Genomic DNA, 71,551 nt, shown 5'->3' with positions numbered 1-71,551 from the left:
GTCTAGTGCTATGCAGGAAAAATGCATTTTCATTTTGGGTGACAACATCAAAAAGCCCAAAGCAAAACAAACAGATGAAAAGAAACACAATGGACTGTATAGAAACATGCTGGGCTGTTTCATATTTTTAACACCCATCACATGCATTGAGCTACCTGCCCTGCATATACTTTGGATACTTTCAGTGCTCACACACTAGCAGATCTGCAGAAGCCAAGCCAGCACACATGTCCAGGTGTGTGCCACAGATTCTCAGGGCCATGTGGTACCCAGATGCAGAGCGCAGTGTCTCACTGCCCTGCGCAGACGTGGTGTGCTGGGGCAGCTCCTGCCAGCCCTGCTCTCTCTCACAGAGTGGTGATAGCCAGCATCAAGCCTCCCTGTCACCAAAAGGGCTCTGGTCACAGAGGCACGTGGCTTTGGGCTGTGTAATTTGTTGTGCCTCATGTCTACCAAAGCAGACAGTCTTGGCTGCTTTTAGAAATGCACCACTGTCTATTTCAGGGCTAGCAGATGCTGCGTGCAATGTGCAGGTGTCCTCTGGGCATGAAGGGCCATGAGGAAGGTCACTGCAGCTGGGCACAAGTTCCATGACACTCTGGGGCTGCACTCAAAGATCAGGAGCAAAGCCACAGAACTGGAGCCCTCTCCAGTTGAAATTTGGCTTTACACCTGGCCAAGAGCCCCAGGCACTGAACAACAGCATGGAGCTGTATGCAGAACATGAAGGGGCAGGTGAGCCCAGATGTGTCTGTCTCCTGCCTGTGCTGCTTTGCCAGGAGGCTCAGTGGCATCTTCTGCTCTGGTCCAGGGGCAGGCACCTGCAAAGCATGGCCTTTGTGCTATTAAAGGTGGGATTACTTCAGGATGCTTTGGTTAACAAAGAGAAATTATCAGGAGCAGGCTTTTCCCAGCTGGGAGGCAGTGCGGGAGGAAGCGTGGTGGTGACTCACACAATGCCATCCCAACAATCGCAGGAACTTGCTGGAGGAAATGACTAAAATAGCTATGTGGGGCAGCGCTGGAGAGCTGCTGTGCACAAATAACCAGGACGTGAAAGCTGAACTGCACAAAGTGAGGGAGAGCAAGGGGGGAAGGGGACACAGGAGGTCTCAGAAGAGGATGGTGGAGGGAATGGCTGCCATTCTCCATGCTGAAGGACCCTCAGTGGTGATGGCTGGAAGATCAGCAGCAGTGCCAAGGAGGACCATGGCCTTTTCCAGGCACCTTAGGGTGGACATCACAGGTCACCTTCTGTTCTTATTGACCTGGGACTAGGCAACTAGTCATTAGCTGTCCCAAAAAGCAGCCAAGATTTTCTTCTCCCTCTTCCCCTTTGGAAAAACATGGCCAGAGGCAGTTATATCAGCCTGACTGCACCAGGAGGAATGTATTTTCCATTTTGCTGCTTGGAGAAAAAGGCACAGGCCCCGTCCCTTCCCTTGTAGGGAAGGCAGAGCTGCCGCAACAGCGCCATGTGTCCGGAGATCCCAGCTTGTTCTGCTGCCACATGCCTCGGCCTCAAAAGCATGAGCGCCTTTGCGCAAAGTACACAAGCCTTTGCAGAGTTTGTATTAAAATGGTGGCTCTAATAAACAATCTCCCTGCAAAACAAGCAAACAGAGGAACGGCACCACGGCAGCCTTTGTTTTTGAAAGAGGTTCTCCCAGTCAGCTACCACTGAGATGAATTTGTTTCTTCATCACAGATATTCCTATATAAAATATATAGTTTATTAGCTTTGATCTCCCACATGCAGTACTTGTAGCCAATTCCAAGTTTTATACAGTTAAATACTACCACATGCTTCAAGAGCTCAGTACAGCCTTCCCTATAAACTAGCATAAATCTGCTGAGCTGTGAACTGCTTCTTGCCAAAAGAGAGGGTGTGCCTCTTGCCCAAACTAAACGCCTTTCTTCATCTCTGCTCTGCTCACAGTTAACCTGCTGTGTAGCAGCCTGGGTTTATACAATACCTATTACACCCCTTACAGGAACACTACAGCTTTCCAGTGACTCTGGAAAAATGCAGAATAAATACAACAGCCCAAATCTTTCTTTCTTTCAGGTCTTTCTGACCCTGGCTAATCTGTCAGCATCCTGGTTACATTTATTCGTTGAAATACTTGAAACTTTGGGAAAAAAAACAGGAAAGGGGGGGGGGGGGTGGGGTGGGAAATCTGTAGGACATAGAAGACAGCTGGCCTCTGGAAACTCATCCAGCCCTTCTCCATCTCACCATCCACAAGGCCATTTCAAGCACAGAAATATCATTCATAACTGTAACAGCACAGTTCAGTCCCAGAGCATCAAACATCCTTGTCTTTGTGGGGAACTGCACCCTTCAGTGTCTTTGGGAGGGCTGAAGGAGAGGGCTGGCCTGGGCAGCATGGCTTCATTCCTGCTGAACACAGTCTGCTAGAAATGAGACTGAAGAAGAGGGCAGTTTGGTTCTCAGTTACTTGAAGACACGCCGCTGACGGACATGTACTTGGCCTAAAATAGCGTATTTCCAGAATGGCAAGGAGAGAGCAGTTAAAAAATCCCACTGGAGGGGAAATTCCTGGGCAAGCTAGGGGTGACGAAAGCAGTCTGGCTAAACTTAGTGGACAGCAGGAGCCCAGCCTGTGGCTTGCTTTCTGATGAGGGCCTGTTCATTTGCCGAGGTCACGGCCGTCCATTAACGGGCACTTGCCGAGCCGCGCAGCTCCAGAGAGGAGCCTTCAGCACCGGAGCCAGGGCAAACCCCGCGCCCCGCAGCCTCAGCGCTGAGCGGAGAGAGCGACCGAGGGAGCCCCGAGCCCTCGCCCGGCCTCGACTCACCGGGGGCGGTGCCAGGAGGGACGGCCCCGCCCCCGGCAGCGCGGGAACGGCGCGTGGCGCGGGAGTCAGAGCGTGGCGGGGAGGTTGGCGGCGGGAGCGAGATGGGGGGAGATCGGGTGAGGGCCGGGGCCCGCTCCGGGAGCTCTGCTCTGGCTGCCCCGGCGGCGGCAGCGTCGGCACCCGGCAGAGCCCGTGAGAGGGGAGGCTGCAGCGCGGAGCTCGGGGCGCAGAAAGTGCGTGCCCTGTGAGCTAGTAACAAAAAACAACAGCAAACAAATGAGGGAGAGGATAGTTAAAAGCAAGGGGCTTCCTCCAAAGTCCAATGTCATCACTCAGAACCGCTTTGCAGCTCTACAGGGAGCTAGCGGTTGCACCATTTGGTGCAATCCCCATTGCACCAAATGAACAGCCAGCTGATGCACCGGTAAAGAGCATCACTACTGGTGCCTGCAGGAAAAAGTGGGTAGTCATAGCAATAGGTGACTCTACTTCAAAGGGCACAGAGGCACCCATCTGTCGGCTTGACCTGATCTCAAGGAAGGTGTTGCCTGCCGGGGGCTTCGATCAGGGATGTTGCAGAAGAGGCTGCCTACTCTACTAAAGTCCTGCTGACTTACCCACTTCCAGTGGTCCATGTGGGTGACATAGGCAGCAGTAGGATGGAGAACATTTTAGAAGGACTACAGAGACCTGTGAAAGGCGGTTACTTCTGGGACTCAGATAGGGTTTTCATTGATCCTCCAGGTCAAAGGGGAGGACTTTGAAAAGGCCAGGTGGATTTGGCAGGTTAATGATTAGAACAGTGATGCTATGGTCAGGGGTTGGTTATCTAGAACATGGGACTCAGTTTGGGAGGCCAGGTCTGCTAGGGGGTTGGTGGAGCTGGTCTAAGGGGAAGTTCTGCTTTGGTAGGAGGCTTGCCAGGCTGGTCAAGGCAGCTTTAAACTGGATGTGTTGGAGGAGGGGGGCATCAATCCATGCCAACACTCCCAGGCAGTTGCTGGCACCTGTAATAAATGCTTGGAATGATGCAGAGATTTCAGCTGCTCCAGCCAATGAGTTGGCTTCATTTGGAGCTCAGTTCAGATGCCTCTATACAAATGCCTGTAGTGTGGGGAAGAAACAAGAGGGATTAGAGATGTGTGCACTACTACAGGGATATGATATCATTGGCATCACAGAAACATGGTGGAATGGCTCTTACGACTGGAGTGTTGGAATGGAAGGTTACAGGCTCTTCAGGAAGGACAGGCCAGGCAGACAGGGAGGGGGAGTTGCTATTTATGTCAGGGATAGGATGGAGAGTATGGGGGCGGATGATGAGTCAACAGAGAGCTTGTGGGTCGGGGTCAAAGGGAGAACAGCAATGGGGACATGACTGTGGGGATCTGTTAAAGGCCACCTGATCAGGAGGACTCTGTGGATGAAGCACTGTACAAACATATAGGAGCAGCCTCACGCTTGCAGGCCCTTGTCCTCTTGTGGGACTTCAACAACCCTCACATCTGTTGGAAGGACGGTACGGCCCGGCACAAGCAATCCAGGAGGTTCATCAGTTGTGTGGAAGACAACTTCCTCTTGCAGGTAATAGAGAAATGGACAAGGAGAGGTGCCGTGCTTGACCTCGTGCTCACCAACAGGGAAGGGCTCGTTGGAAATGTGACGCTCCAGGGCAGCCTTGGTTGCAGCAATCATTGGATGGTCGAGTTCGAGATCCTCAGGATAGCAAGAAGAGTGTGCAGCAAGCTCACTGCACCGGACTTCAAGAGAGCACACTGTGGCCTCTTTATAGGAAGGCGCCATGGGATAAAGCCCTAGAGGGCAGGGGTCCTGCAACTGTTGGTTGATATTCAAGGATCATCTGCTCCAAGCTCAGGAGTGTTGCATCCCAGCAAGAAGAAAATGGGGCAAGAAGGCCAGGAGGCCTCCATGGATAGATAAGGAGCTGCTGAGAAAACTTAGAGGGGAAAAAAGCAGCTTATGTAAGGTGAAAGCGGGGACAGGCGGCCTCAGAAGAATACAGGGACGTTGTCTGGGAAGCTAGGGCCCAGAAAGCCAGCCATATCCTGGGCCACATCAAAAGAAGTGTGACCAGCAGGTCAAAGGAAGTGATCCGGCCCCTCTACTCTGCTTTGGTGAAATCCCACTTGGAGCACTGTGTGCAGTTGTGGTGTCCTCAACATAAGAAGGACATGGAGCTGCTGGAACAAGTCCAGAGGAGGGGCTCAAGCACCTCCCATATGAAGACAGGCTGAGAAAGCTGGGGCTGTTCAGCCTGGAGAAGAGAAGGCTGCGTGGAGACCTCATAGCAGCCTTCCAGTATCTGAAGGGGGCCTACAAGAATGCTGCAGAAAGACTCTTCATTAGGGACTGTAGTAATAGGACAAGGGGTAACGGGTCCAAACTTAAAAAGGGGAAGTTTATGTTACATGTAAGGAAGAAGTTATTTACTGTGAGGGTGGTGAGGCACTGGAATGGGTTGCCCAAGGAAGCTGTGAATGCTCCATCCCTGGTGGTGTTCAAGGCCAGGTTGGACAGAGCCTTGTGTGACATGGTTTAGTGTGAAGCATCCCTGCCCATGGCTGGGGGGTTGGAACTTGATGTTCTTAAGGTCCTTTCCAGCCCTAACTATTTGATAATTCTGTTATGTGATTCTAAAATGTGTGATGCTTTCCATGGTGCTTAGCTGCTGCAGATCGTGAGAGCACTGGGCAGGTGCTGGTGTGCTGTGCAAAACTGTGTGTTTTGCCTCCATCCAGACACAGAGACCCCTGTGGAACCTGGCTGACATCAGGACCAGGGCGTATGGAGTATTGCTCATGCTGCCAATGGAGCAAGGCTGTTGTGAAGCCCTTTTTCTTTGCTTTGGCTGAAGCCCACCAGGTTTGGAAAGTATGGCGTAGGAGATCATGCTTTCCCAGGGCAATCACAATTCAGAAACTCATTGGAAATGAAGCATCAGTTGTCCTGTGTTCACCAAACAGCTTGGTTTTGCATGAGCTTATTTTCATCCTGCAGCCTCCAAGCCTGTCAGGGGGTCAGTGCCTTGTGCCATGATCCCTTGATGTTGCTGACAGTGTGAAGGCAGGACTAGACTTCTGGACCGATCATGCAGTTGCCTTGCCCTGCTGCACTCGGAAGGTGGCCCAGCAGGATTTCCTGACATTTCTTCAGACCTGTCCCAGTTCGGGGCTGGATACCACCATTCTGATCCACTGGGAAACAGGTTTTTTCCAGTCCTCTCCTGCATAGAGGTCCAGAACATTGAAGGAGCTTGTCCTCACCCTCAACTGATGACAGGAAAAACAAGACCTGAAGAGAGAAGGACAATGTGGATTGATTTTGTTTCAGTCTGGGCTGCTCAAACACACTGATGGATCTTTGGAGCAGTCTGAAAACCCCACTGGATTAAAGAATTAAGAACTTAAATTTGATTAAAGATACAGAAACAGTTAAGCACTTACTGCTCTTTACTTTTGCAGTAGGAGCAATTGATCCTTCTTCCTTCTGGCTTCCACCTGTAACCCTAAGTCCTCGCTCTGCATACAGCCAAGCATAGTTCAGATGGGGGAAACAGGAGAGATTAAGATTCTGGACGTCAGTTAAAAACATAAATCAGCTTTGAAATAGTCACATTTTTTGGCCTAACTAAAGGAAGTCATCTGTACAGATCATGTACAGGCTATGGACACTTTTTTGTTATAACTAGAAAAATGCCAGCTTCCTGGCTGCTGGAAATTTATACTTTTCTTTTTTTCCCGTGACAGTGGGATCATGTAGCTGATAATGTTTGAAGAGAAGCTTAGAGCAGGGTCAAAAAAGAGGAAACAGAAAGGGACTGCTGTGACAGTGGCTGATGGCATGGTCAGGCACAGCATCTCTTGGTGACATCTGAGAAAGAAACTCAGTGGAGGATATTGCACAGGGTCCAAGGCTGTAAATGGAGCATATTGGAAGGAGCCAGGAGGAGCTGTGGGACTCTGTGATGCCACTGCTCCTTTGGGGCATTTATTTTCATGACTTTATTTTTTTATTAATTTTGCCACGCTGCTGGTGACACATTTCACAACACTTCATTGCTGGTGGGATTCCTGGTGCTGATGGCCTCCAAACCCATCCCTCATTAGCTGGCATCTGCATCCCAGCATGTCTTGGGACATTAACTCATGTATTTGGAGCAAAGGAGCAACCTACCACATCAGCACAACCAGCCCCCATCGTAAGAACTTCACAGTGGTCCTGGTAGCTTCCAGCATGGAGCCCCCATTCCCAGGGACTGCACAGCTGCTGGCCACAGCTAGCCCAGCATCTTGCCTTGCTTGCCAGCAGACAGTTACTTCACTTGTACAAAAAGTAGACTGTTTGTTTTGCTTGAATGTATATTAATCAGACACAGCTTTTCCCCCTTTGGCTTGCTGTTTCTTCACCCAAATCATTTCACTGACATAGTTTGTGCTACAGCCCAAAAGAGCGATTGTGTTGGCACAGCTGAAGTGGACAGGAGGAATGACCACAGTCTCAGCTGGCAGAAAAAAAATCAGCACCAAGTTTCCATCTCACGCATGACAAAGACCAAGAGAAAGCCAAGAGCAGCCTTTGGGATAATAACTCCTTGTGAAAGGCAGATAGGAGAGAGAGTAGAGGGTGAATGAAGGGAGGCAAATAATCTATTTTCTTTTTCCACTTCTATGAAATGAAGTTTTAATTTAAATGTTTCAACACTATAGTAATGGGATGGGAAGTATATTGGGGTATAAAACATATGAAACGTCTCATGGCAAAGAATAGCTGAGAAATGCCCAGCAATAACAGAACTTCAGCTTCACATCTGTTCTTAAATACATAAAACGGCTAAAACTCCACTGGGTGGTTTCCACTGCCAAATCTGAATGCACTGGACCTTATACTAAAACTGTTTTCTCTCTGTAACCAGCTACTGAAGTTTCAAAGCAAAATGTGCTTTTAGTTTGGTTTCACCACTGTCCTTTTGCTGCTCAGTGTCTCACATGGCACTGACAGTAGATGAGCAGCTATTTTACTAAAAGCTTTCCTTAACAGCATCTCCTGCAAACACAATGCCTATACAGTTTGGTGTCTTTGAAGATGGGAAAATGGCTTCCTTTTTTTTTGAAGCCTGGAGTACAACCGCTTTCCCGCTGGCTATGTCAGTGTGGCTGCCACTGACTGAGACCAAGGCTTTTGTAAACGAAGCCCAAAGACTTCTGGAAACTGCCTTTCTGCTGCCAGCACTGACATTGCCTGTGGTAGATTACCTCAGCCCAAATACCACTGTCCTGATGGCACTGCTTGGACACCTTCGTTCACCTTGCAGCAGCATGTGCCTGGTCTCCAACCAGCTCTCTGGCAGCAGGCACATGCACAGGCACACCAGTGTGCCCACAGCATCTTAAACAGACCCTTCAGACATGTGCCTGATACTGCAGCTGTTCGCAGGCTTCTATGCTTTAATTGCATTTCTGAATGGTTTGTGAATGGTGTATGATTATGGGTGTGGTAATGATTTGTGCTGTACTTAGATAGTGAAGGGGATTGCACAGATAGAAGATCTGGGAGGGCAGAGCTGGGGGAATGTGAGTTACCCTGAGGCAGTTTGGCTGTGGTGACATTTGGAGGGTGATATGGGTCTGAAGAGAAAGCATGTCACAGAGCAAACGCATCATTAGTTGGCTCCTGGTGCAGCCAAATGAAGTGTCTGCTCTGACCTTTCCTCCACCTCCCCAAAGCAAGCAACCAGTCTGTAACATCTTCTTGGAGAAAGATGAATCAAAACACTAATACATGCATCTATGGATCCACAAAAATATTCTGCTTTTCCAGGCACCTTCCAATGCGATTCTTATTTTCCTTACATTGTAGCAAGGATGTTTCGGGCCAAAAGCCTCCCAGAACCGGGCTGCAAGAAGCAGCACATACTGCCACATCCCTGTCCTTACATCTCGGATATCCACCATGGAAAAGGACAGCAGCTGTGTAACTGTCACTGCTCATCAGTGTCCCAACACCAGGGAGAGCCAAAAGAGCACCGGAATTTACTGTAATTGTCTCTATCCATTGAGTGTGGTTGCAGAAAGTCAGACGTGATCAACCTCAGAGCACAGGGGATTGCTGCGGTGCTTATTGTTCGTCATGTCAGAGGCAAAACAGAGGCTGTATGTGGATCCGGCCCATTCCTCTGAAAGCAGTGCCAGAGAGCATCCTGGCTCACCATGGTAGGGCTTTCCTGCCTACAGGTCTTCAAGGAGCACACACTTGCATAGTCAGTTTGGTTTCCACCTCACCAGTGTCCTCCACAACAGTTTCTGGCACCCCACTGGGCAGTCTGCACAGCGGGGCAGGCCTTGGCAGAAGGATTAACCCACGGGGTTTTGTAGAAATGACTCTTTGATCATAATCAGATTAATAGAGAATGACACCATGTAAGTAATTTTCTGTTACATGCAGAAAAAAAAACCAAAACCTTATGGAATGCATCTCATTTTCTAGCCAAACCTATAGGTAGAACATTCTCTCTCTCCAAGTTAAAACTATGCTCCACAATATGGAATTTAATTTAAATCTTTTAAGAAGGATCTCAGACTGGCAGAGGCATGGGCTAGAAATGAGACAGCCACTTCTGCCTGTTTAGGGGATTCGATATGCCCATCCTGCTGACTGTGTACTTGGCTTTAGACATCCCGTTTATGCCAAATGCAACCTGCTCTGTGCTTGCAAACATGGGCTGAGTGTGTAGGAACAAGGTGGAGACAAAGCCTGGCTCTCTATGCTCTCTGTTAATGGGTCTTCCTGTGGGGGGGGTATAAGTAAGTTGCTAAATTTGTTTTTTGGTTGTTTTGTTTGTTTGTTTGTGTTTGTTTTTTTTTTTTCTCCTGGAGCAGTGGGTAATGCTTTCTTGGACAGAAAATCTTTTCAGCTAGCAGTGTCCAAAATCCAACTGGCACATCATGGCTGAAACTACGGAAGGATCTGGTTTCACTGAAAGAGCTGAGAAGGAAGAAAGTGTCAGCATGGGACAGAGAGACAGCTTTTGGCATCCAGACCAGACAGGAAGATGAGCAGCAGTCTGGGGCCAAGGTGGGTTGCTGGGGTGATGTGAGCACATGCAAAGAGAAATGAGGAAGGGAGCTCATCCCTTCCACCAGCCCAGCTCTGCAGAAGGCCAGGCCAATATTTCTGAAAAAGCTGCGGTGGTGTATTAATGCAGAGACCTTTCTTCTGCTTGAGGAGGCAAACATAAAAGACAGACAAGCACTCAGGAGAAAACCTGTCATTTCAGAGTTTGCCTGCTCTGCGGAAGTGTGAGGACCGGCACGCTTGACAGCAACGGCTGGGAACTCTTCCCAAAGCCTTCTTGAGTCTTGTCAGGAGCATGATCAATGCATGCCAGGCTCACCGTGGTGGGGCAGGTGAGCTCTCGTGCCGTGCTGTGCCACCCCAAGCATGAGGCTGCCAGGGCAAGGGTCCCCCTCCCCAGCAGGGAGCAGCTTGGCAGCCTGTGTGACCTCTGACAGCCTTACGGCTAAAAGCTGCTCTTGCCTGCCATTAGCGCTTTTTAACATCATTAATCTTTCAGGAAAATCCTGCAGGATTCCAAAGCACACCCTGAGTAGCAAGTTAAATTTGTCTGTTTAAGCAGAATCATTTCACCTTTTCAGTGCAAATGTGCAGCAATGGAACCCCTTGCAGGGCGTCTGGGATGAGGTTAATGGAAAACCTTCACCAGAGCTCTGAAATGAATGAAATGAAGCTGGAATTTTCAAGTAAACACCGCAGGGACTTAAGCGTGCTACTCTTGTGCCCCTCCGAGCGGGAAATGTGAGTCCACGGACCTGCTGCAGAGCCTGTCTCCTCCTGCAGGCACTGAGGAAGGAGGAGGATTTAGAAATAAGGTGCTGGAGGTGAGTGGGAGGAAAAGGGATGGAAGGAGGGTAGAGATATAGAAGTTATAATTACAATGAAACACTGTTGTTGAGCTAAGTTTTTTCTGGAGACTGCTGTAGAACTGAATGGAGAAAAAACCGAAATGTGCTGTGAGTACTTCAGAGAATTAACAGAACGTTGCGTCTTTGCTAAACAATGCTCTAGACTCCACTGGGACCAGGGCGAAAATCTGGAGCAAGACCTACCCTCAGTGGAAGTAATCAGGTTAGGGAACATTTAAACAAATTGTACATGTGCAGGCCCATTGCAAGGCCACTCTCTATAATGTTTGAAAGGTCATAGGGATCAGGAGAGATTCCTGAAGACTGGAAGAAAGCAAATGTTCCTTCTTCCTTAGGAAGGGCAATAAAAAAATTAGGGAAAATTTGGCAAAGATCAGTGGTGTCCTGGGCTGCATTAGACAAGGCATTGCCATCAGGTTGAAGGAGGTGATCCTTCTCTTCTACTCAGCACCTGGAGCGCTGTGTCTAGTTCTGAGCTCCCCAGTACAAGAGAAACATGGACTTACTGGAGTGAGTCCAGTGATGGCCTATGAAAATGATTAAGGGACTGGAGCATCTCTTAAAGAGGGGGAAGCTGGGAGTGCTGAGACTGTTCAGCCTGGAAAAGAGAAGACTCAGGGAGGATCTCACCATTATGTATAAATACCTGATAGGAGAGCTTAAGGGAGGTAGAGCCAGTGGTGCCCAGTGGCAGGACAAGAGGAAATGGGCAATGCAGGAAATTCTGTTTAAACAAGAAGAACCTGCTTTACTGAGAGGGTGGTCAAACACTGGAGCAGGTTGTCCAGAGAGGTAGTGAAGGCTTCATCCGTGGAGACATTCAACATAAACTGGCCACAGTTTACCACTGGGCAACCAGGTCTCGCTGGCCATGTTTTGAACAGGAGGTTGGACTGCCTGATCTCCAGATATTCCTGCCAACTTTATCCAGCCTTATCAGTCTGTGATTCCAATATTGCCCCGCTTCAGATTGGTACGATTTTAGTCTCTTCATTCAGTTGCCAATGGAAGCATTTTTTAGTAAATGACAGATAAGTTTTTTGTTTGTAAGAAGCATCTGACATACCGGACTTTATCAGCTCTCATCCCTAACAGAAAAATCTACAGATCTTCACAAGGATTAAACAATGCAGCTACAACATGTACGTAACAGGGCTTGAAAGAATTACTCTGGAATAATGAGAATTTTGCAGAGAAATGCCACGGAACATATGATATCATTATTCTGGTTCATGCTTGTAAGAGTATGGAAAACCTCCTGGGAAGACCCTTTTTCAAATACTATTTTAGAAAAACTGGTGCAGGGATGGGAATGTTTTCCCAGCTCACATGGGACTTGAGCAAGGCCATTTCTAATCAATGGCCTCATGCTCTAGCCTAGGAACAGAAGACCAGGCAGGTTGGTTCAGAGTTTGGAAGGAGTATTTCGGTGCCTTTGACGTGTACCTCTGCAGAAGCAGCTCTTCCATGTTAAAAATACGTATTTTTTACACAGCAGCTTGCAGCCTCACACTGAAAGAAGCTGAGCCGAGGGAGGGAGGGCCGATGCTGCGAGGTCTGTGGCAGGCAGAACGGATGCATAATTTCATGCTGAAAGAAATCACCTCTTTATATAAGCTGCCTCTGTTATCCCTCCCACCGCTTTTGGTGGCATTTGTCTTTCTGGAAAGTGAGCCTACCACACAGAAAAAGTAGTTTATCTTCTCCTTTTAGGAGATGTTTTTGCTGGCAGAGCCAGACACCTTTGCTTTTCAGACTCTTCCAAGCACTGTCGTGGAAGGTTTCTAAACACCCTTCAGTAAAGCCCATCAGCACAGTCGTTGCTTGGCTGGAAGTGCACACCACGGCAGGGAGATGTGCTTGGCTTCATCAGCAGCTTGCACCTCAGCTGGTGCACTGCCGTGTACTCTGACAGCAGGACAACCTGCACCCCGTGGCACCACATGTAACTTCACGGAGCAGCAATGAGGAGGCTTGGCTGTGGTTCAGCTAAGCAGTAAATGTTTTTTGACAACGAACGGCAGTGTGAAGTTTTAGTCCTCTGTGTTGCACTGAAGTCATCCAAAATTATGATCTGCAGCGTCTTCCCACCGAGTTGCTGCTCCTGGGAGTAGACCACCCAATCTGTCTTTCTCAGCATATTACAGGCTACTGCAAGGCCAAGTCCACATGTTGTCCCTACACACTACAGGATGGAGAGCTTTTAAGCCATCATCAAGGACTGATTATGGTTAAACTCCGTGGAGATAAAAGGTTTTTTCTATTAATGCTGGGGATAAACTCAAGGCCATGACAGGAGGTGGCGTTCTGCTGCCTTCTGGCTGTCAGGGTCTGCCCTTCTTCCAGCTGCTGAATGTGCAGAAGATCAAAAATATTTATCCAGGACATGGACGTAATACCAGCAGGGTGTAAGTGATGTAGCAGTCCAGTCTGGCAGGTGAGAGAGAAAATAGAGAGCAGGATTTATCTATATCAATAAAGAACCTACCCAGGGCTTTTCCCAGCACAAGAAGAGAAGACAGGTTCAGAGGAAGGTGTGAGCAGGACAGAGAAGAGGGGGAGGGTACACAGCCCAGACCCTGATTGTGAACTTGTGGCATCATGAAAAGTGTGAAGTAAAAAGCAGAGACATCAGGGTACCTGAGTTCCCAGGAGGTACCTTCTGCTGCGCGGCTCAGAGCAGGATGCTCTGCCCCCGACCGCAGAGGAAGCCACAGGTGCATCCAACCATCTGGCACATTCCTACCTCCCTGCCAGGCTCCTGTAAAATGAGCACCGATACATGCACATAGGGCAGAACAGTAAGAGTGGAAAGGGATCAAACTGCTGAGGACCTCAACCCAGAGGGGAGCTGGGCTCTAGCTCATAAAGCACTGGTGTTTCAGATGGGTGATGGATAAATGGACTGTGTTTATCCAGTGTGAAGTTAATAACTTACAAAGATTAAGCTTTACGTTTGCACTCTGCAGTCTCACAATCTGCCCCTTCAGGTCCCACTAGATAAAAAGAAGAGCCTCTCTGAAAGGCAGAGGGCGGTTATCTTGCAGCCTTGCAGAGAAGATGGGCAAAGGAGGGAATCAGGCCCTTATTCACTTATTAGACTTTACTCACTTTCCTGGGCCAGAATTTCCATTTGCAGGGAGAAATGGAGCACTTTGCCCAGGGTTTTGGAATTCAAGCAAAATGCAGGAGCATCACAGCAATTAGCATTTCCTCTTTCCCTTACTGGAAAGTTGGGGGTGATTTTCTCTGCCAACAGAAAGCAGAGCAGCCAGCTCCCCCATTCCTAGGGATTTGGATGGTTAGGGGAATGCTGCTGCCCAGGGTGCCCCAGAGCAGGGGCAGTGGGGAAGGACGCTGAGGTGGTCTCTGTGAGAAACGGTATGTACCCTAAAACTTCCTGATAGAGCACAAGACATTTTTAAACTCCCCAAGCAGGGCTGCAGCTTGTTTGTGCATTGAAGCACAATTGCTCCCAGCTCCGAAGTCACACTGGATGAGGACAGAGCTTTCACATTTCCTCTTCTGCTGCTAGAAAAGCGAAAGCCACCGGGTTCATGCTATTGCACAAGGGGGGGGACTGCCTTACGCAGGGGGATTTCCCAACAAGGAGCGCAGCTCTCTGCGTCACGGGATGCTGTGTGGGCACCAGGCATGGTACAGCGGTAGTGGGGGCGGTTGCCTTGGGAATAAAGCCCACGTCAGCCTTTTTCCGATTAAAAAGTAAGGAGGACATAAGTTATTAGAAACTGGTCCGGTATTTACTACTGACAGGCTGCAAGAGAACATAAAAGCAAAAGAAAACCGAGCTTGTAGCTTCCTATGCTCATTAAACTGAGAAAAGAGCAGGGGGACCGCGGGTTTTGGCTATGGCCCCTCTTCTAGGGGTAATCGCTGCCGGGCTGTGCAATGCCCATGCCCACACAAGAGGGCAATGCAGGAGCAGGAATAAGGGGAGGGCAGCCCCCACTGAAAGGGTGTGCAAATCTCAGCTAAAAGGCATGCAAAGCTGCTGCCTTTGAGCAGCTGCCTTTGAACACTACAGCCAGAACTCGCTCCGGATGGCACTGCACAAGTTTCTGTCCAAGGGCACGGGGAAATCTGACAGTCTTCAGTGTTTTGTTGTCTTAACCTGTGCTGAGCACATACGTATTTTGCTGTTGACAGTTTTCACTAGAGGATGCAGACAGTCACTCCCTGGTATCACTAGAATTGCAGGAGGCTAGACTACAGCAGGATTTAATCCAAATGTTTTTGCATTTACTGATTATGGGTAAATTCCCCTACTCTACCTTCATTAATTATGTATGCCAAAGAAATTTTCACATAGATATACATAAAATGACTTAGAACGGTGAGGGAGGAATGAGAAAAATTCCATGACCAACCAAGAAAATCAGCCTTGAACTTTTTTTTGGGGGGGGCGAAGTTGAGAATCTTCTCAGCTGAATCCTTAGTGTCAATGAGAAAATCAAGGTGAAAACGCATTTATCTTAATTTTCATAGGAATCAGACCAAATACAATGTTTTTTTTAAGTAACTTTGTTTGAATTAGTACATTAAATAGATGCATATAAAAACAGCCTAATCTAACAGTAATTATTACACCATCCAAATATAAATACAGTCTTTAAGCCTGCAATCAAAATTTGTATGGTAAGTCTTATCAAAAGATGTTTTTTCATCCTATGATGTTACTCCTTATTTTGGCATTACAATTATTTAAATGGGAGGATTAGAGTGTAGCTCATGATTTCTACTACTTTTTTCCTACTTCTTTTAGCAATAAACAGCAATGGCTTAATATTTTGTTTAATTAAATGTATTACCATTATTTGAACATTTGAAATAATCAGCTATCCTTTCATTACAGCATTGACTGAGCTATTTGTTGGATCAATTGGATCAAGTTTCCAGACAACTTCCCATTCTTCCAGATATACACTGGCTCATTTACAGAAACAAAGACTGGACTGGAACGGATGGCTGGCTCACCAGACCTACTGGCCGTTCATCTCAGTGTGATGCTTCCACGGAAGACACGCTCAATTCTTCTTCCCAACATAAGCTGCTGTGTAATTGATTTTTCAGTGATTTTTCAAAGATGCTGAAAGGATTTGGGATTCAACACTGAAGCCCTTTGAAAATTCAAGTTTTGTTTACATCAGATGCTTCTCTGTGTCAGAACATGGTGTTCTGCTCTGTTTGCATGCATTTCACGTAACAGTGCAGTAGCAGAAACCAAAGTCCCTTCCATTATTATTATTCGTTATGCCTTTATTCATAATCAGGAGCAATCAAGATCCTCAGCTCGTGTCTTCTGTTGAAAACCATTAAGCTACAGATATTTACACAAACACTGGCTAGGGCTTTAGCCTTACTAAACGAAATATCTGACCTTTGGCCAGGTAGGCAGAATTTTCCCTTTGGGGATTTTTTTGTTTTTTTAATTAAGCACTGCCAGCAATTAAAAAAAAAAAATAGATAAAATTCTCATGATGAGGCTGAAATAAACATACCAGAGTTACCACCCACTTCCCTTCTGAACTGTACTGTAACTTAAAATCTTTGGTTGCACATGTTGTTACTTTAGATTTATTATCAGCTAACTTGGTAACTTTCCTGAATGAGACAGATTTTCATAAAGTAATTAACTGAACCCTGGAGAAAAGAATTGCTATAAATGGTTAGGACTGATAGAGGGAGGAGAACAGTCTCATAAGAGTCCACAATGTGCTAATAAACATGCCAAGAAAAAGTATGATCATTAGACAACATTGTGTCCAGCCATCAGGATTGACCTCCTTCTTTCCAGAGGAAATTAAAAAAAAAGGATACATGATCTGACCTTGGAACACTGCCTCCAGCTGCCTCAAAAATCTTTTCAGCTTTCAAGATATGGGACAAATTTTATTCTTGAATGTGTGTGGTGTGGAAGCTAAAAAAAGTACAGTTTGGGCTGTAATGTTTGCTGTAACATTATGCTGTAAGGCATCACACATTTCTCCCACTGGTACAGAAGAAACTGACATCAGTATCAAGGAAATGCATCATTTGGGAAAGAGTTATTCTCGCCAAAATAGGAAAGCACAATGTGTGCCTCAGCTTCTCCCAGCTATAGAGCAGTATTAGCTGTAGTGTTACTGTTTACGTATATAATGGTAATGGAGGACCAGAGGGACACACCTGGAAACTAGAGCCTGAGGTGCTCGCATGGGCACATGCAGAGCCACACCGTGCTCTGAAGAGCACATGGTATCTTCCAAAGCTACCAAACAAAAGCAGTCCCCAGTCCCTCCCTTGGAGCACTCACGTAAGGAAAGAAATAAACTTCATCTTCAATAAGCAGAGGTTTTCCTGGAAAAACACATAAGGAGAGAGCTGGTAGACTCTCAGAAGAAGACATGTCATCATGATGTGCACTGGGGTGTCCCAAAATATGTTGTAATGCGTTAGACAAAATTGTGTTCCCAACAACTTCATCTTATGCCAATCTCAAAGCCCATGTTGACTGAATAGGCAAAACCCAAACTGACTGGTGAACAAGTTTCTAAAGCCCTATTACAGACATTAAAAGACAGGGCTGCAAGAATAGTCCTGAGCTAACCAAGTTACCTGCTGATTTCCCCTAACTCTTAAGTACACTAAATACCTACATGAACATAAATTGCTGTCAGGAACTCATGCTAGAAGATCATGACTGAGTATTTCTAAGGGACTCCTCCTTGACAAAGACCCAGCCTTTATTCACAGAGCTTGACTAAAGAGTAAATGAGTTGTTTAATCTGAAAAATTAAACCTCATATTCAGACAGTGTCCAGCTATGACAGCTAGACAGCAAGTATTTGACAGCAAACTTGTTCATAGCCTACCTCTGCCAGCAGAACAATTTAAGCAGTATCAGGATAGGGTTTTTCCTGTCATGCTTTCCATTCCCAGACTTCTTTGTAAAGTCTGCAAACAGAGATGCCAACATACCCCATTCTGACCTACATAGCAAACAATCAGACTCGGGTTCCTGCTGTGTTATCACCGAAATGGATCATTGTCGTGCCTCCCTAATGGCTTGGCAAGACAGCTTTCTGCTGGGAAGCATCAGTTGAATCCTGCACCTACTGCTCTCATGACACCAACTGCATATTTTGTGTTTAGTGCAGAAAAGAAAAACACCCAGCAGAAAAAGGCTCAGCTTTAAATTTTGTTCTTTGCCAGGACAAACATGGGAGCAAGTGAAGCACAGCTCTGAGAGCTCTAGCTTATCAAACTCGGGGGGGGGCGGGGGGGATAATTATTTCATCAGTCTTTTTTGAAAAAAGAAATAAAGATGCTAAACAAAAACGTACTCCCCCCTCCCAACAACATAAATTGCACAAATCTGAGTAATAGAAATGACCATTCTTATAACATCACTGTCCACTCTTCTTGTGTCAGAGAAGAATTTTAGAGTTGTGTCCTGCTGTTATTGGAGGAGAATAAAAACTTGACAGGAATGGGACATGTGGGTGAAAAACAGCTCTTTGACTTCTCAGGCTTCAGAAGTCCCTGGGTCAGCTTGGTAACAAAAGGTCCCCCCTGAAACAGAAAGATTAACTCCAGGGAGAGGCATACCTACTGAGAGCGAGCAGCTGGCAGTAGTTAATATTTATAGGCCTCTGCTGCAATGGTGGGAGGGGTCTAAAAAAGTGGAGGAGATTTGGGCTAGGTGTCTTTGAATCAAATCTGCATTAACCTATGTGATCTGAAGCTTCTCTCTTACCAGCATTTGGAGCATAAAATCCTATCACTTATGCCTAACTGCCACATACCTGTAACCCTATACGTGTAGGATAAAATTAAATCAAGACTAACTGAGATGCCCATATTCCCCCTTTATAATTTATAAGGATAAAGGCAAGTTTTTGGCAAGGCAGGGTTCAGAAACTTTAGATATCCTGCTAGAAAATATTTCTTCTCTCCCCGTAAAGAGATAGCTTTCAGAGTTTGTCAGACATCCAGAATATTATTTCTGCTCTCTTCATTAGCAACCATGTTTTGTAAGTGAGAGAGACATACTCTTCAGAGACTACCACTGACTTAAACAAATTATTAATCATAAAGGGATGCTGGAATGCAAGAAATGCTACTTCTCCAGCCATGACTCAACAGCATTTGGCCTGACCTTTGTTTTGTTTGGAAAATCCCCAAAGTCACAAGCCTCTGTTGGGTGAATTGAAGCTGGCTGACATCAGGTTGGCTTTCTCAGGGTTTGGTTTTCCTTCTTTTTTTTGGTGATCTCTTTGGACATAGTTCCCTGGACACTGAGAATTCAGAGATCAACAATTCAAAACCATTGCTCTACAAAATCCATCCCCATTTCATTATGCTACAAACCTCTGCCCAGGGAAAATGACAGGTACTCTATTCTTTATCTCGTCAATGACTTCAACAGCACAAATGGAACAGTGACTTACTAAACAAATACAGAAGAGGTTTTTTACTTCATTTATCTCCTAGAAGAAATACAAAATTAATTGCTGCAAAAGGTTTCAAAGATTGAAAAAACTGTCTACAGTAAAAAGGGGAACAGAAATCATACAGCCTAAGTGGGAGCAGTGTGAAAGTCTGTTGCTATCTGTAAGCATTTGCATTTTTAGGATAACTGAAAATGATAATATTCCACATTCCTCAGCCAACTGCAATGCAAACCCTCTTAAACATGGATTTTAGTGCAGAACTGTAATAGCAGAGGTCTTTAGTGTCTCAGCAAAACAGATCATGGACATTTCAAATGAGACATTACTTTGCAAGTTCAGATATCAAGGCATTATAGCAAACCCTCGTTTGATAGGTGTCCAAAGATAATTTTCAAAAGGAAGAAGTATGAACCACCTAAAGATCCACAGAGCAATTCTCTATATTATATTTTTGGAGTCACAAAATCTCTGAATCTCATTTCATGACAGAGTCAGTAAAGCTTCATATTTATTTACTGCAGTGGCTAAATACTCACCCTCCCATGTACTCTATATTGTGATTTCCATGGAGTATGCTCTTCCAAAGCCCATCATTTTACAGAATAGTGCACCATTGGGAGGACTACAGAAAATGAGGGGAGGAAAACCATTTCAAAGAGAGACAGTGCAGTGTTCCTTGTTATTGCTGCATTGTTAGATGTATTACTTTCCACTATATCATTATTTTTTATAAGTAATGTACTAGTAATTACTATTTATCGAATTACTTTAAATATGAAGCTTTTGTGTATGCTTCTAGTACTTTCTTCTCATCTTGAGAAACTCTAGCAATAGCTCCTAGAGAAGGATTTTAGAAAACCAAACTTCAGATGTAAATACTCAAGAAGAATTTAACTAATCCTGTTTTTCAACCTAACAATCCAACTTCTAACATATGTACCTTTTCTCTGCAGGAAAGCAGATTTTTTGCCGTGTCCAACACGAGAAAAAGCAATACAGAATTATGGGAATTGTTCCATCCTGTGGAATCGGCAACTCAAATAGGAGGCTGTAACTTTGTAATTCATGGGGCTCTTACCTCCCCCGTCAGGCTATGAGGATAATACCTAGAAGACATATCCTGGGAGTTGTTCCATGCAAGATTCCTTTACAGGTCTGCAATGTTTACACTGACTACAAATCTGTATGCACAAGAGAGCTCAGCATGGGAACAAAACCCTATCTATCTCTGAAGTCTCTCTGTGAAACAAATTGAACATAGTTTTCACCATAACAACAGGAGAAACAAATTATTTTGAAGGGTAAAGCATCTCAAAAAAATTTCAGGGAACTGCTACTTTCTAGTGCTACAGACTGTGTTAAAGATGTCTCTGATGAACAGACTTCCTAAAGATACATGCTCAGTATAGGTGAGGCCCATCAAGCCGAGCTAACTGATCCCTCTACAAGCCATGGAAAAGGCAGTAGAGACTCAATCTACACAAGAAATGAAGCAGTTGAAAAAAGTTACATTGCAGTGCGAGAGCCACATTTTTAAAACTACCCATTTCTTGAATGCAGCTGTATTCACTGTTGCTCCACAAAATACTATGGGCTGAATTTTACAGAGCAGATGAGGGATGGTTAAAAGACAATGGGGAGGGGGAAAACCTTTTGCATGAAGGTCGTGCAAAAGAAAGCAAAACAACCCTTTACTTAAAGAAAGTAATAGAAACAGGTCTGCAAAAGCAGTAAATCAAGACTTTCAACTAAGAGGATTTATGGAGAAAGAGATTTTATCTCCAGGCACAGGTTGGCCTTGTATAAATCCTAACCCTTGTTTTAAACAAACTGACCCCAAATTATCTGTGACATGTAAAAGAATTTTCTACTAGAATAGAACCTTGGTGGTAATTTTCCAAAAAGCAAGACAAAGCATGCATTTGGAATAGAGAACTTTCCAGTGCACAGGATGATTTCACTTTGAAAAACTTCCTAATTGTTGTTTCGTTAGATCTCCAAAGCAGCCAAGGCTGGAAATCCTAAACTTGCTTCAGCTGAACTTGGCATGGACCTTTAACTAGTTTGCTGGCAAAATTATTTAAATAAAGGTTTTGTCTAACTTTCTTTTTTTCCAAAGGTACAAATACAAAAAGCAGCCCACATCCCCACAGAGTATAAATGAAATTGAACTTTGAAATAAATCTGCAAGAACAAAGACATGCTGTTGTAAGAACATGTTTCCTTGATGACCACAGACCCAGCACAAGGATGGAGTACAACTACATTGCAGCTGAGAGCCCAACTGCTCTGGACCCAGAAGTAACACAGTACTAGCAACGTGCCAGATCCAAGCTGACAAGCTCTGCTAGGTAGCAGAGTCCCGTTCCACACTAGTGCCCTTGGGGTGCAGTGCTGTGTCTCCAGGACCTTGTTGCTTCCACACCTGCGCAAGTATCTCTGCATTGTGCTGTGTGCTTCAGCTGAGGATAGCTCAGATGTTTCCACTGTACTCCCCTGCAGTGGCACAAATACATTTCCTGCTGCTTTTCTGCAGTGCCAATCTGGAACTCGCAACCTCGTATTTTCCTTCAGATCCTTTTAGAAATTTTTAGGCCAGATCTGAATGTCATGGGGAATTTGCCAGCTGGGTAAGGGCAGTGGCTATATCAAAGTTTTCAGTTAGGACCAATGTGAGAGAACAGTTATAACTCACGGTTAAGTGAGGCAGCAGTGGACATTGGTTGAGAGCAAAAGATACAGGTTGATAGAAACAAAAGGTACCTCAAGAACAGTAGAAAAGGATGAACAGGTACCCACCTCAGAGTAATAGACATGAATGTATGGCAGCCTGGAACAAACAGGAGGAACTAGAGCTCTTTCATGCTGTTACCGCAGCACTGTTGGAACAACAGATGTGATGGGATAGCTCACGTATGGTGGGAGCACTGTGATGGATGGATATAGGCTCCATAGGAGAGACAGGGAAGGAAGACAGGAAGACTTGGGGGTCTCTTCACATTAAGAAGCAGCTTGAACATTTGTGATGGATGGCAGTCTGACTGAGAGTGTGGGTTAGGATCAGAAAAGAAGCCACCAAGAGTGACAAGTATGTGGCAGTGTATAACAGAGCAGCCCATTGGGGTGGTGAGGACAGCCAAGCACTGGAACAGGTTACCCAAAGAGGCTGTGCAGTCTCTATCCGTGGAGATTTTCAAGCACTGAATAGAGAAAGCCCTGAAGAATCTGGTCTAGTCTCGCAGCTGATTCTCTAGAGATCTCTGGACTAAGTCCAAAGGTCTTTTTGAACCTGAATTATCCAAAGTCTAAAGGACAGAATCTCATGCAGGATCTGTAGATTTGAAATTGAGGCAGAAGAATAGAGCATCTGCTACCAACCAAGAAGTCTGCTTTATGATTGTGTCTTATCCATGAGCATCACACACAGATGCTAACCCAACAGCCAAGTGTAGACAAAGGCTGCAGATTCCCAGGAAGCTAGAGCAGAAAGATGGAGCACTGGCAGTTGCAGCAGAATTCATTCCTGCAACTCTTATGAGTAGCATGCATGTGGGACAAAAAAAAACAACAAAAAAACCCATCACTGGCAACAAATGTTAACTTGAAGTCATGGTCCCAAAGAGCATTTTCTCAGGGCAAGGAACTTCTAAATGTTTTCACTTTCCCTAACCATTTAAGAGCCAGGGAATGTGAGATTGCACTAAAAAACATTCCCAGCAAGGGGAAGGGGCAGAGGGACAAAAATGTGTGATTCACTGATGTTACTTACTTACATGCAGCCTCCCCAGCAGCCTACCCTACAATATAGCATTTGGGAAGCAACTAAAACTTACTGACTCTTGCTGAGACATTTTTAAGGTTTTGGACCATGTGAATGAGTTCTTAAGTCCAAACCGCAACACCACAGGCCTTTCTTGACAAATACCCAAACCTTGTTTTTACTGACAGACCCATATTGATTGTTTCTAGCCATCCTCAGTATGATAAGGCTGCTGCCCTCAGGATATTATAATCACACCATCTCTTTTGATTTGCTGAATACACCCCCGCAAATCTTGGTCCTCCTCAGTCCGGTTCTTTTGCCATAAATGGCTTCAGTTCCACCAATGTCACACAACTCTTTTCCCAGACATAGCTCATGTTCTAGGGGAGCTTAGGGTCAGCTCCCCACTCCTGGTAGCAGCCTCCTCTATGAAAACTGCCCACTGGGCTTATTTATACCAATGACACCTCCTCCTCAAAGTCTCTAGGCTTCACTAAGCAGCTAGTCTCCAGCTCCCTGGACCTGCAGACATCTGAACCATTCACCCGTGCATTTCCATTGCTACAACACTGCTTTTGGCTTCTTTTTTCATTTTCCTTTTCAGAAATTGGCCTGCGGCCTTAACAAGGGTTCAGAACTATTCCCAAAAGGGACAGTCAGTCTAAACAGAAAAGTGATGCTAAAAGGCAATGCACACAGAGTAACCATGTTCTGCCCTGCCTTTCAAGGAATACTAAGCAGCTTTAACACCTATACATATTTACAAGTGAAGCAAGTGCTTCAGTGCGGCTCAGCTGTGTAACCAAAATACAAAGTTTACTGGTATTTGACTACAAGCATCTTGTGTCTAGTTGTCAAATTTCTTACAAAAATCTCAATTAGGGTGAACCACCATGAATATACTGCAAGTAGATGTACACTGCCACAGCTCTGCTGTATGCTTCTGTCCCCAGTAACTCATTGTCTTATTATTGCACTGTAGTATTATCCATTTTGTTTAGTTGGAAAAAAGAAAACTCACCAGTATTCGAGTACTGCCCTAGCCTTTGAAAAACTTCAAAAAGCTTCAGAGCCCTTTGCCCTGGGAAACAGCAAAAATGTCTATCTCTAGGTTCTGTAAAGATTAAGGTAGCAGCAGGCTCTTTACAGCATGTGGCAAGCTTCCCATTAAAAGCTTTGGGTTAGCACCAGTAACAAGTTATCATACCAGCCACCAAAAAGAAGTTCACACACTAGCACCAGGATTTAGGTAGAAAACTAAGTCTGAAATTCAAAGCTCAATCTTGAAGATATTAATACAAGAATTAATTCCTGTGACCAAGATAATGACCAAGTCACTCATCATTCAAGAAAACACTTCTGAATCAGAAATGAACACATGAATATTAGTTTAAACTCCAAACAAACTAGTATGAAATTGATCTCCAAGCCTAACACTTTAGTCTGCCAACTGCTGGGAAGTACTTTTCGTTGCCCAGTTTTTACAAGTACTTTTCCAGTACGCGTTACTGCCCACAGTATTTCCAACAAATAACACCTCAGGGAAAAGAGAAAACACGCTTCTAAACTCTTCAGACTACACCATTAGAAAGAAAGTCTACACAGTATCATATACTACTGCAACATAAAAGAATCTGAACACACTGAAAATGAAAGTGCTCATAAACATCCATGTTGCATCTGCATGATAATCTGCAAGTTACAGCTATTTCTTGTACAGAATTTCTGTTAAGAATAAAGACAATCATCTGTAGAGTTATCATTATTGCCATTTAGTTTCAATGCATGAGTGGCTCTCAAACTGGACAGGTAGAATACTCACAAATGTACCTGGAAAATCTATGTGACATTTGCTTACCATCACATCTGCTCTCCACTTACCTGACTTTCTTCCCTTCCCTCTCCCCCTTCCTCCTAAAACACTTTTGTGGCAGATGGACAGAGAACTCAATGCTTTAAGTCAATGAGAAGGACTGACTCTCACTGGACCAACTGATCTAGAAGGCAGACAACTGTCATTTAGCTGAGTATCTGAAAAATACAGCAAGCCTGGGAACAAGGACTCCAGCATGATACCTGATTCCCTATAAATCTCTGCAGGGAATAAATCCTTCTGCAAAGTATAGTGAGAGGAAGATTTTGGTGTTGTCTAATAGGCAGCAACTTTTGAGGACAGTGATGAGGCAAGAAGGACATGCAAAAGCCCCTGCCTGAACCTGAAAGACAGGTTTAAAGTGAAGCTGAAGGCAAGATGAGAAACATGAGTGTATACACAAGTGTGGGTGGGAACCAGTCCTATGGTACAGACAACAAAAGAGCTGACTGAAGAAATTTGAAATCCAGTGGTAAATACAAGAACAAAAACCACTTTTCTACCACAGAACAGTTGCACTACCCTTGAAGAGCAATGTTTTAAAAAACAGCTAACCCTACTATCTAATTCCATTCTCTTTATTTTGTTCTGGCACTATCTACATGAATGGAAAACAACTACAAAAACAGATACATGCGCTTCGGTTTTACTGATTTCCAAAACATGACTGGATTGGAAGCAATGGTTTTAGCACATTAATCTTTCACACTGAGGTTTTAATGAAAGGTGGTTGTTTCTTGAGCTTTTATTTAGCAAATCATTTGTATGTTAGCCAACAGAATTCCCAAAGGCTTCTTCCCATGCTGTTCCTCTCAGTCTTTTTTTAAACAGGGCCCAACTGAAGACTACTTCCAAAATGTATCTGTAAAACTTTCATTTGAATGCTCTTCATTCATAAAACAGATGGAAAAGTGAACAGCAAGGAGAAAAATGTACAGAAAGCAAGCAGACCTGTACAAAAAGCATCACAATGGAAAACAGAGGTAATTTTACTCTCCATTTCACCGTAATAGAAATATTAAAAGTAATGTTCTTCAGACTGTGTGTCACCTTCAATTCCTAAAACAGAATATTAGCTGCTGTGTTTCTGTGCTGAAAGTCACTTTCCCACTGCTTTTTGTAGATTGTTTGGATTATTTAACCTTAAAGAGTCCAAGAGGCTTCTGATTGTTTCACTTCCTATTCCTTTCATCCTATCCTTCGCCTTGTTGGAATTACTTTTTCCAAAGGGTATCAGTAGGGCTGCCAGTCCCCAAGGTTCTTTATTGATCAGTTGCTGAGCTTTCTCTTCCTTCCGTAAAATCCAGGCACTTTCTCTGGCCATAGCTATAAATTTCTCCAGCTGTGGCTGATTAACATTCTTGCTAATATTAAGGTCTTGTTCAAAGGGATTCCAGATATAAAGAGGAGATGATTCAGGTTTATTTACTTCCTTTCCCTGCAGACAGTGTAAAGAAAAAGCCAAAGTTGCTGAGCAAAAAACAAATCACTTATTACATTAGCATTACAAGTATTTTGACCTAGTAGAGAACTTTTTGCAAAAAAATCCCAGTTATTATTAATCAAGTTAAATTTCCTGTCAACCTGACTGTATGACTCCTGTTCTCCGAATCCTCTTAGTGGTGGTTTTCCTTGCCGCATTCAGCTTAGATTTCCTTCAAGGTAAAGAACACACAACTACAGCTTAGCCTTTTTCGCTGTTCTCCTGTTTGCTTTTCCACAAACCTCAGACCTCACTCACTGCAGTTTCCTACTCCTAGCTCTATTTGTGTATGGGCAGCATGAGTGTGTCATATTAACCTGCATAGCCCAGTGTAGTAAACTACTACAAGCACTTAAACTGTTCAAACCACTCCTCTTTCAGTACTCATTAGGAGCTAGTATAACAAAACAGGATTATTACTTTGGCTGAAATTCCTCCCCATTTAGTTTGTCCTTTAAGTACAGAGGTATTCAGGTCATGAGCCCTTTTGGGCAAGTCGCTGACAACTATGTAGTTTGCTATTTAAACACACTTCCATCTCAGTGCTTATCAGTACTCCGTATTACGGAATCTCTTCAGACCTTCCACCACAAGCTGTAGCAGGAATCTATGAGCTACTGCTAGTCCAGGAAGTGACCATGTACATGCTAGATACACCAGCCTAGGGCCAAGAGGACTGACTAGTTAAACAGAAAAACATCAGCAGCACAGACATTTGCCCTGAGAAGCTCAGGCTTCAACATGTATATATTTTTTGCTGGCCTTTTTTTAAGGCTTAATGGCAAACAAAAGTTCCCCAGCTTAATAAATCAGTTTCTAAGATCAAGCACCAGCAGCAAAAAGATCTCTTAATGCCAGTAATCCATAGTGCCCATTTAGGAAACAGAACACAAATGACCACACAGCAACACAGCACTGAAACTCTTGTAACACCAGCAGGAACAGGTGGAAGGAAGTTAAGGCAGCTAGTTATATATGCAGCAAAATAGCTTCTATTTTTAAAACTGCCAATTTTATTACAGGGTTTTTATGAAAAACCAAACATCAGAGTTTGTGCTTTCCAACATACCCAAGTAATGACACTGCAAATGTCCTTAACGGTGCTATAAGTGATAAGGCTTTGAGAGGAAAAACCTTCTTCCTTCACATGAAGGACTCTGGTTTTGGATACAACCAATGTAAATGGACTTTGTACATGCAATTAAAAATGACAGAAACTCCTGCTTAGCATATGTAGTTTGTCAAATGGCAAGCAAAGAAATTCAGTTGATACTGATGAGAAATTAAAATTCATTCACCTTTCGAAGATTTATGGAATTCCTTCTGAAATCAAAGTTTCCATAATATTCAAAAAAGTCACCCAACAATACATCTAAGGGAAAGAAAAACAACAGCCATCAGTAACATGAAAAGTTTATTTTCAACATACTCATAAAAAACAATTTTAAAATGTTGATGACAATTTACCTACCAAGTGTTTCTGTATTATTTGTACATTTAATCTTGCTTAAGTCACTAACAAATGAGCAATCATATCCTCCAATTACAAGCTTGTCTTTTTGATCTGAAACAAAAATCATGGGCATAATTGTAAGTGATAAATAATAAAATGCCATTGTGTTTAATAAAATTCAGGTAACAGACATGACTGAATTTGATGAATGCTATTGTATTAAATACATCAAATTAGGAGTTCACGAGTGAACTTTCAGGTTAAAATTCCATCTAAGTGGTTAAAGATTTAAAAGAAAAAAGTACATGGAGAGGCAAAAGAAAAGAAGCATGAGTAAATGCCATATTTTTAAAAGCCTACAGGAATAAGGTATAGGATATCTTTGTATCTCTTAAGTTACTTAACAAGCCTGATATCTCTGCATACAGAGCTTTAACACGCACCAAACAGCACAAATCCCTGAGGCTAATAACTGTAAAGGTTTAAAAAAAATCAGTCCCAAAGTGTCCATTGTCTTTTTCTTGAAAAATTTAAAAGATTTAGGAATATTCTTGTAAAATTTCAGGGCAAGTGCTTTGGCTTATGTATTAAAAAAAAAAAAAAAATCTATAGAATTCTAATGGAATGTTTAAACTGATTTTAAAGCAACTGGACACAGACCTTTTTCTCCACTCAGAGCACTCAAAGCTTCCAGAGAAGCACGTCAACAACCAGAAGGCATGAGTGAGGAATCAAGAACTTGAAATATCATTTTCTATGCTTTTCTAAGATTTACTGAACATAATATGCCCTGAAAGCTATGTATGAAATAGCTGGAACAGCTTGTTTGGGAAGATAAAAAAAATTATTTGCAGACAACCTAGACAGTCTCAAGGATATTCTAAATTGTGAGGAAAAAATATAGACTTTCTTTTAAACATTTGGCATCTATAAAACAATATACATCAGTCTGCACAAAATTCTTAACAACTGCAGAGACATCTGAGCCACTACAAGTCTTATAAAACAAGCAAAATAGAAAATAAAAAAAAGAGCTAGCATGGGAGCACTGAGCAAATAAATGAGCTCTTAATTATGTGAGGCACAGAACAAGCCTAACCCCTCTAAACAGAATTTAGTAGTGTATTGAAAATGGATTTTTTGCCTTTAAAATGTATTATTTTCACAAAAAAATACATCTAAAACTTGTATATTCTCTTAAACATAAGGCACACATAGTATGCATTAGTATGTGAGGACATAAAGGAATTGCTTGAGTTTATTCATCACTTTAGAGAAAATAAATATGAAAGCCACTGCAATAAACACATGAACAGCTGTCCTTACCTGCCAGTTCTTTAAGTTGATCTAGTGTTGGAATGATAGGTGGTGATCTCCTTTGCAGAAAAAACATGACCATCATGGTCAGAGAGAAGTTTGTAATCCAGGTGCCAGGAATACTATTTGTAAGTCCATGAACACGAGCCCAACATCGTACACCGAACACTAGTGCTCTTACACGGGAATCCAGACAGCCATAGATGTACAAGAGTTCTGAACTTTTTATAGCGATGCTGAAGAAGGAATGAAGAGTAAGAGACATGTAAAAGACTGTGAAGTACCAAATGCAGTATTCATTGTTCAGCCCTACAGCATCAGTAGGGTATCCATAAGAAAACACATTTAACTTTTATGCATTTAAAAAATAGAGGAGAATGCCTGAAATTGTCCAGGATGAAATACTGGGTAATTTTCCATAGTAGTAAGTATACAGTTGTATACTTGTTGTATATTGTAAGTAACAATGCTGCATTTGCACTGTTTCCTTGTTCCACATCACAATGTGAGTTAAAGAAATAAACAAAAACTGAACCAAACAAGAAAAAAGAAAGAAAGAAACAAGAAAGTTCCATCAAGTACTCAGGAATGAAACTATACATAATGAAGGCAAAAACCACAATTTAGCCACAATTGCCTTTGAGGTACATTAGACGCTACCTCTACCCTAACAATGTATTGAAAAATACATGAAGTGCAGAGATACAATGAAATCTGCAAAACAAGCCAATTTTCAAATTACTCATATTTGGTCCTGCTAGAAAGCCCTATGAATCTGGAAGAATAAAGGTCTTCAGATGGATCAGGTTTTTATTTGCTTCATCATATGGTCATATAGACATTCATGTAGTGTAGAAATGGGAGGGCAAGAAAAAGTAGAAGAAAAATGGAAGCACGAGTGAGAGCAAAACTTATTTTGAGCTCAGTTTAAAGTACTTGTTGAACTACAGCTGCAGGAGTTTTTACTCCTAATCTTGCACTGAATTATTCTAAAAATCCACCATGGCATTTTGGGGAAATTTACCATGTCAAAGTTTTACAGCACCTGAACTTCTAAAACTTCAACTCTGAAAATGCTTCCTTGTGTCCAGAGGTTTGGTATTACTCCAAATGATAACAGGACAACACATGCGGTCCCAACCAGCCAAACTGTCAGCAGAGAATTACAAGTAAATGCTGACTTTCACTCTGGCTGCCTATACAAAAGTAATTTTATTGCAAGACATTTGTTCAGTACTGCCTTAACAACTCCTGCATATTCTGAAACGGAACTTTGGGTAATTCAGAAAATTCAGGCTAGGATCTGACTGTATCTCATGTAGACAGATCACAAAATCTGCACTAAAATTCTCATGAAAAGTATTCTGAAAGATAATCACTCACATTCTACTATTCCCTAACAACAACGAAAAAAGTTAGTTACTCATTTTTTATTATGGTACACTTAAACCAGTGTTATGGATGTATTCTGATTGTGGTGGCTACTTCTTAATAAATAAGTGACAACAAACCAAATAATATGTTTTACTATCAACCAAACGAGGGCAAGCTGTAAGACAAAAAACAGATGCAAAGAGATATTTCTAAGAAGCCTGCTCCCTCTATTGGGCATTGTGGTGAAAGGTCCGAAACGACAGCCACACTTGAGATTCTCCTTTCAGACGTTCAGCAAGTTAATTTAGCATTCAAGATACCTTGCCAGCAAACAGGTGTATGCAGACCCCTAAGAAAAAAAGGACACCAAAATAACTAGAAGCCAAACAACTGAAAACTAACACAACAGAGCTGCTTAATCTGAAAACTAATCAAAAGAAGCCAGTGCATATGCCCATATAAATGAAGGGAAGTAATAACTAACAAGTACTGCCTTCTTTCAATTCCTTATTAGTCAACCTTACTGTATAGAGTGGTTTTCAAGTCTTCAGTTTCAGCCAGCAAGTATTTCCTATGCTAGAGAAAGATACCTTAACTGCATCAAAACCTAAGTTCTATGAAGTCAAATATATCCTTTTTACTTTCAGAGCCAACATTCACTTGTGTTAACAACACAGAAATGAGTAGACAAAACAATTTTCATTACAGGTTTTCAGAACATAATTACATTAGTATTCTTTCTAAACTTTTTAAAACTGTCTCACCTGTTGCTCACTGACAGATCACACTGGAATCCTGTCGGTTGATGGGAAAATTTCACCAGTGGGCAGCGAGCATTGAGTATCTTCTGTACACTCACACATCCAGGACCAAAATTATCAAGGCAATCACCAATCACAGAGAGAATTTTCTGGGTTGCTAATCTTTCAGACGGTAATCTTTTCATTTGATACTCCATGTCAAATGGACCTTTTTTCTAACACAGAATTTTAAAAGTAAAGTGTTAGTCCTGGAACCAGAGACATTTAAGAATACTTGTAATACACTACAACTGTTTGCAAAAGAGTTTCAATTAAAGATAGATAGACAAGAATTATTCAAGGCAACCTGCAGAACTTTGAAAAAGGTAAAAACACACTGTATTATCTTTTATATTCTTTTTCAGTGATTCAATTTTTCCAGGTTAATAGTAATCAATTTGCCCTCATCTGAACAAGTAACTTTACAGTATAATACTACTACATATCACTATAGCCTACAACAAGTAATTCTGGAATTCCTGAGAGCATATGCAATCTGATTGAAAAGAGGAGCATACAGTGAAATTAGAGAGGCAAACCACAACCAGAACACCCTTAATTTCAAACCACCAGTAATTCCATTTCAAATCCTCAAAGAACAATGCATTATTAGTGAATCAAATATCAGTGTAAAGGACAGTATCTTCCTCATTTTAAAAAAATGATTAAAAAAAAACCAAACATGCAAATAACTTAATCCTTCAAAATGAAGATAAGCTTCTGTAAGACCTAAACCAATCACTTCACTACACATACAGTTTTTATGACAAACAAAAACACCTGTAAAGATGTATTCTGATAACATCCTGTAGGCCTTTGTATTTTGAACTGTCATATTTGTAGTGTGTATCTCAGTAAAATAACCTCATACCTGTGAAATCTCTCTTCTTAGTCCCTCTATGTTTATAAGACACCTCAGCTAATTTTGCTTGCTAATTCAACAGCTGACACTGATTTATTACCTGCCTTAAGACACATCATGAGTGAAATGTACCCTCTACAAACAGCATTACACAATGACCTAACCAGTCCTCTGAGACACAGGGGAGGTTACTTTTGTTGTCACCAGGTTAGTGCAAAAGAAACATGGGCTCACAGACAGGAGAAACAATTAAGAAGTTAAGGATCTTGACACCTTTCCCATAAAGTAAATTTAGGTGCTGAATTTCTGAATTGCTCCAGCAATCACTGAGGTGGACTGCTCTTGCCAACAGTTCTCCAGACAGCCTATGTGTTTGACCATACCAGGACAGAGGTCCCTCATCCATATAGCTGTGTATGCATGCTACAGCAGGGCTGGCTCAAAGTGAAAAAAGCCTGTAATTATTAGCATTGAGGCAGGTAACAAGAAAGAAAAAGACGAGAACTGTGACAACATGTAGGTGTGCTGGTTTTTGGACCTTTTTGTTTGTGACAAAAATCACAATGTACCTTCCAAACAGCAGCTCAATATCTCTCAGAAGCTGAATAAAGACTTTTTTTTTTTTGTAATGATAAAATAGGTACTCTTAATCATTGACAGGACCTTCTCACATAGCTTTGGTGTCAGCTGGACAGGATGAAGTACTGATACACTTGCCCCAATAGGTTCTCCACTTATTCTTGCCATGTCACCCAGAACAGCAAATGTACATAAATTATTACTTGGGGGTAAATTGATACAGTACCTTAAGCAAGAAGCATAACTGTTTTAACACAGAAATTGTTACTTTAAAAATATCACAGAACTCGTTTTATGCCATTCACTAATATCCCAAACTGCCCACATCTTCAAAATGCCATACCCACGGTCAAACATTGCATTGATAATCTTGGTAAAGAATGCTCCCACTTTTGCTGCTTTTTATATTCACGATTAGAAATCAGTTTACCATAAGACTAAATATGATGTTATTTAATGTAAATAGGCACTGAAATGCCTGGTACCATTGCTGATACCTCCTAAAAGGCTGCAGTAAAGCAAAAATCAGAGGATACCCATTTCGCTGCTGCTCTATCATCTTATAACTAAAGCCACCTCCCCTTGTCTTCACTTGTTCTAAGACTGTCAAGTTACATATACTAGTCACACAATTTGCCAGGGAGAATATTGCTCTCCCTACAAATCACACTGCCAACTATATGAGACTTTTGCCTTCTTCTGAAATATTGTCTGTTGCCCATCACAGGCTATGGGATCAATGTTAGTACCAGGTTTACATGGCAAGGTTTTGGTAGTAGGGTAACTGCTGGGTTGGCTTCTTCAAGAAGCCACCAGAAGCTGCTCCTAGTGTTGGACAGGGATAGTTCTAGCCAGCTCCAGCCACTGGCCAAAGCTGAGGCCGTCAGTGATGCTCTAATGTTCCTTATTTTACATACTTTCACATTGATGCAGCAGATGTATCCATGTTTTAACACTCTAAAATGTCAACAAAACCAGTAAGATCATCATCTTCAGTGCATATAGTCTGTGCCTGCACACAAGACAAAAGCTTTGCTGCACCACACGGAGTATCAGTGTGCCACACAGCCTATTAACCTATCATGTAATCTGAAAGCACACACTCAGCTAGCATCCCTGCTGGCTTCTTGCTACAGCATCCCCGTAGTAATGAGCCTGTGAACTATCCGCAAGTAATCACAACTGCTAGTAAACTTGTCCATCATCAAGTAACAATAAAGTTCGCAACAGAACTTTCATTTCAACAGGGGATGAATACAAAAGAAAACAGCTAGCTACAAAATATGCTTTGAAAGCATAGGCTGAGAAAGTTGGGGCTCTTCAGCCTGGAGAAGAGAAGGCTGCATGGAGACCTCATAGCAGCCTTCCAGTATCTGAAGGGGGCCTATAGGGATGCTGGGGAGGGACTCTTCATTAGAGACTGTAGTGATAGGACAAGGGGTAATGGGTTAATACTTAAACGGAAAGTTTAGGTTGGATATAAGGAAGAAATTCTTTACTGTTAGGATGGTGAGGCACTGGAATGGGTTGCCCAGGGTGGTTGTGAATGCTCCATCCCTGGCAGTGTTCAGTGCCAGGTTGGATGAAGCCTTGGGTGGCATGGTTTAATGTGAGGTGTCCCTGCCCATGGTAGAGGGGTTGGAACTAGATGATCTTAAGGTCCTTTCCAACCCTAACTATTCTATGGTTCTATGAAAATGGTAATTTTATACTCTTAAGATTTTTCCTGCAAAATTTAAGAGGCAACTTTACTGTTTAAATGTAAAGGGTTCCTAGATTTTAACAATTCACACACAATGCGTGTGTGAACTCTTCAGCTGACATTTTGCTTTCACTGTGTCTGATCACTGTAATAGCATTAAATACTATGTATGTTTGAAGGGGTGTTTCTTTAAAAGTAACATATGTAGCAATATACAAGTTGTACAGAAAAGCTGAGTGAATTTTTAATCTTCGAAAGCTTAAGCCTATTGTGATTTTTTTTTTAAGGAAAACAAAGCTAGTTTTTCCCCAACTATCTATCATCATACAAATAAAAAGTTTTCAAAATGCCAGAATCACTTAGTTAATTACCCATTCAGCACCCATGAAAACCCTAAAAATCAAAGCCAAGCTTTAAAAGAGCATGGATGAAGCCCAGCACCTTCATCCATGAGGATGAAACCACAACAGTAGAATGGAAGGTCTGACACTGCATTTGTTTCAGATAATGAGGGCCTTTTTCACAGGGAAATACACCCTACCAGTACAGTCTACGTAAACACCAAATCATTTTCTTCCTATTGCAAGGAAGATGTCTTTCATGTCACATCCAGCTTTTGAAAGTCTTCAAATCCAAACATTCAAATAAACTTGTTCACAGTCTATAGTATGAAGTCATGTAAAATCTAACTATAAACAAACTGATTTCTGTGTGTGAAACAGCAAATGAGCTGCTCTGTTGAAGAAATCCAATAGGTTGAAGATGCACAGCATAATCTTACCATTTCTGCAGCATGCTTTTGTGTATCACGGAAGTCCAGAAACATGTCCACATCACATCCCAATTTGCCAAAGGTGTTGACTGAAGAGCCAAATGGCTTTACTGTGCTGTCTGGAAAATACGCACGTGCAAAATCCTGAACCAGGGAACAGACTAGATATCGGAGCTTGATATTTTCATCTGTAAGCTGATACTCATTCAGTAGGATGTACATCTGACTGCTTATCTAGGTGAGAAAATAAATACTTTAAATGTAAAATCACCCATCTTCTGTCTACTACCATACATTTACATCTACTTAACATCACTGCAACTGGAAGATTTTTTTTAATCTCAAATGTGCTTATTTCATACAGAAAAAAATATTTTCGCAATTCCTAATTTCATCCACATATTTCAATGAAAGAGAACCACTCACACAAAATCCTAAGAGGGGTTGCTTTTTTTTTTGTTTTTTTTACAAAATAGAAATAAATTGTTTTGTAAGTAGCACATGACTACTTGCAAATCTGAATTAAGCATGGTTCATTTCTCATTGAAAGAGATCGAGAAACCTCTACTTACACTGTCTGCATGACAAAGCTTCTCAATAAGCTCTTTCACTGGAATGTGAGACTGAGGAGAGAGGTGAAGCGGTGTCTCTTCAGCAGCTTGACTAACTGGGTTTTTCAGCATGAAAGTAAAAAGTCTAGATTTAAATGGAACAACGTGATACTCTGCAGCATTTGGGACTCCAATGGCATCCTGCAACGAGGCTATACTGTTCTTTTCCGAAAATTCTATTAAAGCATGGATACCCTAAAACATGACAAATGGAAACAGACAGGGTTAGATAAATGCATACAAGCCCTGAACTGATATTATTTAGATGTTTCTGGGAGTATTGAGACAGTTTTATGACAGTCCTGAAGCTGAATGAGAGGCCTTGTACCTCAACAATTTTTAGGCACTTCTTCACAAGAGGTCAGAAATATTTTAGATATGCTAGTCTTGGCAGTAAGCACTAAACATAAAAGTTCTAATATCTATTTATCTTCACAACTGCAACACTTAGGAAGCACATAAAAGAGAGTTATCTCTGTAGTCAGAACAACGCACAGTGCAGTGCTATGTGAAAGTTCCAAAGGTTTAGTGTAAAACAGGTTGCTAACTATGCCTTAAGTGTTGCTTAGCTGATTTATGAATAAAAATATGTTGCCCAGCAACACTAAGAAACATAAAAAATTAATTTAGTATATTAATTATAGATCATTTTCTTAACTTGCATGTGTGAAGCCTTGACTAAATGCTGGCATTTGTTTTTGTCTAAGTCTAAATTTTACTTCACTTTATTACTTACCCGATTTTCAAAAAAGAAATGACTTTTAATGTTTCCATGACTGGATAAATACTGCAATAATTTTTTTTCATTCAGTTTTGGTGGGCACTTAATTAAAACAGTCCGTTCTGCTTGCTCCAATCGTTCTCTTTGGACCTCAGCAAATGTCTTCTTTCTGGTACTGACTTCAGCATCTATGAGAAGAAATGAGCATCAAGACTCTTGTATATAAATAGAAAGATTTAAAACTGATTTTAGTACACTTAGTCTTTTTCTCTGGATTGAACAACTGGCCAAAGGTTTGTCCTGGCTCTCTGAGAGGGTCACAGCAAAAGAAAAAGCAACCAAGAATGAGTGAAAAATACAAACATTAGTCTATGTCTGTCACAAATGTATACATTTGTAAGAACAAGGAATAGCAAATACAGGAAGAAAACAATACTGACTTCCCTTGATGCCACAGGAAGCTTGATCATACAAGGAATATTTTCTCTCCTTTGATTTGCTGTTCACCATCAAAACACTCAGCATGCAGAGTCAGACTCTACATATGAGTCTAGAAATACCAGCTAGCATATGAGGCAGAGCTAGACCTTTGGCAAGCTATGCTGGAAAGATAATCTCTCTCGGCTACCACAAAACCAGCACTTTCACCTTCGGAACAATTCAACATTGGCTTATTTCTACAACTCGTCACCTTCTTTTACAGTAAACTCCTACTCAAAGTTTTCATTTAATACTATACTTTCATCTGCTCTACTACAATAAACCCACAGATCAGTCATATCTTGCCACACTACTGGGAATCTACATTGCTGCTGACAGCCCACAGAACTGACATGGAAATGAGACACACGGAACACAGACACTTTTTTCTTGACTGCATACATGAAAAGGGGACATATCCTGAAATTTGAGAGAATAATCACTTGCCTGCATAACTCTCTAATCTACTGACCACAGCACATTACTACAACCTGTAAAGCTGCTGTGTGATAATATTGCCATTTGTAAGTCAGACTGGAGAACAAGCAGTTACTTCCCTGCAGCTACTGTCTGATACAGGAGGACTCAGCAGACCACTCTATTCTATGGTCTTGATTTTGAGGAACCCATGGGATACTGTGACCTCACAAAAAACTTAACTATCACCTAATGACATTTGTTAGTATTTATTATTATTAAAAAAAAAATAAAAATCAAACTTAAATGGGAGATTTAGGTTAAAGACAAAATTCTTTACTGAGAGTGGTAAGACACTGCCACAGGTTGCCCAGAGAAGTTGTGGCTGCCCCATCCTGGCAGTATTCAAGGCCAGGTTGGACAGGGCTTTGAGCAACCTGGTCTAGTGGAAGGTGTCCCTGCCCATGGCAGGGGAGTTGGAACTGGGTGATCTTAAGGTCCTTTCCAACCCTAACCATTCTGTGAGTTTATTTTACAAATGTATTGAGCTCTTACATAGTCTTGTAAATATGAACCAACATAGTTGTTTTGATAGCTTAGTTGTATATAGCATTTTTCATTAGAAAACCAAAAAAGCACTTTATGAAGATGCTAAATATCCTATTTTCCTCAGGGGCAAAGCACTATGAAGTGACTCTTATACAGAAAGGACAAATTACGTGGATGAGTACCACAATCAGGAGATGAACCTGGATCTTCTCACTCCCACACCTCTCTGCATTATGCCAGATTGCCCATGTGATTCCTGCCTGATTTACTGCCTGTACGTGCTTAGTTACTATGGCAGATGATGTCCTCTCACATCTTTTCCTGGCTCCGCTGTCATCTGCACAGTCTAAGCACAGCACAGGTACAGATGATCACATCCAAAAGGTGGTTGTAAGCATTTTAAATGCAAGAGAGATGGTCCATTTCGCTTTCTTCCTCTGTTCCATACAACATTTCCAGTTAGTGCCAAAGTTTTACAGTTATTTTAAACAGGTATACACCAGCACTCCTGCTGCAAGAAACGACACCATTCTCCACATGGTGCTCGTAGATACTCTAACGCTGCCCTCTGCATGATGATGCTAATGCAAGTATACACACAGTCATGTAGCAAACCAGGTCCAAACAAGGAATATTAACCGAAATTTGGACACACTCCAACAGGTTCACGTGCCTTTTATGTTGGGGGCCCACAGCGGAATGTAGTACTCAGCGTCTCACAAGAGTGGAGTAGACGAGGAAATTCATTCACCTCTAGCGCATGTCTACGTTTAATAAACCAAGTCCCAGACAACGCTAGCAGGTTCTGGCCCTCCAGGCTGCACCCTGGCGCTACGGCCGGGAAAGCACAGGCCAACACAGCTCCCGCGGGATGCCCCGTCACTGCAGGGACTCTGGGGCCCTGAGAAAGTACTGAAGCCTGGGACGCCGACACTACCCAGGCGCCTCTCCCGAGGCCGAACTGCCCGCCGCAAACACGACAGGCGGACAGTCCGCTCCCTGCGCCCTCTCCTGACCTCATCGCCCCCCGGGAGGCACAGCCGTACCGGTGACACCCTGAGGGGAACGTGCTACGGCCCGGCGACCCCTACCTTCACCCGCCTCCTCGGGGCCGGCCGCCTGCGGCGCCTTCTGCACCGCAGCGCCGGAGGAGCCCGGCCGGGCCTGCCCGCATCCCGCACAGCCGCCAGTCGCCGCCGCGCCGGGGAGGCGCAGATGGCTCAGAAGCACGGACAGCGCCCGCCTGCCCGCGCGGTGCGCCATTATCGGGCCGGCCGCACCCTCTGCGCAGGCGCTCGCTCTGCCTTGGACGGCGGTCGGTGAGGCTCAACCTTCCTTCGTCTGGAGCGGAGCGGCTCCCGGGCTCCCGGGCTGCCTCTGGGCTACCGGCACGACGTTTGTGGCTGTTGTCACCACCAAGGCGTGTAAAAGCAGGCAACTGCCTGCTTTGGCATGAGGGAGCAAACTAACCGGCCAGCCCAGCCCAGCCCAGCCCAGGCTGGGCCCAAGGCGTGTGGGTGCGGGCAGCTGCTCTGCCCCACAGAGCGGGGTACGCCTCCTGCGTGCCCATCTGACAAGGCCTGCGGTCGCCCCTCGCAGGACCCCCGCCAGCCAAGGGGGGCATCGAGGTGAACCTGAAGGGGCCGATGGCCGAAGTGATAGGGGCTGAATGCAGGTTTCAGCTGACTGGGTGTTGAAGAAGGGGAAACACTAGTGATAGCTACTGGGGATAGCTCTAAGTGCAGTCAAGAAATGTATTAGGGCTTAATTATTGAAATGGACCAAATAAAGAGTTTATTTCTTAATAATAAATACATAATTGTCTGCCCCATCCCTGGCAGTGATCAAGGCCAGGATGGGGCTTTGAGCAATCTGGTCTAGTGTGAGGTGTCCCTGCCCATGGCAGGTGGTTGGAACTGGATGATCTAGAAGGTCTGTTCCAACCCAAACCATTTTGTGATTTGTCCGGTCCCATGACAAGGGTGAGAAAAGGGAGTTACTATAGAGAAGGCAGTGTGCATGTTCTGTGGGATCAGAAATGCAGTGGTTAGGTCACAGAGCTGCAGGGCACCCAGGAAGTAGCCTACAGTATGGTTCCCAGGTATGGACTGATGAAAATGTCATTTTTGTTAGTATTTAAAAATAGTGATTTCTTAAAAAACTTAGGGTCATATGTGTATTGTATGTTAGGCTGGGCTGTGTGGCTCTTTTGTGTGTTAGCACGTCTTCACTGCAGAGCTGTACCCTTGGGAGCCTCCTAGTAAGTCAGGGTCTGTAAGTAATTGCTATGACCTACCTCGGGTTTGTATCCTAGGATGATCCTGAATCTGAGTAGATTGCTTTTTAAATACTGCATTTCAGTTTATACCCTACATACACATGCCATGGAGCAGAAACCTGTGTTTCCTCCATCTTTCCATGGTGAGTTTCCTCTGGAATCCTATGACTTGCCCTTTGTAAATGCAGTGATGTGGAGAGAAACTCCTCCTCTTTTTCCCTTTGAAGCTGGTCTAAAAAAAGGAAAATGGATTCATTAAAATTAATTGTGGGTTTAGGAACACTAATAACCCAAGCAAATTCCTCAAAGAGGATACCGAAGGTTTCCTAGCTTGAGAGGTGCTGTGTGTAAGAATGTGTTTGCTCAGCTTTAACCTTCCACATTCAAGGTGCTCCCAATTCTGCCTTCTTCTAGGCCTGGCCTCTCTCCTTTTTACCTCTCCTGTAGCCTGCCTGCTTCCTTAGTCGCCTTCAATTTCCTTCCTCTGGTTTTATTTCAATGATCTTCAGCTTGCTTGCATTTTTTTACAGGTGTTTCTTAGTAAATGCACAGAGTAGTTAGTGCAACTGGGCAAGGTCCAACTCAACATAGATATGTATTTCTTTATGGAGGTTTGCCGATGTGTTTATCATCTGTGTATTTTGGAGAAGAAACCTTGTGTGAACAGATGTTAACACTGCTAGCAGTATTCCACATGCTAAGTTGTGATGCTAAGGGAAACAAAATCAGCTAGTGAGCCTGTCTAGTTCCCTACACATTTCAGAATGTCATTTGTGCCATACTTTGGGCAGTTTTGAACAGCACAAGACACGTAGCAAATGTGCAACCTTTAAACAAGGGAATCGGTGTGTATAGGTAGTGGAAACAGAAAAGGAGTTGTATGTACTGATAATAAACACTGGAGCCTAAGGAGAGTGTTCTGAAGCTTTAAAATGAAAGTTTTGCCACCAACTTCAGTAAGCAAATACTCATTATAGTGCAGATAATAAACAGAAAATACAGCTTCTGTCTCATGAGACCTTGAGGCAGGTTCACCTCATCTGCTCCTAGTGCTGCGGCAACTGGGTTTGGTGATCCAGAGGTGTCACTTCTCTCCTTAAAAGCTAATTCGGTGAAGAGGAACAGCTGGGCAGTGCAGTCCTTGCAGGAGTTACTACCTTTTGGATGAGAAATAAAATATAATCCTGCCCAATTTTAGCAATTACCAAGTTTACACTGCTGTCCCCAGAGCATTTCAATCCCACCGCCGCTAACAAATCCTTCACGTTGTTGTCCTGTATTCCACCAGTTTCAGCTGAATTTTTATTCCTGTAACCACAGAATCAGCTATGTTGGAAAAGACCTTAAAGGTCATCAAGCCAGTCGTTAATAATGCTTGAACTCGGTGTGCGTAGGGAGCTGGCAGGATCCCCCTAGATGCGCCCGTGACAGGGGACACCGAGGGGCTCACGGATGGCACCGGGGCTCTGGCAGCGTCGCGGCGGCGCCCAGAGCAGGGCGGTGCAGCTCCCCCCTTCCAGGAAGCCGAAACAGAAACCTCGGCCGGGGCCGTCCCGGTCCCCCGCCCTCGACGTGGAGCGGGCGGTGCCACCTGCGCCCTCCCCGTCTCCGGGAGTTCCCCGCCTCCGGGAGTTCCCCGCGGGACCCGGCCGAGAGCGCCCGGCGCTCCCGGCGTGCGGGCGGACGGACGGACGGACGGACGGAGCGGCTTCTGGCGTCCCGCGGGTAAGCGGGAACGGGCTTGGGGCAGTGGGGCCTCGGGTCAGGCGGGAGAAGCCCTGGGACAGCGTCGGCAGGATGGGAAGGGACGGAACTGCGGTGCCGGTGAGGAGACAGCTGGGCTACTTCCCCGCTCGGCCGGCTGGCAGCAGGGATGGAAGTGCGGGAATAGGGCTGGGGAGGCTCCTGGATGTCCTCCGCTCGCAGTGCACCGTGTTTGCGCTGTAGCCGTTTGATCCGCAGCACCTGTGCTGCTGTTCCCGGGGTCTGCGCAGGCAGCGGACGGGAAGGGAGCGCATGAACACTTTTCTGTAGCACGAGTGGAAAACTGCGATGATGTAGAAGTTGAAATTGTTGATAATTCTTGTTTCTTAATAGCAGAGCTTTTTCTCCCCCCCCCCCCCCCCCCTTTTGTTTTTCCGAAGGGACTGTGGTTCTTAAGGTCTGTCGGTAGCTTTTAGTAAAAGCGAATAGTAACTTGTTTTCATCGCTTATGGACAATTATTTGCCATTCATTTTTTTTTTAAATTATCCCCTAAAAGCAGCACAATAAATCTTTATTATGGGTGTAGGATCGTATTAAGCCAGTCGGTGCAGCTTTTGATCAGTTGGATTTGTGGTTTTTGGTGCTTTGATGTTTTAGTTTTTTGGGTTTGTTTTTTTTTGGGGGGGGGGGAGGCAAAGGATGAGGAGGGTATTTTTTTTTTTTGGGGGGGGGGGTGTTTGGTTGATTTTATTGTAGGTTTTGTTTGTTTTTTTTTTCCTTGTTGATTCTTGACACACAAAAATCCCCCAGGATCTCAGAAGGCTGGTGTCCAGTTACTGTTCATTCGATATGGTGGATGTAAGGATGCTGTCAAGCAGCACACTTCTCAGAAGGAAAAAAAAAAAAAGAAAAAATAGGGTTTAAGGAAAAGCTACTTGTGATAAATAGAGAAGTAAACCTTTGGCTTGCAAATTACTCATGTGGCAATGTTGAAATAATGGCAGAACTGGAGCAAGGGTCTTGTGCTTTAGAAACTGACTTAAGTGCTTACATTTAGTTTTATTTTTCCACTGTAGGTAAGAACAGTTTTTTTTAACTGAGAACCTAAGTAAAGCATACTTAGTGATATAATTTCTGTATGTACCTGTATTGTAATTTAGAATATTACTTGGGTCCTCAGTACAGGTTTTAGTACAGGATTTTAGGGATAAAAATGAAGGATGGCCCTGTTAGCAAATGGACACCTTTTTTTGCTGGTGGTGAAAATTTAATGCATAAATTGCTGCATAATTTAAAAAATCAGCTTTGCAAAGTCTAGTCACTGCTCTTGTGTCAACATTTAGTGTTTAAAATTTGCTATATACAGGGAAAATGTAGAATCGTTAAGGTTGGAAAAGATCCTTAAGATCATAGAGTCCAACCGTTAACCTAACACTGCCAAGTCTAGCACTAAACTGTGCCACATGTACACATCTTGGTGACTCAACCACTTCACTGGACAGCCTGTTCCAGTGTTTGACAAGCCTCTTAGTGAAGAAATCTTTCCTAATATCCAGTCTAAACTTCTCCTCGTGCAACTTGACCATTTCCTCTTGCCCTGTATTACTTCGGAGAACAGACTGACGTGCACCTTGCTACAATCTCCTTTCAGGTAGCTGCAGATGTGAATGAGGGTTCTGCAGCTTTTCTTAAGCACTAAAAGCACAGAACTAAGAATGCATGGGTTGTAATCACTTTTTCTTGTTATTCAGAGCTTTTGGGGTAATAGTGACACTATCAAGAGTATTGTTAGTATCGTGATGTAGTTTTGGAACACTTTGAGGAACAGAGAAGAGCTGGCATTTACAGAAAGTTGCATTTGGTTTAAACTGTACAGATGCCTCATGCATGAAAAGGTTATCAGAGAGTGAATTAGTTTAATTGTGGTACATGCTTGTCTTTATTCACAAAAGACCCAAGCATCTAGAGGGTCGTGTTTTTCTCTAGAAAGTCCCTTGGGACTAGTTTCTAACTTTACCTGACTTCACACTTGCAGTCTCTCAGTTCCTTTTATGACTGTACTGTTTCTTTTCTCTCGACCCCCAATAATTCAGCACCTTAAAAAAAAAAAAGGGGGGTGGGGTGGGTAATGAATAAAAGTACTGCTGTGGGGAAACCCAGAAATCTCCTTTACAATGAAGAGTAAACACTCTGAAATGACTTGTCAACAGCTTTTAGACTGGGTATAGAGCAGGAAGGTTGGATGCTAGAGGTTAGAAAACACCCCAAGTATCTATTTCCTCTTGTGTAGGTTGGAAAAAACTGACCTCTCTCAGCATCCCAGGTATAAAACCTGAGTCTCCCTGCTTGAGTAGTGCTAGTGACCACAAGGTTTCCCACCGGGCTGCTGTCAAGTTGACAGGAGGCTTGGGTGAGCTGGTGTAGAGTGCTGATGAAAGTCGCTGTGTCTCTCTTGGGGGGACAGGGAGGGGCACAGTGCTGCTCTGCCACTGTCACCTCTGGGGGTTTGGAAAGGAGCGTGTTGCATCACAGGCACTCCACTTGCCTTTTCCTGTGCTGCATCTGCTGAGCTGTCCTGTCCTGCCTTTCGAACTCGCAGCACATGGTCTGAGTTTCTTTTCCAAGTCCGATGCGTCATTTTACTTGGTTTTCTTCAACGTTAGAGCTGACGTAAATACTCTAACCCATGAGAAATACGTGCCACAAAGCTTCCACATCCTTGTGGGGAGGGTTAGAAAGATAATAATCATAACCAGAAACTGTACCTGGGTAACCGGCATTGCTTCGTGGCCTCAGGGGACCGAGTTTGTCGTTTGTCCTTGAGATAAATAGGCTATGATTGCTGCTTTTCTTTTCTGTTTTCTTTTTGTTTTCTTTTTGGTTTTGGGTTTGTTTCTTGTTTGGTTTTTTGTTTGGTTGGTTTTGTTTTTGTTGTTTTTTTTTTAATTAGCTTTTTGTATGGTTGTTATCTTTAACCCAAAATAGATGGTTGCAGTGGATTATGAAAAAGGGAAGTGAGAGCTCTCTAAGTAGGGCATGATCTGCTTGGCTCTGCTAGAGGAAGAAGAGATCCTTCTCTTCTTTACTGTTAGCAAGCATGAGGCAGGGAGACTAAAACTCAAGACCTAGCCGTGGAAAAAATATTTTTCACTACTACTTGGAAATCTGGATGATGATTCTTTTTTGAGGTGTCATCTTTTTCTGCAGAAAAATCCCCTGTTATCTCAGCCTTGTGATTACTAGTTTTTCTTTCCATGAAGCCTGTGAAGCAAATGATCGTATGAGTGTAAACCAGTCCTTCTGCTTGAACTAGTATGCCATGGTTTTATTTGTTTTGCTTTTTTTAATAGACTGCTACAGAACGCTGTGAAATTGTCATCAGTGGTAAATACAGGTTCAAGAAACATGACAACTTCAGGGATTATATTGAGGTGGTTTTGATGGTTTTGTGTGATGTAACCAGGATAAATACAAGGTAAGTGCTCTAGACATTTACGTGTTGAAAACTATTTATGTAAGTATTTTAATTACTGACCATGCATATGTTTTTAACTTGAATAGAGTAACTCTCTCTGACTTAAAGTAGGAACCTGGGATGGGAAGGGACTTTTTGGGATGTTGAACCCAGTTTCTTGTAGTGAAAATCGACTGCAGCAAAATGGTCAAGATTTATCTTAAGAAGTTATTTTTAGGACTATTAAGGCTGGACAAACTGCTGAAAACTGTTTCAAAAAGTCGTTGGTGTTATAACTCAGTTTCTGACTTTCTTCTGAAACTGGTGAAAGTTTCAGTTCCAGTCTAGTTCTAGATCAGTTTTTGTGAAAAAGATGGATTGCGTATGTCAGGTGGTGATTTACTTGTGCTTTAAGCAATGATATTAACAGCCGCTTGTTACTAGTGGAGTGTTCTTGCTCCATGACCTTCTCCCCATTCTGGACACATTACATAAATTGCTCATAAAAACTTGGGGATAAACTATTTGAGTATGTTTGTGTCTCTTTCTGGCATTCATTTCCAAATAATAAATTCATTCATTTGTATTGAGTATGCTACTTCATTTTTGCATATCCAGCAAAATATAGCCAGTTTGTGCTCTTTACTGTCCAGTTCCACTAACAAAAAGCTTTATCAACGTAAATTCCAAGAATGAATGACAGGATAGGTTCCCTAATAAATTCTAAATAAGATTTCACTGCCAAAGACTTTTTTTTCCTCTATTTCCTCTTCACGCAGGCTGCTAATTACAGGTTTGGTTTTTTTTTCAATAATAATTTTAAACCTAACTGTATAATGCTGAATTATCACTTATCACCCTGATCACTTCTTTTCACTCTTACTTTACTAAAACAAACTTAGGTGAAAAGTGTTTTCAGGTTTGTTTCTTTCTTTTTTTTTCAGGAGTGGTTTTGCAAAGTGGACAGTAATGGAGTATATGAGCACGGGTAGTGATAGCAAAGAGGAGATTGACTTGTTGCTAACTAATTTAAATATGTCTGAGGTGATAGACATCATGGAAAACCTTTATCCAGGTGGAGACCTTGCAGTCTATGAAGACAGCTTAATTGCAATGTGTGAAGAAGCAAATCAGAATGAAGAAAGTGCAGAATCTTTACTGTTTTGTGAAAGGGAGGTTTCTTTGATGTCATCTGTCAAATACGGGACTGTGGAAGACCTGCTTGCATTTGCAAATCAGGTGTCTAACACTGCAAAACAATGTAAAGGATGCAGACAGCAAGAATCTGGAATCCTCTTGAATATGGTATGTCTCTTTTCTTTTTATATGAAAATTAGCAGACCTTAGAAGTTTTTAATGAATCTAAACAAAGTTCATCTTCAGTCCTGTGAGTAACAGTCAGGCTGTGGTTCTGTGGGCAGCCCTGGGACTGGAGTGGTTCTCTGAGGACATCAAGTCTAGCTCCTACAGTCTCAGGCAGCTATGAAGAAAGGTCTGTTGTTCAGCAAGTGCCACTCTATGTTGCCTCTTCATATCCCTAGAGAATAGAAAACATTTCCCAACATGCAGTAAAAAAGCAAAAACCACAACTATGATGGCTTGCAGGTTTGGGAGATGGTAAGGATTTTCCAATGCCTTATGCAGTAAAAAGAGTTGACTATGCAAAACTTCCAAATAAAGTTCTAGGATCTATTTTGGTATACTTACTGAGTTCATTCTAGTTGCACAAAATGTAAAATACAACAAAGTAAGGAGAAAAAGCATGTAGTATCAACAGTGACTTTCCGAATTACAATATTGCATAATATCACACACTGCTAAATTAAAGTATGAGTGCAATAGTTTGAGAGATGTTAATTTTCCCCCTAAAATGATTTGTGTTCTACAAGCATCTGTAGACATTAGCATCATTGGACTTCTATTTAGAAACAGTTGTGCTGGAAATAATCAGTTATGAAATGGAAGTTTATTCATATATGCTTCTGCTGTTGCTTTATTTTCTTAAGATATTCTGCATCTATAATCTTAAATATCTTGCATGTAATATGTTTTATATGTGAACATCGGTTGCTTGAGGTATACTGGTTACTTGGGTGTGAAGTAGCACAGGGTACTGCTTTATCCCTCTTTGAAGGAAGCATTGCAGTATTGCAAAACCGTCACTTTTAAACTGTAACATTGAAAGGACACTTGGTAATATTAAATGTTTCCTATACATAGGCTAGACACTGTTCTACATACTCATGGTTGTTTTTCTTGCATGTTGTTTCTACATGCAATTGGTATGAACCAAGTACAATTAGGTGCCCATGATCCCATTAAGCAACTGAGGATTGGAGGCAGGGCATTACCCGTACATGGTTTCCAGCAGGTGCATCTACATTGTAAATATCTACAGCATTTTAGTTAGGATCAGGAGTGTTTCTGTTTGCTTGGTGACCCCCACTGACCCATGGCTCGTGTCACAAAGTCTTGGAGTGCACAAGCTGGATTTCTTTCAGTTAAAACTAAACTGGTGGATACACTACAGCCACAGATGAGCACTCAATCTGTGAGACCAGGCTAGGGACTAGTCCTAAAAGCCTCCAGGAAATGTGAATGGTGTGCTGGTCACTGCTTTCTTGTTGTGCGAATCCAATCCACTCCATCTGTGTTACTTTCCAGGGTAGGTGTAACCCATGCGGATTAGCTAGTCTCAACCCCTTGAAATGCAGAAGCAAGCAGGTGGGATGTACGGATAGCTAGCATCTTTCCTTTGGTTCTGATAAGTAGAGGGGAGGCTCATTCTGTATATCCTAAGCAAAATACTTTTTCTTAAATATACCCCTCCGGCCCAACAGTTAAGAACTTACCCTCCACAAAATTATGAACTTCAAAGAATTAACTCAGTTCATGTAGATACTAGTTACAACTGACAGTTTTGGTAGTCAAGAAGATACTTTCTCAACTGAAAATCATGAAGATTAAATTGTGTTAAAGCACAGAAAGATTGTGTTACATCTTAAAAAGAAATCTAAACCAAATAATCTACTAATATGCTGTTATCTTAAAAAGAGTAGTTGAAGAGCTGAGTATGTGAGGCCATGTGACAGATGTGAAGTGATAAATATCTTTGATGTGCTTCTACATGTCTTCAAGAATCTTGATAAAGTAGCAGTAAATAGGTTAATCATATTCCCAGATACTGACAATACTCCCTAAATAAATAATCTCTAAATAAATTAGAAGTGTTTTCATAGGAAACGTTACTAGTTCTTTACCTTAGAGAATATTAAGAGGTTGAAGAAATAACATCAAACATAAGGCAGTACTCACATGGCTGTAGTTAGGGAGTTTGGTCTCTCTGTCATGTGCAGAGGGAGGGAGCTGTTTCAGAGGAAGATTTAGAGCAAGATACTGGCTTAGATGCTGTGAATTGCTCCTGGACCAGCCCTCCTTCCCTTGTTGACAGTACAGAGAACCAAAGCTCCCAACACTACCTACCAAAAGCAGACAGTATGACTCATGCTCCTTTTATTTCAACAACAGTATAAAACTAGGAGAAGGTGGTTGATAAAACTCTGGCAGACTTCTTTACTTTACAGACTTCTTTTACTAAACAGTAGAAACTCTGATACAAGATGGAAAATGAAAATGTGTTCCCCTAGCAGTACATGTGATATTAGGAAATGCTGAAACTCTTGCTCACATTGTATAAGATAGCCTGTGAGTAACAGGTATGTGGCATAACAAGTTAGCAGATTACAGGAAGGGCAAACATGTGCAGGTAAATCTAATAACAAGAGGTGGGTAATTTCATTAACCCAGCAGCTGTTGTTGTTGTTTCAAGACAATTAATTGCAACTTACACTTTGTAAGTTAGTCACTGGAGAGAAACATGGATGCTTGGGCTGTGAATGAATGCCACACCTCACATGCTGTTCCCATTTGGTGTTTCTAAATAAAGACTGCTGAACAGATCACATGCATCATGCACATATATGTGTTATATTGTTTTCTTTTCCACTACATGTATAAAATTAATTAGGCTTGAAGTAGTTTTAATTTCATTGTGGGGTTTTTTGTTGTTTTCAATTTAACTCACAGATCACACCCAAGAACGGGCGCTACCAAATTGACTCAGATGTGCTCCTGTTTCCATGGAAGCTAACTTACAGGAACATTGGCTCTGATTTTATTCCTCGGGGAGCTTTTGGGAAGGTGTACTTAGCCCAAGATAGAGAAACCAAGAAACGAATGGCATGCAAACTGGTATGTTAGTTCAGTAGTTTTATCTCTGAGCAAATATTGTATGACATAGTACATACACTATTTTCAAGCATGTCTGCATCAAATTCCACTGTTAGGCTGATAATCAATTTGGTTTTGTTCCCCTACACAAGGTAGGAAAAATTAATGTTTTAATTTTCTGGCTCTGAGGCTGCAAAAGTTTCTGCATTTTGAAAGTATCTGGAAGTATGTGTAACTGCCACATGGGCTGCAGTGTGGGGGCAGAAGAATTTCTACTAGTTCTACTGTACTCACAGTGGTAAAATACCAGCATGAGATCACGTCTCTGCTGAAGGTGATAGCAAAACCCCGTGGCTGCAGAAAGTTTTAGGATCTTGTACTTTAACTGAGGTCCTTAGGCTTAAGTTTCCTTTACTCCAGTGCCATTAATGTCTCTGAGAGCTCAGCTTACATGCAGTTCTCATTGTGTTTTGGGCCCTGACTGAGCTTAAGGTTGAGAGATATCTCAAGAAAACTGCTGAGCACCCCCCAATTTTTAAGCAAGCCAGTGTTTTCTTTCAACTTTACCTTTGAACATAGTATTCTGAATTGAGCAGTAAATATTTAGGGCCAGTACGAGTTCATCTGGGACATTACTCTGTATCCCCCAGCATGTGCCTAAACACCTGTATTACTTTTGTGTGTGAAAGAGTTGAGGAGGCAGTTGTGTATGTACTTCCCTTGCAGCCAATGCATCCATATGGGGGCAGATTTAGTTTGCTGCTCCTGTATAACCAACTGCAGAATTAAAGCACCCTAATGTTCCTGAATATACAAAGAGTATTTCTCATTGCAATAAAAATATTAGCATTCTATTTGGTTCACAACCACAGGGTTGAGGGAAAGAGAATAAAAAGAGTGGTAGCAGCCCTTCTGCTTATAAGTAAACACGGCTTTTATTGTGTTAGCAATCTGCTGTTGGTAAAGAAATATTGTGCTCCTGGGTGCTTGCTTTCAAGCAGGTTTCATAAAGCCATAAATCAGTGCTGATAAGGATTGAATCAAGGTCAGGAAAGTCCTGAGCATGGTTAGTCTGTAGACTGTGCTGGATGCTGCAAGCACTGATTCACGGGTCACATATATAGCTCTGGTAAAGCAGATGAGACAGCACAAAGCTAATGGAAAAAGCAGAGGGATTTTTTATCTCTTTCACCAGGAAGTTTGCATAGAGCTTTTGCATAACCACCAGATTTTGACGGGAATAACTCTTGCTACACTGCTTTTTCTGGAAGATTGCACTTTTTATTTGGGCGTGATTCCAAAAAACTCTCTCAACTTTAAACAGGATGTATCTCAAGTGGAAAGGAAGAATAAGTCACAGGATCAAAATAAAGTTACGTATTTTAGCAAATGGATGCAAGTGCTTTGCTTCCTTCTTCCATTTTAATCTGTAGGATAACTAGTATTAAGTATGGATAACATGCTTATTGAGCTTGTTTTGTCTGGCTTTGTTTCAATGTCCTAGGTCCCAGTGGAACAGTTCAAACCCTCGGATGTTGAAATACAGGCATGTTTCCGTCATGAAAACATTGCTGAATTATACGGTGCTATTTTGTGGGATGAGACGATTCATCTCTTTATGGAAGCTGGAGAGGGCGGATCTGTCATGGAAAAGCTGGAGAGTTGTGGTCCTATGAGAGAATTTGAAATCATTTGGGTGACAAAGCATATTCTGAAAGGACTTGACTTTCTCCACTCCAAGAGGATTATCCACCATGATATCAAACGTATGTGTGTTCTTTGGCGTGCTTTCTGGTCTAGGCTGGGCTCGGACTGTGGTGAAGAGCCTGGGACTGAGCTGGAGCACATATCCTTGTATCTCTGGGAGGATTCTGGACATAATTGTTTTTTACACTATTTATTAATTCAGTTCAGGGGAGAGCATGGCTCGAAAGTCATAGTTCCTTTGCCTTTCTTTTCTGAAACTCAATTTGAAATAAAAACCTAATGAAAATGAACAAAATTATTAACCTGTATTAAGCCAGAAGTTTCCCTCTTTTCATGTAAATTCATCCTGACTGTTTCCATGCACGCCTTCCACTTGCACCATTTTTTAGGTTTTATGTTTCTGCATGAAACATAACTTTTCTTCAGTTTGAGACACTTTGGAGCTAAATACATAATTTGTACTGTCATTGTCTTTTGACAGTTGCTGCAAATTTTAGTACATTTACTTTTAAAAAGCTCTGGGTATTACCAATTGCTATTGATACTAAACCTAAATTAAATACATTAATTGCTTTAAAATTTTAATGTATTACATTTGATATGACATACTTTTTCTCCCAGCTCCACCTCCCCCTGCACACAGATAAATTCTGCCTTTTTAGTAACAGTGTTTCTAACGAAGACTTATCTCTTCTGAGTTAATTTTTGCTAAACTTGAGGGTTTAAAATAGAAATATTCAAACTGAACTGTTACAATAAATAGTTGTCAGAACATGATTATCAGGAATTGCTAGATTTTTGGCTCCGTTTTGTTGTTTGTTTTTTTTAATTAATGTAGGTCAGTTCTTTTGATGTAAGTCTTTGAGATTCTGACAACTATAAAATTGCTTAATTTTTCCATTAGTTGTGCTTGCTTTCTTGTAGTAAGAGTCTTTTTTATGGGTGTATTGTAATTGGCAGTAACAATGACATTAATTAAAAGGTTTAAAAAACAAACCAGCAAAAACCCAACCCACTACATCTAAATAGTGTAGAGGAGAACCAGCCTGTTGTTAAACATGGTGGATGTGTGTTCCACTTTTTTTCCAGCCTTTTTCTTCTTTACTATCTGGTGAGATGTCCTCTGCTCAAGGGTTTCCCTCAACATGCAAAATCAATAGGAAAGGCTGTTTCCCAAACATCTCTTATCTATTCCTTACTTCATCAGCTGCTACTATGGAGTCTCTGTCCTGCTGACGCAGGAGGAGGTAGGGATTTTACTGAGAGAAAGATTGCGCTGAGCCAGGAAGGGGAGGATAATTTTCTGTTGGCTCTTAGTGGCAGTTCAGTGCTGACACTTATGTTAACCCTTGGCTGGAAAACACTTAAATCATGAGGGTGTTTGGTGGGGAGAACTTCAGTCCAAAACCAGCCAAAGCTTGGGCTGGGAACAGTCCCAAACAGGCAGCAGAGTTTGCTGTGCTGTGGCAGTGTGGCCCTCTGTCTTATCCTTTATGTGGTGTTTAAAATCCTTATCTTCAAAGGTATCCCTAAAATTACATATTTATTTATGCAGTTTTGTAGCACTGGTAACGAGGCAGCTATGTGAAGGATTGCTTCAGGTACTGCTGAAATCAAGCCTGCATCTTTCCACTGGATGGTGTGTGGATGCTGTCAAGGTGGAAAATGACCCACAGCTTCTGGGAGAAAATGTGTTTCTGTTGTTTAACTTGGAGACTTCACTTGTCCACTTCTTCTGAAACAGCAAACAAGAATTTTTCAAGGCTTATGCAGAGCACTACCTTCATAAATATTTGATCAGAAATACAACTTCAAAGAAGGCCTCTGAGTACAAAGTTGTGCCTTAGGCAGAGTTTTATGAAGGAAAGTGAATTAAGCACCTAGATGCTGCAGCAATTCAGTGGGAGTTCGGAACTGTCCCTCTTGTTTTACTCTTGCAGCCATAGTCTGTCCTCTGTCATCACACTGAGCTGCTCTCACTGACTGCAGTGCAGGAGACTGGTGTGGCTGCTGTAGAGGGGCCTTTGTTACTCTCTACTTCTGTCTTCATTTAAATTGTTAGTGTTAGAGAAACGTCTTGGTGCTCAACAGTTATGTTGTTTATAGCCAGAGCTGCACAGCATGCTCTCTACCTTGAAGAACATTAAACATCTTCAGAGCAAGTCTTGTGCTCTGGCAAGACAGGGCCTACCTGTCTTCCACCTTTGTTCTTACCTTAGCCATTTTCTCTCTCTTTCTCTTTCTCTCTCTTTTTAATAGCTAGGAAAATGACCAAACATTGATTATGCTTTTACATAAACCAGTTCAGTTTGATTTATTTAAGATACAATTTAAAATTGGACCCAATCACTAGCAGACTGGTTTTTAGCTAGAAGGACTGTCGGTTATAGAGATAGGTTGTGCTAATCTCCCTTTTCAGGCCAACATCCAAGTGAAACAGGCATATTGTAAAGTAAATATGGAACATGCTAGAAACTTAAATATTGACTTTTTTTTTTTAAATTTTCTTTTAGCAAGCAACATTGTCTTTATGTCGACTAAGGCTGTTTTGGTGGATTTTGGCCTAAGTGTTCAAATGACTGAAGACATTTACTATCCCAAAGACCTCAGAGGAACAGAGGTAAGGAGCTGGTGGAACAAAAGCTGTTCTGCCGTATTACTCCCATTGTTGTGATGCTTGGGCTCAAATTTGGAGCTTGAGGGTAGAAGCTTGGGCAAAAGAGTTTTACAATAAATTTACCAAAAAGTTACAAACAAACACTAATATAATCCTAATTATATTTTTATTTTCAACTTGCTGAATGGAGAATCTGGTGTTACACTTTAAAAGCCATATCACCTTCACTGCAGTCCCATTTGTTAGTGATTATTAAATCAAGTCAAATTGAGACTGGGGGTCACTGAAGTCAAAAGAACAGTACCCTGAGGAGAGTTGCTTGTAGTGGATCAGCTGCTGGTCAGAGACACTTCAAACAGGAATTTATTCTTTCCTCCAGCAAGGATTTCTTTGGAGATATGGACTGGGGTGGCCTGCTCAACACAGTATTATGACTCCTTCTTTGAAACCACAGAAACTACAGACCCCTGGATTTCATCCCTTAGCATTTCTAAGCTCCGTTCCCTATCTAAATGTAACCCTCTTGTCCTTCAGGGGTTATGTATGGCATGGCTGATGATTATCTGGTAAACTTGCTTAGGCATTACATTGATGAAGGTGGGGCAATTTTAAATGTTCTCAATGACTTTGATGCTGAACATGCACAGAGGTCCCTCATGCTACTTGGGCTGCAGTCATGTCAAGGTGTTCCCAGGGTTGAAGCTTTAAGCAAACAACCAAGCAGCAACAATTAACTTGGATAGTGGCTTTGCATGCTCTCCCTTGCCTGAGGAGTTTGTTTACATGAAACACTTAAGCTGAAATGTTGGTGGCTACCACTCAGATAGTCTTCCACAGCATAGGCATGTGTTTAGAGGAGATACTTGTATAACTGATGAAGCACATCCCACTCCTTGGAAGGGTGCGATAAACCAGGATTTCACAGAATGTGAAATTTTTTTCAATATTTGGGAAAATACTTGAACATTTGTTTTCACTGTTTTTCTGTCCAGGGGAGTTAAGAGCTTAAAATGCTTACTGTACTGGAGGCAACATACTTTCAGGCATTTAATATATGTGCTTCATGGGGTTTTATTTTGGTTTGGGTGGGGTTTTTTGTTTGTTTAAGGGGGTTTTGTGTGCTGTTAAGAATAAGAAAAACGGTGGAAATGAGTTGGAAGCCCTGGTAGGGTATTTCCCAAGGACAGAGATGTATATAAACAGGAAATATCCAGGTTTGTGGAGTGGGCTGGTGATGATCCACTCCTGTCTGTTGGAGGACAGGCCAAGTTCACGTTGGCAAGAACAGCTGTGAAAAACACTTAGTTCTTCATTTAGTAGGAAGAAAATTATTCTGTATTGTTGAGCACATGCACTCATGCCTTCAGAACTGAGCAGGTAATCCTCACGACCCTGAAACATAGTGGTGCTTGGTGTTTGCTGTCTCGGGAGAGGTATTCATTCCTCAGAACCAGCAATCCTGCCAGCTGCTGCAGCATCACAGGCCAGAGTAAGGTTTCAGAAAGAGTGATGGGAAAGGAGTATTTCAAATACCAAAGGCTCACAGGAGCGTGAAGAATGCTAATCTAAAGGTTTTCACAGGCTTCCTCCTAGGCATCTTCCTCTCCCCAGTGCCTGTGTTCAGCTTAGTGGAGTGCCTAATCCAGTCACCTACAAATGTCCTCTTTGTAGTCTGATAACACTGATTTTTTTCGAAGTAAGATCTTGACTCTCCAAAGTCTTCTTGAGTTTTTCACCCTCTGTTATGCAGCCTTAAGAAGTGTTGCAGTTGTCCAGGAGTGCTGTGCCTGCATGTAGTTGTGCAACCCCTTGATAGGGCTCCATTACTGCCATGCAGCATCATGCCCATGAACTGGCTGGTTTCACTTAGGTCTGGTACCGGCAGGGACTTGTGTCCACAAAGGAAGTGGCAGTTGGAGTTATCTTTCTCCTGTGCATATTTTCCTCTGGGGGTTTAGGATTTTTATTTGCTTCTATATAGCATGGAAGGTCTGAATGTAGTGAATCTTCTTTGTGTTTATTAAAATGAATTGTTGAAATTCTGGACAGAATGACTGAAAGATATTTTGTTTGGTTGATCTAGAGTGACAAACCTGGGCTTCATGAACAGTGTGTGTACAAGGCATGCAGCACAATGTACCATGGTTGTGATGAAATTGCTCTGCAGGAAATAGTTTTTCTAGGCATTTGCTACACTTTCTGCTATGCTTCTGTTTCTTTGTTTAAATATCACATAAGCTTATGTTAAAACATAAGCTTCAGTTACAACTATTTGAGGGGACGAAAAAGTTGTCTGCTAAGCTTTGTTGAATGTGGAAGGTGTGGTTCATTTGCAGGAATGCTAAACTAGCGTGAAGTGGAGGGCTGGTTTTTAGCTGGGTTGTGTCTCTGGTCTGACTGGCAAACAAGTGCCAGCCCAGCAGTAGGAAGGAGTTAGAATGGGAAGGTATCCAGGGCTTGGGCTGCCTACCTTGGTTGACAACAGTCTTAGGCCAGCTTAAATCAGTCTGAAATCACAGCTTTGGTGCACATCCCATTTTTGCTTTTTGTCCCTGTGCAATCAAGGTGCATCTTGAGCATTTTTACACTGACTGTAACTGCAGACAGGTTCTTGTTTCAGCATCCTTTTTTCTTCAAGAAAGCAGCTGCTTTTTGTTTATATAGATTTCACTCAAGTAGCACTTTATTTGCTAATGGCTGTACAAGAAGAGAAATTCTGTTATTTGCTCCTTATGAGACTTAAAGGTGCCAAGTGCAGATACACTTATTCTGTTTTAGGCCTGAGGAAAGCAATGGATAGGAATAAGTAGCAGCTGTAGGTCCCTGCCGAACCTTTGCACACACTTTCAGTCAGAAGCTCTCTTTGCAGATAATGGTACGTGATTTACTGGGAAATATTCCTTGGAATTTGCATGAGCCCTACAGCCATCCTCTGTAGTAATAAGTAGTCGAACTGTGTGGTGGTGACTTAACTTCCTGCTCTTATGTCAGTTAATGGCTTTTAACCTGATTCTTTGTGCCATGATGACTTGAACTAATTAAAAGTTCTGTTTGGCTCCTTTAGAGGGAAACTGGGTGAGGGAAAAGTAGAAACCAGAAGCAAATAGGATGGCTTGCTAACCTAGTGTGTTGTGGGCTGTGCCCATGTTGCATTGAAACCTACTTACTCCCTCGGTGGTGGCAGAGTGGTGTGGGCAGCTCCTGCCAGCCAAGGGGTGTGCCTTCTGCATCCTGCCTGTCTGGTTCTAATCCAGCTACACTCCAAGCTTTCTGGAGCTGGCAGGAGCTTCCCAACAGATCCTTCTACAGGGTCTTGACAAATCCTAACATTTCAGTGCAATGTTTGGGTGGAAACAGTATTTTGGTTTAGACAAGATCAGAATTTTTGGTTTGAAAAAAAAAAAAAAAGGATGGAAGAGGGATGCTTGCTTTAATAGCTGCTCTGGGAGTCACCTGCTGGAAAGGGCATGCAGCAGGACATAACAGACCTAGCTTTTCTTTTAATGTGTTGCTTTAGACCTGGCTTTTTTCTCACCATCCCGTTTCTTAGGATAATGGCCCAACATGCAGGTTATTGGCTAAGGGGTGGAGAGGAGAAGAGAAGACTAAGGAAGAAAGAAAGGTATACTCTGTCAGTTCTGCTCAGACGTGCTGTGTAGTATCCAGTGTAACAGGGATTTGGGATGTGGACTCCTGCACCCAGCTAGGTGGCTAGCAGTGGGGGTCACCCTTCCTTTTTATCCTAGTACATATCCATGTTGTTCAAGCAGAATGGAGCAGTCCCAGCAGAGACCCACAAAACAAAACTGACAATTCAGGCACCTCCTTTTGCTGTGGAGTGATGAGGTTCCTGCTACTCCACTGAATGAAGCAGAGCCATGGCTTGAATCTCAATCTCTCACAGCTCAGCTAGGCCCCATAGCCACTGAGCTGTGGCCTGTCTGGGGAGGGCAAACCAGGGAGTTTGTCCAGGAGCCAGACCACAAAATCTCTGTGGCTGTGGTAATGTGCAGAGCAGAAAACTCTTACTCCTCAGATGGTGCTTCATCTTTAGGCTGCAGGCACTACTGGGATGCACCCCTTCAGGGGGGAGTTTCCTGGATCACAAAATATCACGGTTTGTCTTTGCTTGTTGTTTTACCCTATCGATTAATCTTTTCTTTTGACTGTTCTTCACAGATCTACATGAGCCCTGAAGTTATCCTTTGCAGAGGCCACACAACAAAAGCGGACATCTACAGCATGGGAGCTACCATTATTCATATGCAAACTGGCATCCCACCCTGGGTGAACAGATATCCTCGTTCTGCATATCCATCCTACCTCTATATTGTAAGTGTCCTTAGCGAAGCCGCAGCTTGGTTTCAGTTTTCTGTACTCTTGTTGCTCCAGTCATATAAAAACTATCAGAGAGATGATATCATCCTTTTTTTGCTTCGGGGGAGGGAGTGAAGAAATGGGTTTTGATCATTTAGGGGAAGACAGAGGCTGAGTTGGTTTGAATCACAACATACAGCCTTGGGTTTACTGCAAGAACAGGGTTAGTGCAACCCTTGATTGAAACAAGCCCACTGTGTTCTAGTTGCTTAGAAGGTGTGGATAAAAACTGACAGATTTGCTTCTCTGGTTCTTCCAGTGTGGTACAGAAACCTGGTGAATTTGCCTTGCATGGGATTTTAGGCTTGCTTGGAGTTGCTTTGAGTTTTTAGATTTATGATAAAATCTGATTTTGAAAAAGTGGATTTTGTGCACTTCCATGTTCTGTTCTAATTGATCAGTGCAACTTAGGGAGGTGATGAGTAGCTGTAAGCAGGGAATTCCCAGGCTGCTCATGTGGTTATCTGTGACTTCCTCTTTCATTGTTTTTGGAATAACTGTTTCAGTGGTCTTCTTTTTTTTTGCCCCAACAGATACACAAGCAAGCCCCCCCCTTAGAGGACATTGCTGAAGACTGCAGCACTGCCATGAGGTTGATGCTAGAAGCAGCTCTAGAAAGGAATCCTAATCACAGGCTGTCTGCAGCAGACTTACTGAAACATGAAGCTTTACACCCACCCCCAGAAGAGCAGCCGCGGTGCCAGAGTCTGGACTCGGCATTGTTTGAACGGAAAAGACTACTTGCAAGGAAGGAGCTGCAGTTGCCAGAAAACATTACAGGTAATGATATTGGGCTTACTCAGCTTGTGCTTTGTAGATTTTGTGTCAAAACTTGATTTGAGTGAATGTTTAGAAACAAATGAAACTCCAAAAGCTTCTGGAAAGAGACAAGTAAAAATCCCAATCAGATGAGATCAGATCCAGAGCTTATTAAGTGTTATGTAAAACACCCATTGACTTCAACAGACGAAGAACTTAGCCTGAATTCTGCAGCTCCGGAAGGGCTGGCTCATTAAAAACTCTGGCAGTCATTCAGGGCACTTCGGGAATTGAAGGTTGTTGTGCCAAATTGCCTTAATTTGCCACAGTACTAGAGATGTTTTATTGATAATAGCGATTTGTTAACAACAACAAAAGGTCCAACAACCACCATCAGGACCAAATCCAACACTTTTTACCTCCTTACAGAAAAAGGCACACGTAAAACCCTAACTGTAATGTTGCTGAGTGTCAGTAGTACAAGCTCTTTGTTTTAAAAAACAAAAATGACTGTAGGCTAGAACATGGTTCGCCTTATGCATTAATAAGTGCTTTATGAAGGATAAGACATGAGTCAGTTAAGAAACTCAGTGTGTCCTTAGATAATATCAAGCCCAAGGGATATTTAGTGCCAGTAACCTGCTAACAGACTTCAAAATGCTTTTCTTGCTTATAAATACACTAGGAGGGTCCTGACAAAAGGCATTTAAAAACTGACCCCAGACAAGTGGTTTATTTGATTGTGATTTGATTTGAAAAGATACTTATGTGAAGTTTCGAGTGCCATAATGCATAAGTGTTGCAACAAATCCACTTAACATTTAAATCGATCACAGCCTTTGCATCTAGAATGGCATTGCTCCTTCTGAATTTTGGCTTGTGGGTGCATAATCCTTTGACTGTCTCAGGCCATCTGAATTAATTCTTTTGAAGATGAAAGAATATTTGACCATTAAACTGGAACTTTAGATGCCTGAGATTCCAGAACACTCATTATACAAGTATTTAGGGGAGTTCTGCTGTTGCAAACCAGGTCTGGTTTCTTCAGACCTTGATTTAAAAGAAAAAGAAAATAATCCGAGACTGATGGGTCCTATATTCTGTATCATCACATGCAGAGAGGATGTCATCTGTTTAGAGGAAAATTGCCCTGTAATGAAGGGGAATTCTCAGCTGGCAGAAAGTTAGCAGTTTTTTCCCTCCACCAAGCTCTTCTTTAGAACTATTGCTCAGAGGAGAAGGAAGCTCTGAATAGCTGTCCCAGCTGATGGAGTTGGTTTTTTAAATAGTTGAACACACTTGCTCTCTTCAGTAGCAAACTGCTTACCTTTCTTTGGCCTAGAGCTGTGGGTTGATTTGTTATCTTTTATTTTATTTTATATGAGGTTTATGCCATGTTGTCCTTAAAATGAAGCTTTTTAAGCCAATGTAATGTCTACAGCCATGAAATTGAACTAATGTAGCTTATTTGTGCAATAATAGCATCCTTCGTCTCTTTTGTTTTCAGATTCCTCATTGTGTACTGGGAGCATGGAAGAGTCGGACCTGCTAAAGAGGCAAAGATCACTCTACATAGATCTTGGAGCTCTAGCTGGTTACTTCAATATTGTTAGGGGACCACCAGCCTTGGAATACGACTGACCCAGGAACATTTTATATTGGCAGGTCAGAAATGGACCTCTACCTCTTAAAACTTGATTTTAAGACTTGATTTTCAAATTTGTACATAAAAATATTGCCATTGTAGGCTGTCAAATGTGAATAGTGTTTAATTGCACAGATTATTAAGCTAAACCCTTAGGGGCTCTGATAAGCTGATCCCAAGCATTTATGCATCTGCTGGTTGACCAACAAGAAGATGGCAAAAAGAACACTGCTGGGAACATCTTCGTCTGGGATATCTTCTTGTGCTGTGACTCGCACTTTTATAAAACTTACAATATATGCTTGCAAATACTGCCATGAAAAGATAGTAACAATTGAGCATGTGGGATGTAAGATTCAGTCTCTCTGAGCTGTCCTTAGAGAACCTTCCAAAAGAAAAAAAAAGTCCATGATGTAACCAGTCAAAGAGTGGTTCAGTCTTGTTCTGTCTTTGCGACTGGGCCGGTCTCTGGTCATGCTTATTGGAAATCAGGGCCTCCTTTATGCTGAACTAATTTCTGTCATATATCTCTGGAGCCAAAATGTCACTTGGTTACTGATGTGTTTTGACTTTGCATCTTCCCTGGGCTGTTGGACCTAAACAGGGTGCTGTCCCCCTCTTTATGGGTGGAGGGAATTCTGTAGTGGTTAGTTTTGGGAATAGCACAGCAAGCTTGCCCTGACAAAGCACAACAGTGACTCAACCCAATTTCTGTTACAGGTACAGCAAGGATATCCTGGGTAGTTCTCAAAGGTAGATCGAATGTTATTCCATATTGGTAACAGTGGGCAGGCTCCGGACTCTTGCTTTTTAATACTTTAAAATTGTACACGTGTATAACTGCTGAGTGCTATGGTTTGGAAAGCATGTCACTAGTGACAGGCTGTGTTCATGTTCCTATGGAAATGGAATTATATTGTTGTTGCTGTGCCTCGTGCATTTGAAACACGATGTTTTGGATAATAGTAAAACTATGTAAACTGCATAGTTCTGTACATCCCATGGGATGAGAACGTAAACTTTTATAAAACTCTCTTTGATGCTTAGGATGACTCTTTATAAGCATTTGTGTTAAAATGGCATACTATGTATGTTGTACACTGAATCTTTTCTGAAGCACAGTCTCTTTTTCGTATGTCTATTATTTAATGTGGCTCCTTTCTAACACATGATCTTAAAGAGATAATTTCTAGTTTGATACTGATATGGTCAAAGGAATAAATCTAGCCTAGTGCCTTGAGAAGTGGTGACTCTTCTTTCATCTATGAAAACAGCATGGGGCTGTGACTGTGTTTATTCCAGCCTCCCCTACTGTGGCCCAGGTACACTGCATGCATTGTTCCACTTACTGGAGAGTTATGTGAAGGTCAGTGTTGATGGATTTTGGACTTTGGTGACAGGTAAGTGTTTCTGAGGTCTCTTTCTCAGACCTCAACACTCCTTCTGGACCACCTGGATGTTGACCAGTGGTTGTGTGCATGCAGCACTTCAGTGCTGATGTTAATTGCTGCAAAAAAATCCTGCTGGGAATAACCTACGTGTTCCAGTACTTTGTACAAAATCTCTAGATAACTGGCTACTTTGAGGAGAGCTGTGTAGGGAACCCTCTTTGTACTGGCTGTAGTTATCAGGATATTTGGGGATCAGACTTTTAGTGTAGCTGACTGAAAGAAAACATGACCAAATGGTATGGATGCTCACCTTTGCCCTGAGAGATCTGGGTTCAATCTTCTGATGTTTTGCTGATGGCTTTTGATCTTTAATGAGATTTGTAGAATTAGTGAGATGCAGCATTTCAGGTAACTGGAGATGGGTTTAAAATCTCTTCCCCAGTTTCCCTTCTATAAAATTAAGTTGATAATCCCCAACATATAGTGGTTGGATGTTATCCAGATACTTATCAAGTGCCTAAATACCCCCAACGAGATCCATGTCGAAACTACAGGCTGCTATGGGGCTTTGACCATTGAAAAGTATTACACTAATTTTTCTTCTTTTATTTTTTGTGCTTTAATGCCATGTTGCTCTCCCCCACCCAGTGAAATGATTTAGCATGGGAACCTGCATATAGGGACAGGCTTGCTGTTTAATACTCATTCTCAGTATATGGCTGTTATATATCTTCACACTACGCAATAAGTGACCAGGTTACCTAAGTAATTGCAGTTTATGTATTGCCAGATATGGGTGATAAGTTTTGGCTGAGTGAACCAGCCAAGTCTAGCTCTTCCTAGGTATCCACAGGCCTAAACAGTATGAGGCTTTATGTTAATACCACTTCAGAGGACTGGTACACAACCAACAAGTAGCTGTTCAGGTACACTGAACACCAAGCATTGCTGCCAGCTCTGTGAGCTTTCTAACAGCTGAGGGCTATTTTTCAGGTGAGCCTCAGGCTGCAGCTAAACAAGGATTTCTCTCTGGAGCGATAAATCGTATGTGAGAATATCACATCCCTCAAGCGTGTCCTACAGTACTCGATCCCTGCATTGTGTAAATTCACCTGTTTGTGCCACTGCTTGGTGAACAAGGTCAGGGCAATGAATTGGGTTAGAAATAACCTGGATAGGGGAAGATTGTTTTTCTGATCTGGTCGCCTGAGCAGCTGTGTAACTGGGGCAATTGAGGCTGGAGAGGTGGGAGGAATGAAAAGGGATGGGGGGAAAACCCTGCCAGCACAAGCCCCAGGGAAATGGCTGATCTGTGCTAAACTGTGGGATTTTGCAAGTGGTTTGTCTCTGTTGGTTTCTGGTGTGTAGTTTCGTTTTCTCTTGGGGAAATACTGTGAGTCGCGCTAACAGCAAAGGAAAATACAAGTGTGTGGAGAAACCCAGTGCTTGCAGTAACTGATGTAATGGGGGAGCTAGAGGTGCCTTTCCTCCCCATGGGCTGGGCTTAGCAGGTTTCCTGTCCTCAGATCACCCTGTGACCCTGACACTAAGCCCACCCCCCATGCTTCTCTGCAGGGCTTCCTGGTGTAAGCAGCCTACAGAGGGTCTGGAGATTGAAGACGTGCTGAGCTCCCCACTCTGTTCATGAAGGAAGATCCAGTTTAGGTCATGCCTTTGAAAACACATGGGGGCAGACAGGGAAGTCAAAGTCTCTTTATTTCATGTTTTCTTGTAGCTGCTGCTTCTTTGTCCCCCTGCTACCATCCTCTCTCATGCCTCCTGCAAGACAGAGGGTTTCACTCGCTGCCTGGTCCCTGGAGGGTTCTTAGCTCCTAAACTCAGGCCCTTGTTTTTCTAATCCTGCAAAAATATCATTGGACAGAAGAGACTGGGAAGAGCAACCAGAAGAAGTTTCATTGCCTGGAGGTTAAATGAGCTTCCCTGTAAACCCAAATGGAAGTTTGAGAGGAGCTGCAGTAGAAGTACAGAGCAGCCTGTCAGACCTTCCCTGCGTGTGCTGCTGGTGAGGATGGGGAGGGAGGCCCTTGGCCAAGCTGTAGTCCCTTTGTTGGGACCTTGGGGAAAATGTTGTGTTGCTCTTCTGGCTAAATGGCAGAATCAAAGAAGCAACTGGGGAATGGATGCTAGAGGTGTGACCTCTGCAGCAGCTGGGAAGACCAAGCAGTTTGGTTGGGAAGGGCTGGGGTGAAGACTTTGCTTTCTACACTTTGCTTTGCATGCCATGCCCAGGAAGGAAGGACTTAGCAAATTCCCAGTAAACCACCACCAAAGCACTATTTGGATCCCAAACATCCTTTTATTTTCCTTACAGAAAAGGCCTAGCAAGGCCCATTCCTAAAACTGTCACCATCCAAAGCTAATTATTTGGGCAAAGGGAAAACAAGTCCTTCATAAACACTGCGTGCTGACCAACTCAGCAACGCCCAAAAAATCCAACCAGACCTTGGGAGTGGCTCATTATGGTCCCATGGGTGCACTCGTGCTGGTGCACTGGTTGGCCACCAGACATAGCCCTGCTGACCGATACTGGGGCACAGTGACTCACTGGGGTGGCACAGCCGCAGGGTCCATCTGAGCGTGCCTAGGACAAGGTGGGTTTGTCACGAGGGAGGCTGACACACGGAGGAGGGCTGGTGATGCTCCACAGTGAGGTTTGCAAGAGAAAATGGGTGTGTGTAGCTGATCCTGGTCAAAGCTACATGCAAGAGCAGGGCCATGTTCGCACATAAATCTGGTGTCAGGTGTGAACCTTGTTCCAGTAGGAGTCAGTTTCAGATGGAGGATGTCCATGCACAGAGGGACCGTGCCCCACTTGCACGCTATGACACCAACTATAGTTTTGCCAACATGAAGAAGTCAAACAAATGGAGGTTTGAAAAGTTTAAAATCCCTCCTGGTGCTGATGATAGCAAGTCACGTGCTGAAGTGGTACACACCCAAATAAGGGTGAGGGATGGATATGAAAGACAGTCAGGGAGGGACTTGGCAAGATGAGTGCAGAGACTCAGAGGAGGGGCTGGCAGGAAGGTGTCCATCAACCCTCTATAGTCCAAGTGCCAGGGAACCAGTGTGCAGCCTGGGAGCTTATCAAATGCAAGGGGCTGCCTTCTCGACTCATGCTCACAGTAAGCCAAGGTCAACATTTCTTCTTGCCCCCCACCCCCCAGAAAAAAGAAAAAGAAAAAAGAAAAAGGAGAGGAAAGGCAAAAAAGAAAAGGAAAAAAGCAGAAAAGAAACAAAAAAAAGAAAATACAAAGAAAAAAGGAGAAAAGAGAAAGGAAAAGGGAAAGAAGAAAAGAAGAAAAAAGAGAAAATGAAAGGAAAAAAAAGATAAAAGAAAAGAGAAGAAGGGAAGGGAAAGGGAAAGGGAACCCACAGTTTTTCCAAAGAGGAAGTCTTCAAAACTGGTGTGTAAATTCCCGGGGTAGGTCTTTTCCCTTTGACAGCTCCCCTCTTGCTTGTCTAAACTGCAGCTGAGGAGGAGCTGCTGTGTATGGTCCTGGTACATGTACGCTTATGGGAGAGCTAACCCTGAGAAAAGCCTGTATCACACCATCACTACAGGTGCTGCTTCAGGATCCTTTATCCACCATTGCTGTAAACACTCCCTCAACCACTGAGCGGTTGTGCATTATTTTTGCCCATACTGGCAGTAGTTTCCAAGCCAAACTTGGTGTCCCCATCACCCATGCCGGCCTCCCACCTATCCCATAGCTTTCGCTCTCCCTGTGCAATGTTGTCTGGTCCCTGCAAGTCACCATGTGCACAACACACCCTGCTGCAGGGCCAGGAGCATGGCCACACTGCAGGGATGCAAGCAGCCCAGTGGTGCTGTGCTCCCATTCACCTGATGGCCCAGAGACAACCTGGACACCTGGAGCATCCACCAGGTGAGCCCTGTAAGGACTATGTCTGTGCTTTCTGGCATGCAGAGATGGCAATACCAGGGCACCAGGGATGCCAGTAAAGGCTCCCACTAAGGGATGTGCATGAAAAATAGCCCGAAAATGCTGTGCAATGATTTCTGGTATAACTGCCTCCCTGCTCAACCTGCAGATCTGTAGTGGAGGGACACGTATGCTGCATCCATGTGGCTTTGAATGTACGTGGTTTTGAAAGAACAGAGATCCAAGTTTCACTGTCTCAGGCAGTTAGCCAATCGGCGTTTTCATGTGCACACTGTGTTATTTTCAGGGAAAACTGAACCATTTCCTGCGTAAGAAAAGATCTTTTCAGGCAATCAAGGAGTATCATTTGAAGTTAGGTTGACTCCTCCCCAGAAATATGAGAACGTATTTGGCTGCAACACATCAATAGCTCATCTTGCCAAAAGAGCAAAATTTCACGGAAGGGAAGTGGCCCAAATAATGATAAAAATGTTCAGGAAGATCTGGCTCCCTTTCTGCATTCTTATGCAACTACTACACCAGTTAGTTGTGTTTTCCAGCCTTGCAGCAAGGCTCCAGTATTAACTGTGGCATCTTCTCTCATCCTCCCCTGTAGCACACATGAATAAGTGCAGATCTCACAAGAATTCAGAAATGACCTGGAAGGAGGAGGCCCCAAGGTGTGTCTCTGGGCGTGCACATCTCACAGAGAGGCGTGGTGTTTCCTCCTGCACCCTGTGGAGTCAGTAAACGGGGCCAGAAGCATTCCTTCGCCCGTGATGAAGCGGCGGGTGACTTCCAGCGCTAATTTAACAGGCAGGCGCTTGGGTAGCAACGCACATTCAGACACCTGAAGCCAGAATTAGCTCATGCGCCTGTCAGCAGGCATTCCAGCACACCTTGTGCTCTGGCATGCCAGAGGACAGGAGGGACCACCCACCAAACCCCTCCATAAGCAGCTCTTGGGCAAGAGCCACTTTCTATGCATGCCTCCAGACCACTTGTTAGGACATGTAGGAGATGAAACCAGCATGGTAAGTATGCCTGCTGGAGACAATCAGCAATAGAGACCTTGCATCCCCCAGCTGCCTGGGGAATGGAGGAAAATTCTAGATTTAGGCAAGGAAATGTAGTGCTCCTTGCAAACTTCAGCTCCTTACAAACTTCAGCTAACTCCAGCTGTTTTAAGCTGGAATTTGCCTTCTCTTAGATTTTAATAGCTTGCATGCCCAGCCTTCATATTTCAGTAGATACTGTTCTTCAAGATATTGCAGTAATGATGATTACAGTACTTCATTGTGCCTTTTTAATCAGAAAAGGTCTTATTTATATTTAAGAAGTAGTTTTATTGAACTGCATAGTGCTGGTAGGTGAAAAGTCATCATGGGAGAGTCACGCTTCTTGCAGAAGCAATTAGTACCAGAAGCCATGAAGACAGATCATCTTCTCCAGACTGGTATTGTCTGTGTTCTATTTGCAAATGTCATCTCAGGGAATATCACCTCTCCCCCTGAAAGATTATGAAATAAGGCAGAGGTTAGACACCAGGGAAACATGTCCAGCTATTAAACATTGGCCTGTTGAGGCTGACTCATCTTTGTAACACTCCAGGCTGGGTGCTCTTTTTCAAAGTCTTGTGAGGCTGTGATTATTCTGAAGTCATGCACTTGCAGTGACATAACAGTTTTAGACCAGAGTTTTGAAAACACAATCAAACCAACTGGGTGCATAAGATTGCATGCATGATTTCAAGTGATTTATAAGGTCAGTTGCCTTTTTAAGTTGGTATTTTTACAGATAGAGGGACATGTTTTTAAAGTTCGAGTGGGACAACACATATAACTGAGTAAGGCTTTTCAGTCCACCCTGCAATTAGAGATACCTCCTGCTCCATGTGGCGTTGAACCTTGAGGGGTGGCGGGCAGCAGGAGAAGGCTGAGCCACCCCTGCATCCTGTTTCCCACTGACACACGTTTTGGATGAAAGAGCAGAGACCGGTGCATGAAAAGGCAGTCACGAAAAGGTAAACCTTATTTCGCTTCCGTATCTGCCTGCACCCTCACCTCTACCTGGAGTCCCCGAGCAATGGGACCCTTCCTCTTCCTCTCCTTGCTTTCCTCACCCCTCTTCCCAGGCTTGCAAGGTCTTGGGAATGGCTCTTATAATTTCCACCTTCTCATGACACAGTATCTTTTACTCTCTGTCCCTGCAGCTCTTCCAGGTTATTCCTTGTGCCTGGGAGAAACTATGAATGAAGTTTCCCCTATCCAGGCAACTTCTGATGTGCTGTGAAGCACTGGCTCCCCATGCTTCCCCCCTCCTGGTCATTTTCTGGCCCCTCTCCTCTAAGGTCACTGGGAGAAGGACTACCAGGACCTTAGTGCTTTTCTGAGCAGAAAAGTCCACCTAAGCACCAGTGCTGTCATATGAGGGTTATTCTCCTCTCTCCTGCCAGCCCAAGAGGGAAAATTTTCTGGGAAAGGAGCCAGGCAGGAAGCCTGGAAGGGTACAAGTGTTTAGCAGAGGACAATACTTGGCATAGCTGCACTGTCACCAAAACGTGCTGAAGAGCAGAGGTGGCCTGTACACTGTGCTTGCCCTAAGCCAGTGTGCTGGCAGTGCTGGTCTGGCTCAGGTGTCAGGCACTTGGAGAAGCTGATCCTTGTGCGAATGGGTCCTGTGCTACCCACAGGCTGTTGCTGAGCATGGCACCCAGTGTATCTCCTGCAGGAGCCCTGTGGTATTGCTGTAATACAGAGCAGAGTCAAGTTTATTTCCACCCGTCTCCTCTCAGGACATGAGACAGTAAATCCAGAGCATTTCTCCTGCCAACTCATGAGTCAAAGCCGTAGGATGATCATGCACCAAAAGGACACTGGGGATGCAGAAGCTGACCAGAAACACGGGATGTAGTCTGACCGTATTCATTTGACTAGTGCATTTATCCATAATATGCACACAGATTTCTTTCTTCTTTGAAATAAGTCTCTTCCAGGCCTTTATTGAGCACACTCTTGTCTGTTTTGCAGGACACTAGCTAGCAGCTCTCTTGCTGCACCTTGCTGAGCAGGCTGGTGCTTCTGAGTTCAAACCCCTCCTGTCCTCTGTGTAAAGGAACAAGTCTGGTTTGTGCCACCCTGCTCTCAGCTTTGCTAGGTTGATGCTTTCATACCCCTAGCCTTGCATCTGCCCAAATCCCATGCAGCCTACAGGGAGATATCTAGCCAACAAAACAGGAAAGCTGCCTGCATTCAGTGAGCCTGCTCCTGCTCCAGCCACAGCCAGGGCAGCTGAGCTGCCTCCTGTCACTCAGACACTTGAGCTCAGAGCTACTCATTTACAACAGGGTCCTTACAATTATCTCCACCTCCTCCTCAGCAGCTGGTAGTGTAGTGCCAGGCATGCACTTCAGAAACCCCACACGGAGCACGTCTGTCCCTCATCTGCTGGGACAACAGGCATTCCCCATCTTTATTTAAGGAGCTATGTTGCTGGTAGTGATGAGCTTCACGTAGCTTTCCATGCCGGGGTGGTGCACGCGGGATTATTCACAACCTCCACAACTCCCACAGACTCACTCCTGGCGCATAGCTGACTCCCGGTGTCACGCCGCTGACTGTACGGGCGTGCTGCCAGGGACAGCGTATCTTCCCTGCTGGTAGGTGGTTTCTCAGCCATGTGTGCTGGAGCCCTCAGTCTATTTCCTTGCTGTTGAGAGCCAAGCACGGTATGATGTTTATTCATTTGTGGCTGAAGCCCGTCTCACCTTTCACAGGGCGTGGGAAGGAAGGGCTCATGCCTGCAGAGCAGCGCGTCCACATGCGAGGCAGAGCCGGCAGCCTGCCTCACTCATGGCGAGGGAAGCTGTGGCCCCTGGGACTGCGGCTCCCCGCCGGTTGGGGCTGGGCATTTTGGCAACAGCGTTCAGTTTGTATTGTGCCTTTCTCTGCTGTGGTTCCCCAGCCTTTGAGGTGCTTACCACAGCGAGGCTTTGTGGAGCCCCTGCAGGGCTGGTGGAGATGCCCCAGGGATGAGACCTTGCTGCAGAACAGCTCTGCAGAGGGGAAAGCTCTAGTGTGAGGCAAAAGTTACAGAGCAGATGTAAGAGATAGACAGAAAAACCTTAAAATCTTAAAGAGAAAAAAAAAAAAAAACCAAACAAAAAACCAACACAAAAACAACCCCCAAAAATAACCAACCCTTAAAAGTTCAGAACCTTAGAACCTTAAAAGTGAAAGGATAATTTATCATCTTGTCTAACTTTCTGCATAACACAAGCTAAAGGACTCCTCACAGAAACTCCCCCAGTTCTTCTGCCCCTCCCTACTCCCTGGAGCAGGAGGAACGGGAGCGGTGGATGAAGAAACATGAGAAGGCCTGAATGCCACGGCTGAGTGATACCAGCTGTGAAAACTAGCCTCAGGGACATGAGCTACGTGGGCTTCTGCGGCAAGCAGGAGTGCAATAGGACCGCAGAGAGCAGGGCTGTGCATTGTAGGCACAGTGAGCACCCCGGGGCTGGGGCACCGGCAGCAGAGGGTCCTCTCCTGTCCCTGCTGGTGGCACTGGGAAGTGCTCCGTCGGAAGGGCACAGGAGCTGGCCACTGCCTCGGCTCCATCCCATGCCCCCATGGTGGTAGCCACCCTCGGAGCATCATCCCTGCCTATGACTTCATCTGGCTCATCCACTGTCTTTACGTCACTGCAGCCTCTCTCAGCCTTCTCCTGTACAGACCAATGAGACCCAGGCTTTGTCCCCTTCACTCCCTGCTGCTGGTTGTTGCCCTCCTGGTAGCTGGAGCGAGCACCCTTGGGCACCAAGGTGTTGGTGTTCCGCCCGCCTTCCCCGTGACTCAGCCATCCTGTGCTCCAACCCTCCTCAGGCACCATGAACCCATGTCAAGGCAGGGAAAAGGAGGTGACCCCCACTGCAAGGGGCTGCTTCCACATTTCCATTCTGCACCCCCTTGACAACTTTATTGGAAAAGTCCATCTCAGGCTGATGTTTCCTCGTGCATGAGATCAGTGTAGGAATGAGCGAGCAGTGGGGACAGTTTACTTTAAAAAACACTTTCAGACTTAACTGAATATAGGGAAAAGCTCTTTTTCTGTTACATTTTCAGGTGCCTTTCTGTACTCTGGTACGGAAGTACCAGAGATAGTTTTATTTTCAGCCCTTCTAGTTTGGGGATTTCCTGAAAGCTTAAAGGAGGAAGGCATCTGGAGCCAGATCCTAAAAAGGACATAGGAACTGAAGTCCAGCACCTCATCAGCTGATGCCAGCCTTGATCATGTCTAAAGGCTCTCTATTTTTACTTTATGCCCAGACTTTCTTAGAAACTGGAGAAAAACTGGAACTAAGGAGAAACTAAGAGGATGTAGTAAAAACACTGTCTTGGAAAATGTCTACAATCCTGCAGGGTTTTGCAACACCCCTGGGCACTGCAGCATCATGCAGCAGACCTTGCACAAAAGAGGAAATGTTCC

General features: G+C 43.3%; 2 protein-coding genes across 2 annotated transcripts; one reads left to right on the top strand and one right to left on the bottom strand.

The window, feature by feature from the left end:
* Window positions 1-25,435: 25,435 nt before the first annotated feature.
* MTPAP (mitochondrial poly(A) polymerase) lies at window positions 25,436-39,271 on the bottom strand. The gene is made up of 9 exons (XM_062617341.1): window positions 39,085-39,271; window positions 36,563-36,735; window positions 35,788-36,021; window positions 35,225-35,449; window positions 31,265-31,476; window positions 29,136-29,362; window positions 27,828-27,920; window positions 27,655-27,728; window positions 25,436-26,311 (listed from the first exon to the last, which is right to left on the bottom strand). The coding sequence occupies exons 1-9, from the start codon at window positions 39,254-39,256 to the stop codon at window positions 25,973-25,975; spliced, it is 1,749 nt and encodes a 582-aa protein (XP_062473325.1). The 5' UTR covers window positions 39,257-39,271; the 3' UTR covers window positions 25,436-25,972.
* A 2,602-nt stretch (window positions 39,272-41,873) lies between these two features.
* Window positions 41,874-62,008, top strand: MAP3K8 (mitogen-activated protein kinase kinase kinase 8). Its single transcript, XM_062617340.1, has 9 exons — window positions 41,874-41,996; window positions 45,327-45,451; window positions 46,375-46,735; window positions 49,517-49,681; window positions 51,165-51,426; window positions 53,881-53,987; window positions 58,164-58,316; window positions 58,895-59,141; window positions 60,628-62,008. Exons 2-9 carry the CDS (start codon window positions 45,417-45,419, stop codon window positions 60,759-60,761), a joined length of 1,464 nt encoding a protein of 487 aa, XP_062473324.1. The 5' UTR covers window positions 41,874-41,996; window positions 45,327-45,416; the 3' UTR covers window positions 60,762-62,008.
* The last annotated feature ends 9,543 nt before the right edge of the window (window positions 62,009-71,551 follow it).

Source organism: Pezoporus occidentalis, unplaced genomic scaffold (assembly GCF_034315485.1).
Source record: "Pezoporus occidentalis ecotype Australia unplaced genomic scaffold, CSIRO_AGI_Poc_V1 ctg195, whole genome shotgun sequence".
NCBI classification, from domain to species: Eukaryota; Metazoa; Chordata; class Aves; order Psittaciformes; family Psittacidae; genus Pezoporus; species Pezoporus occidentalis.
Note: the sequence above shows the minus strand (reverse complement) of the source record. Positions and strands in the feature narration are given on the sequence as shown.

Bases quoted from the DNA above. Each gene is read 5' to 3' on its own strand.
- MTPAP (XM_062617341.1), bottom strand. From the start codon at position 39,256: ATGGCGCACCGCGCGGGCAGGCGGGCGCTGTCCGTGCTTCTGAGCCAT. The intron at 36,022-36,562 runs GTAAGTAATAAA...GTCATGTTTTAG, and splicing joins ATTTCTTTTTTGAAAATCGG to GGTATCCATGCTTTAATAGA. The intron at 26,312-27,654 runs GTGAATGAATTT...CACTGTCTGCAG, and splicing joins ATTCCATAAATCTTCGAAAG to GGAAAGGAAGTAAATAAACC.
- MAP3K8 (XM_062617340.1), top strand. From the start codon at position 45,417: ATGGTTTTGTGTGATGTAACCAGGATAAATACAAG. The intron at 46,736-49,516 runs GTATGTCTCTTT...TTTAACTCACAG, and splicing joins CTGGAATCCTCTTGAATATG to ATCACACCCAAGAACGGGCG. The intron at 53,988-58,163 runs GTAAGGAGCTGG...TGTTCTTCACAG, and splicing joins AAGACCTCAGAGGAACAGAG to ATCTACATGAGCCCTGAAGT.